This window comes from Ostrinia nubilalis, chromosome 13 (assembly GCF_963855985.1).
Source record: "Ostrinia nubilalis chromosome 13, ilOstNubi1.1, whole genome shotgun sequence".
NCBI classification, from domain to species: domain Eukaryota; kingdom Metazoa; phylum Arthropoda; class Insecta; order Lepidoptera; family Crambidae; genus Ostrinia; species Ostrinia nubilalis.
The window spans coordinates 8,513,177-8,574,124 of record NC_087100.1 but is presented as its reverse complement, the minus strand read 5'-3'; the positions used below and the strand labels follow the sequence as shown (position 1 = coordinate 8,574,124).

The following is a 60,948-nucleotide window of genomic DNA, read 5'->3' as shown; positions in this document are numbered from 1 at the left end:
GTTGACAGAAATTATTTCTAAAATAGAGCAAGTTTTAGTTCTCCATGAGAACCTCCTGTTCTCAGTTAATTATACAGGGTGTTTGGCGGAAGGTTAGACAAACTTCGTGGGTGTATAGGTAAGGTCATTTTAAGAATACAAGTTCGCCCATTTGACCCTAAGTGAGCTACTTTTTTTTAATTGATATTTTTGTTTTTTGTTATTTTTTTTTTAATATTATTCCATTTTCATTCATAAACTTTGAATTTTTGACGAATTTCAATATCTAATTACTACATGTGATATATCGTTGGAAAGAAGAGAAGCTAGATATATTTTTAAGATCATTGGCAATCCATTATCACCATTCTTTTTTTTTAAAATCTAATCCTAAGTTGAATTTTTTATCGTGGTTTGTACTTTTGTTTAACTTTGGCGGCTCGTAACTAGGTATCCAATCATTATTTGGATTTGAAATTTATTTTATTTGATTAAAGACATATTCGATATTAATATCAAATAAAAAAATCGGTTAAAATCACGCGAGAAAAAAAATTTAAGTAGTTTTAAGGTCAAATTTCGGAAAAAAATAACAAAAAAATCAATTAAAAAAAAGTAGCTCACTTAGGGTCAATAGGGCGAACTTGTATTCTTAAAATGACCTTACCTATACCTACACCCACGAAGTTTGTCTAACCTTCCGCCAAACACCCTGTATAAGTCGGTATTTTTGTAACTTTGCGGATGAAGTGATGATGGTTTAAAAAGGCTCATCATTGATTAATGAAAACAGTTATAAGTTTCAACTCTTTATTCCCATTAAATTCTACTGTAAAATATGTTACAATCTGCACAAATAATAAGTAACTAAATATAGCTTTGATTTATCCGAAAACTACGTAAATCTATTAGATGTAATATTAATATATTAAATCGCCAAGACGATATTTAAGTTCATAATGTTACAATAATATAGGTACTTCAATATCATTTGTAATCAAAACGATAAAAAATAAAGTATCGTGCTACAAGTAGGTAATCTTTTTAGTACCTAATGTTTTGTGATGCAATTATTTAGTAGCTGGCAAAGTTTTGTCTATAAAGGCCCTCATATCTTTAAGTTCTGCTTCTGAAGAACTGTGAGTAAGTCCTTGGTATGTCGTGAATTCTATATTCTTCATAAAAGTCTTGAGGAATGAAGCCGTCATTTGTCCCCATTTGAATGGGACAACTGGATCACAATCGCCATGTGCTTGAAATATCTGGAAATAATAAAACTTTTTATTTTTAGAAAGGCAGAATAGACTAAAATATTTATATAACAAATATCCTTAGACATTTTACACTGCGCTTCTAGTCCCAAACTAAGCAAAGCTTGTACTATGGGTACTAGCAACGGATATAAACATACTTAAATACTTTTTTTTTGTAAATACATAGTTATTATACATAGAAAACACCCAGTCCAATACAAACAAATATGTTCATGCATACAAATGTTTGTACTGTGCGGGAATCGAACCCGCTACCTCCGGAACAGTAGTCCGTTTCGAACCACTACACCAAACGGCCGACAAAATATGTCTTAATAAACTAAGCGAAAATGGATTTATCAAATTACCAGCTTTAGCCATATTATTATAGTTTTTTCAAAGTTCGTTTTGAACCGACATAAGTTTAGACCAAACTTGCCAAAATAATTGTCTAGTCTATCTACCCTTATTACATAATTGCTAGACCGGGCCAATGTAGACAAAACATCTTATTTGGACCTAATCGTTTTGAGCCAGAAAACAATCTCTAATACGGTTTCAAACCAACAACAAGTACTTCGAAGCCACGATAGCCGAACGGTGAAGGGGTCGGACTGGCCGACTTGTGATCCGGGGAACGCGGGTTCCGTCCCGCACGACTATTGTGGTAAGCTAATGAGCTTGCGTACGAATGCGTGGTACAAGCATATTTAGCTTAGTACGAGGGGCTAACGGTTTATTAGTAACTAGCCTTCCGCCCGCGGCTTCGCCCGCGTGGAATTATCACAGTCACAGAAAACCTTTATCGCGCGCGTCCCTGTTTCAAAAACCGGGATAAAAACTATCCTATGTCCTTTCCCGCGACTCTAACTATCTCTAAATTTCATCAACATCATAGCGTAGCAGACGTAGAATGGACATCGTCCATATTTCCCGTATTTAGGGTTACTGCACATGTAAGTTCTACACGGCCTTTCTACATAGCCTTTTTCATTGCAGTCAAGCGTATTTTGCCTCATTAGCCTTTGAACACCTTTTATTTGTCGCCATTTATTGGTGACTAATCAAGTGATGCTCTTATTAGTTATCATAAAAATAGTATCGAGCGCTTCTTTAGCAAACGTGAAGTAGTTTATGGGTCGTTCTACTTTTAAGGTCTTAACCATGAAAAAAAATAAAGGAAGCTATTTAGTACATTTCATACGACTGAAATGTAGGAAAGTTACCATAGATTCGGTATCTGTATACCAGCAGCTCAGTTTTTTATCAAAACTTATATTTTTTTGCGTTTTACTAGACTAAGATGGAAAAAAATGTATCCTTCGTCACGAAATTCAGTTGTTTAAAACTCGATAAATTAAAAGAAATTTCAATAGATATCTGCATTTATTCTTACAAAATCTCAGCTTAAATCAGTCTTGGACAATTGGTAGTTAATCGTTATTTAATCAGGTAACAATTCCATAAAAATCAACAGTTTGTCCCTTTCGTCACATTTACACTAGAGATGAAACGGATAGTTGTTTGGCCGGATACCGGATACCGGATATCCGGCCAGCTGCTAGGCCGGATAGCCGGATATCCGGCGGCCGGATAGTTGGCCCATTGTCTCGTTGCATGTCGTGACGAGTTTAGCGCCGCACAGGTGCTTCGAACGCGATCAGTGGGTCTATTAGTAGACTAGACTAAACACACTTTTCGAAAATCGAATCCGTCCGAATAGAATGTCAGATTTTGCCACTTTTCTAGGGGGCAGATCAATTCGGGTGATTTCGGTTGCTATAGTGAGTTTGTGATTGAATAGCGAAAATTAAATAGTTTAACTACATGCATCATTTCACCAGACCATCAGTGAAAAAAACCGGCCAAGTGCGAGTCGACTCGCGCACTGAGGGTTCCGTACCATTGATTTATGAAATTAAAATTATTATTTTTTATTTAAGTTATTAGTATGAAAGATTACGCGGTAATAAGCGGTTTACGATTTACGAGGTATTAAAAAAAACTACTTACTAGATCTTGTTCAAAACAATTTTCGTTGGTAGTTTTTATAGTAATGTACATCATGTTTTTTTTTTAGATTTTTCATTTTCTTATTTTAGAAGTTAGAGGGGGGGGGGGGCAACTTTTTTCCACTTTGGAAGCGTCTGTCACGCAAACTATTCGGTTTAGAAAAAAAATGTTTTAGAAACCTCGATATCATTTTTGAAGACCTATTCATAGATACCCCACACGTATGTTTGATGAAAAAAATTTTTTTGAGTTTCAGTTCTAAGTATGGGGAGCCCCCAATATTTATTATTATTATTTTATTTTTGCATCAAAATCTTAATGCGGTTTACAGAATACATCTACTTACCAAGTTTCAACAGTATAGCTCTTATAGTTTCGGAAAAAAATGGCTGTGACATACGGACGGACAGACGGACGGACGGACAGACCGACCGCGACAGACAGACATGACGAATCTATAAGGGTTCCGTTTTTTGCCATTTGGCTATGGAACCCTAAAAAAGATCGCCTTTTTTATTTGGCAATATTGCGACATTAACAGATGTTTACTATTTATGTATTCGTCATTAGAGTGATTAGCCCAGAAAAAGAAATTAGTTTTTTGAAAGGCCTTAATATGGCTTTTTGTAACTTTTTGTACTTTAAATAAAAGTCGTCATTATTATAAGCCATTTTATTGATATTTACCTCAAAGATTAATGTATTTCATTTTATTAATAGGAAAATGTCGTAGTTTTTTAATATCCGGTATCCGGCCGGATAGTGAGTTACTATCCGGTATCCGGCCGGATAGTAAATTTAGGCCGGATATCCGGCCTACCGGATAGTTACCGGATATCCGTTTCATCTCTAATTTACACCTTTAAAACTTAACAAAAATCAATTATTTTTCTCTTTTATAAAGTTATATTGAAAAAGTAGTATTGTATAAGTTTGAGTGTCAAGTGAAAAGCAAGTCCACCAAGAACAATGGGTAAGTAAAACGTAGTTTATATTTGGGATAACAGATGGCGCTGTGCTCCTTTAGCTCGCGCTAACATTTGTTTTTTTCCTGGCTTTATATACCCCCTGGAAATGTATGCCCACCCAGGTTCAGCAGGTTCAGCTAGGTTTAACTAGTAGTAGCTTAGCTTGAATCTCAATAAACGATGCTATTGCCTGTAAAATAGCTTTCATTTTCCCATGCACACCTCGCTATCGTAGGGTTGTACATGGTCCTTACGAGTCGGATGTACTATAACAGTACTTTCTCCGGTTTCAGCGTTCCTGGTTGGAGCGCATCACCGTAGTGGACGACGACGGCGGGTCGTCCGTCCATCTGGTGTCTACGGCGACTGCACGTGGCGCAGTCGGTTCATCGGGTCCAGCCCACATCGGAGCAGCGTCTACGAGGAGACGCTGCGTCATCAGCGGCGCAGTCGGAGCGACGGCGCGCTGCAGCAGCAGCACGTGTTACGGCGTGCGGCTTCGGGAAGGTGTGGTGCCGGCGGGAGTCGGTAGTGAGGTGAAAAGTGCGGGAAAACTGTGAGTACGGTCAAATATCTATGTAACGGGAAATAGTGTTGTGTTTGAAGATTTGGAATCAAGTGTCACGGGACTTAGTAAATTCAATTAACTTTGGGGACTTAGAAAAATTTGAAGAAAATTGGGACTTAGAAAAAATTTTAGAATTTAGTTTAGGACTTAGAATAATTTTAAGAAAAACGACGGGACGGGGAATCCATGCCGGATTTCACTCAGGATTGTAATAAGTTCAAACACTTAGAATAATTTTTGGAAAAAATTTTAAGACAGGAAAATTTTGTAAATTCTATTGGAACATTTTAGAATTTTAGCTTTTTGCAATAATGGAGGAATTAATAAGATTGCAATCAGATATTCGAAGTCAAATTTCAAGGGGACTAGTTAATTTCAAGAAATCTCCTAAGGAGAGGTTAAGTGAAGCTTACTGTCAGACTCGGTTGGAAAATCTCGAACAACAATGGAAAAGTTTCATCGATAATCACGCGGCAATAGTAAGGCAAGCCGACTCTGACAATAAATTTTACAAACTCTATGCTGATGAGGATATCTTTGAAAACACTGAGGACACTTACATAGAATTTAAGAGTGTGTTGAGGTTTGCATTGAGTAAGTTGTGTCCACCAGTGTCATCAGAATCGGGGAAACCAGTAAATGTAATGACTAGTAATGGTAATAGTAATGCAGTGAAATTGCCAAAAATCTGTATTCCTCAATTTTCAGGAAAATATTCCGAATGGCAAACTTTCAAAGATATGTTCACGTCTTTGATTCATTGTAATGATAGTTTGGGTAATGTGGAAAAGCTTCATTATTTGAAAGGTTATGTAACGGGGGAAGCTGAGCAACTCATTCGACAGATTCCAGTGTCGGCTGATAATTATGTGCGCGCCTGGACTCTGCTAAATGAGCGGTTCCACAATAAAAAGTATATGTCAAATTGTATAATCAAACGGTTGCTGAGTCAAAGAAACCTCAGTAACGAAGTATCTTCAGGTTTGAAAGATTTGATTGACACAACAACCGATTGTCTGGATGGGTTAAGGAATTTAAATATTGATGTCAGTAACTGGGATATATTGGTAATACACATTTTGTCATTGAAGTTAGATCCGGAAACTAAAAAACAATGGGAGTTATATGTCAGTAGTAATGTGGGTAGTGATTGTTTGCCAACATATGAACAGTTTAAATGTTTTATTACGCAAAGATACAGGGCTTTAGAATTCATAGAACCAAATAAATATCACAGAAATGTACAGGTTGAAAATAATCAGGGGAAATTAAACACTTTTCATGTTTCAAAACAAAGTTGTATTTATTGCGGACAGGAACATAAAATAAATTATTGCTCACAATTCATGAAAATAAGGGTTGATGATCGTCGTGATTTTGTGCGGCAAAAACGGTTATGCTTCAATTGTTTGGGGTTGGGTCATTTGGCTAGGGATTGTAAAAATAACACACGTTGCAAAATCTGTAGGAGACTCCATCACACTTTGCTGCATCTGGCGGGTTCTTCATCAGCTTCATCTGAAACAAACAACAAAATTACGGGAAGATCGGGAAGGTCAGGTGAGGATAGGGAACAAGGGTCGTCAGCAGCAGTAGTCGGTGGCACACTTACTGAACAGGCAGTAAGTGGGGAGGGAAACATCACTTCTTGTTTTTCGGCGGAAACGGGTAAACAGGTATTGTTAGCTACAGCTGTGGTGAAGGTTGAGGCTAACAACGGGACACGGCAATCGGTACGCGCTTTGTTAGATCAAGGATCGCAGGCGTCATTTGTTACCGAATCAACGGTACGATTATTGGGATTAAAAAAGTCAAGGGCAAAGAACGTTGTATCAGGTTTGGGTGGGAACAAAAAGGTTATCACAAATTCTACGGTTACTATCAACTTGCAATCACGGGTCGATCCTCAAATCAAACTCTCGGTTAAGGCTTACGTGTTGAGTAAAATCACATCTTTTCTTCCAGTTAAAAAAGCTGTCGATTTGAATAGTTTAGACTTAACTGGGATTATCTTGGCTGATCCTGAATACCATACACCCAACAAAATCGACATGTTGTTAGGCGCGGATGTGTACGGGCAGGTTCTGCAAGACGGGTTTAGGAAGAGTATACCGGGTGGAATAATTGCACAAGCTACCAGTTTAGGATGGATAATTTCGGGTACGGTAACTGATTTAAGGAAGCAGTCGAATAGCATGGTAGTGATGCATTCACTGGTTGATCATAATAAGACTTTGAAGAGAGTTTGGAAATTGAAGAACGAGCAACAGAAAAGGACTGAAAGGTGGATGAATGAGGAAGAAATGAAATGTGAAGAGTTGTATAGGAACAAGGTAAAAAGACAGGAAGATAGGGACACCACACGAGTACGGGTTGTGTGCGACAGTTCGTGTAAAGGAAAGGATGGGATAACAATAAATGATTTGATGATGAAATCGTATGACAGGTTGTGACAAAGTAGAAGAAGCGGTAGAAATTTACAAGGGAATTAATGAAATACTAATGAAAGGAGGATTTGTATCAAGAAAATGTAGAAGTAGAACAAAGATGAAGTTTTAAATGAAATAGCGAAGGGACAGGGACGGACTTACCTGGGATCGGATACAAGATGATTTAGATAATCGGTGAATCTTTAGGAGCTAAGGGAATCTGTAACAAAAAGGGAAATATTATCAGAGGCAAGACTGTTCGATTCTTTAGGTTAACGGATTTAGGTTGGTACAAACACGGTCTTGCTGATATAAATAAATAATGGGTTACTTACCGTAGTGGGCTGGGTACTCGTGCAGTTCTTTTGGAGACACTAAAATTGATCTTGCTGCACAGGTTTTTATCGCGACTTTCCGTAGTTTAGTTTGGCGGAACGGGCTTGGTTTACAACTTTGGTTTTTATATTTTGTAAGTACACTTTCTTCATTTAAGTTATCGTAGGGTAGACACCCCAAAAGATGTTGCAAAGGTTGTGGAGCAATTTGGTTAGGGCGTTGGAGCTGACGGAATCACGAGGGTTGTCATTCTTAACGCAAAGAATGTATTGTTGAAAAGATCGGTTTTCAAGTTGTGAATTTTGGCAACGGAAAAATAATTGTATTTATGTAGGTATGTTTTTAAAGGAAAGTTGGATTGTAATTGTTTATGGTAACATTTATGTTTTTCACAAGTATGGGAATGATTTGTTTTTTATGGATTTAATTTGATTTTTTGGTAAGGGTACGGATGTAATACTGGGTTAAAAAATGTTCATGGGTTGTATAGTTATTCTAATTTAAGGTGTTACATCTAAGCAAAACATTGTATTGTATTTTTTCACGGTGGGCGGCATTAGTTAAGTTAGGGAAACATTTAGGTAAAGTCAGGCGGGTAATTTGTAAATAAACTTTTAACAAAATCTTAACATTTATGGAAAAACAATGTTGTAAATTGTTTTTGGTGGGCGGTATGTATAAGTTTGAGTGTCAAGTGAAAAGCAAGTCCACCAAGAACAATGGGTAAGTAAAACGTAGTTTATATTTGGGATAACAGATGGCGCTGTGCTCCTTTAGCTCGCGCTAACATTTGTTTTTTTCCTGGCTTTATATACCCCCTGGAAATGTATGCCCACCCAGGTTCAGCAGGTTCAGCTAGGTTTAACTAGTAGTAGCTTAGCTTGAATCTCAATAAACGATGCTATTGCCTGTAAAATAGCTTTCATTTTCCCATGCACACCTCGCTATCGTAGGGTTGTACAGTATTACACACTAAAAACCAAGTATTACACGACATAAAATGAGTTACAAAAAGAGTTAACACTCGCATTTTTGTTGTTTAAGAGATAATATTTATAAGGGGACGAGATCAAACTCTTCGTTACAAAGGAGACGTAAATGTGATGAAGTAGACATCTAACACTTAATAATCAATCTAACTTGAAAACTAATGAGTGTCTCAGCCATTTTTCATTAAGCACAGGCATATATTTGCTTATTACTAAAATAGATAATGAAAAATATGAGGAAAATCAGTAAAAACCTACACAAATAGGAACTGAAACTAAGAGTATTAGAGGAAAAAAAAACATTTCAAGAACTACTTCAACTGGTTTACTAAACGAATACAAAATTCGTATACCTTTTTCTGAGGTGTTTTTAGTGTTCTTAACATATTATTTAACTGCACAAAGGACACATCGTTTAGATGTAGGATCACCTGTTACGAAGGATATGTGTGACGAAGTATACAATTTTCCAAAAAGATCAATAATAATCGTAAATAACGATAATTTGGATCGAAAACTATACTTTATCTTAAAGATTACTTAAAAACAAATCATGTTTACAGTAAAACAATTTAAAATTCGTTAAATAAATACCAAAAACCGCTGTGACTAAGGATACGCCCAATAAACACACGCCGCCCGTTTTCGTGCTTGATGTAAAAGAAGTGACAAGCTGGCTATGTTAAACACTTGATTTGAGTTTCGTTCTATACTCTATGGTCTATGGCCTTTCGTTTTACTAAAAAACGTGATCTACTCACGTATTTTTTACAAGCTTTTTTTTTTATATTGACTTCACTTGTTAGTATGTGTGGGACAAATCTTGCAACTGAATTTAAGACCACTTCTCCTCAACCGATTAAGGCGATTAGAGTCCTCAATGACCTTGAGCGTTTGACCTTCACGCCGCGTGAAACACCCGCGCACCCCGCACGAAAACTCCGATTTGACACCGATCAAAATTACACGGGCATAGGTAGATACAGAATAGAAGCTCTTTTTTCATGACATTACTGCCTATTATTTTAATCTTGAATTAATGAACCTTGATGTCGGTGTCATTTAACTCAGGCGTAAAGGTATTTAATAAAAATAACACAATCCATGAACATTTTGTACGGGATATATTTTTTTTTATTTTTATTTTTTTTTCGTAAATTTTCTAATATTTTTGTCGGTTCAGCCGTTCTCGAAATTTGAACATGTAATATGTAGGTAACTTCGGGTGGAATCTTGCAAGCTGAATTTGTTAGACCAACTTCCTGACGACAACTGTAGGTATTGGAACACATAGTAGTATTGTCTATGGTTTAAAAAAGCAAATGTTTCTTCTTTTGTCTATTGTCATTCTCTTTGTGTCACTTACGAAGAATAAACTGAAAATGTGTTTAATCTCATCTTTTTATTAGAAATCCTTCAACAGCTGATTGAGTTAAAAATTTGGATATACATGTAATTCGGATGACAATGCAATATTGTGATGACATGGAGTCGATCGGATGATAGAGCTGGAATGCCAGTGGCCCCATAGCAATTCCGGGATTAAACGATTCCATCGAGTTTAAGCTCGTTTGATTTGTATTTATTTATTTATATAAATATAAGTAAGTAATATTATGTAAGTAAGCTACGTTAAAAATCACGAGTACCTACCTACTTCAATTCTCAAAGGCAAACAGGGTCTGATGATGGAGCTGGAATGTGGCCGTAGGAATAGGCTAGTTTCTTAAAAAAACACTTTTAGTCCGTCAATTACACTATCAAAAAATATTGGACACGGGATATTTTTATTAGTCAACAAACAAGTAATTACGAAGTTACGATGCGATGAAATTCCGCGTGACGTCACAAATCGCAACAATTTTAAGCACGCCTTAACGTCATGGGCCTTCTGAACTTTGGCGCGCTTTATCTCTTTAAATTTTCATAAGTTTAAAAAAGTGTAAAATACATTTAAAGTATTTTTTTGGTAAGTTGACCGACGGACTAATTCAAACTCTTGATTTACCCAGGAAACATCCGTATTCTTCGAAATTATTACGAACTACATAACGAAAAATCTTTGCTACTACGCCGCAGCAAATTTCGCATCATAAATAAAAAAATAAATTCAAAGAAAAAACCTTTTTTTTTTAAACAAGTTTTTGTATGCTAATAATTTTAGTTTCATGACATGCTCCCAAAATTCATCATCTTATAAGAGGATTTCAGTTTTTATCGACGAAACTTTAATTATTATAGCCTATCTATGGGTACGTTTCATGGTTAGGTAATTTAGGGAAGTTTATTTGCACTTAACATGAAAAATATGGTATCAATGTACTGTGTACCTATGCACCTTCAGTGGCAACAACAAGGTCTATTGAGTACCTATAGTCTACTAAAGGCATGAAATAAATTAATTTTCACCAAAAATTAAAACCAACTCCAAAACGAATCACCAAAAGGTAGGCTGCCAGGCTGCCACCAACTCCGAAAATATCAATCATGATATACGGGCATTTGTAATCAGTATCCACATTTTTTAATAAGCTCTATAGAACAATTTATCAATACCACTTTATCAAATTTTTTTTAACTGTGGTATTTTCGCGAAGAAACATATTGAAAATCTAATTCTAAATGGCCCATTTGCGCCGAGCCTAAGTATGAAAAATATAAATTGTTTTCTTCACGTAAATCGATTAAGTTACTGATTCTGACTCGCTCCTAATTTGGATACTGATTGCAAAGGCCTAGTAAATAAATAACGGAATATATTTTCAACTTTTACTTATCTAGTGCCGTTATTTTTTGGAGTCGATTTTTTTACACTAACAGATTCTATTTAGGTAGATAATCGCGTCCGAGCATGCCTTAATTCAATCGTATCATCTGACTGAACGTGCTCTATGAACAACTCTGACATAAAAACTATTGTCAAACAAAGACTAGGTTGCACCATCTTATTTTAAATTTGACAAAAGTCAAAAATCTGTCAAACTCCATACAAAAAAACACCGGTTATCGCCAAAGCTACGGTCAAAGTTAGGTCACGTCAGGTGGTGCAACTCAGCCAAAGAAAAAATTCATTTTGATCGCTAATGTCAGTTTGCAGCAAGTGACACAACCTCCCCGTCTGAAGGCCAGCGGCCGACTGCCGCCCGCACCCCGCGAAGGCCCCCTCAACAGCAAAACGTTCGGAATTTATCAAAAGTAAAATTTATGAATGAAAGTAATGTTCGATTGAAAAACGCAACGTGTCATTTAAAGATTAAAGAATTCCTAATCTATTCGTGCAAAAATCTTTTAAATTAACATAGCCGTTTTGGAGGAGTAGGGAATTTAAGTAAAAAATCGATGTCCCGTATTTATTTTTTTAATCCAAAACAAAGAGACGTAGCAAAAATTCAAACGTCACAAATGTAGTCCTTGAACTGTTGTATAACATATATTTTTTTCAACTATTTCTGTCCAGCAGTAAAAGAGGAGTAGGCTTTACAAAATGTCCATTTGACGCGGATTGAGGACTCTAATCGCCTTAAGCTGAAATTTGGTATACTTATGTAAGTACGATGACAATGCAATGTTATGGTACCATTGAGCTGGTCTGATGATGCAGTCAGGAGGTGGCCATAGGAACTCCTAAACGAAACGGCAGAAACTCATCGAGTTTGGATTCGTTGGATTTTTCTTTTCGAGCAGTTTAGTGCTAGATGATGTCCAGGGTCCTGATGATGGAGTCGGGAGGTGGCCATAGGAACTCCTAAACGAAACGGCGGAATCGCATCGAGTTTCGGTTCGTTGGATTTGTCTTTTCGAGCAGTTTAGTGCTAGATGATCTCCAGGGTCCTTATGATGGATTAGGGAGGTGGCCATAGGAACTCCTAAACGAAACGGCATAAACTCATCGAGTTTGGGTTCATTGGATTTTTCTTTTCGAGCAGTTTAGTGCTAGATGATGTCCAGGGTCCTGATGATGGAGTCAGGAAATGGCCATAGGAACTCCTAAACGAAACGGCGGAATCGCATCGAGTTTGGGTTCGTTGGATTTGTCTTTTAGAGCAGTTTAGTGCTAGATGATTTCCAGGGTCCTTATGATGGATTAGGGAGGTGGCCATAGGAACTTCTAAACGAAACGGCAGAAACTCATCGAGTTAGGGTTCGTTGGATTTGTCTTTTCGAGCAGTTTAGTGCTAGATGATGTCCAGGGTCTTGATGATGGATTTGGGAGGTGGTCATAGGAAATCCTAAACGAAAAGGCAAAAACTCATCGAGTTTGCGTTCATTGGATTTGTCTTTACAAGCAGTTTAGTGCTAGATGATTTTTTTTTATGGGACGCGCGCTGGTAGCTTGAAGAGCTTTTCCAGCTTCACCGGGCAGAGTGGCGAGTACAGAAGGTACTCTAACCGTTTGGCGATCGTCGGTGCGCGTGCTGATGAGGCCGAGTGTGGGCTTCCCGAAGCGAAGCCCAGGCTCGTCCGCGTCGGTCGCAGACCGACGTTCGCGATCGGGCCGTATCGAGCGCATAAGGCGCCCGATCAGTGGCGAACCCAACTAGAGGGTTGCCCACCGCGGTGTTGGACCAAAGTCCAGCGTACGGCGGGCTCACTCTAGTGAGCCCGATCGAGGGGGACTACGGACGCGGCCTGAGGGCGCCACGGTAGGCTCGGACCTTGGCTCAGGCCGTGTCCGGGGGACGGATTGGGGAGAACCGGCCCGGTACATGTCTGTACCGTCCGAAATGAAATGCAGGGCGTCGTACTCGCCGGCGAATATGGTGTAACGAGCTACTGTGTTGTGGAGTAGTTGGCGTGCTTAAGGCAGTGATGTCTGTGTTCAGAAATTCGGTAATAGGATCGTCCGGGTCGTCTAGGACATGCCTAGGTCGTCGGTATTGGGCAGCGACATCTTTCTGGGGTGTGTACGTGGCGGCGCTAACGATAAGAAGCTTCTTTCATAAAGTGATCAATCGATAGATAGGATCTCGAAATCTCTATGGAGATTCGTGTTACGCACGAACCACGGGGCATCCGCGGCTCGGCGTAAGAATTTGTTTTGGAGGGTCTGGAATTTATTAAGGACTGTGCAGGAAGTGTGAGCAAACACCGGACTGGCGTAAGGCCTCAGCCTCGAACTTAGCGGGCAGCGGGGCGGCGGCGGCGGCGGCGCGGGAGCGGGGCAGGCAACGCACACCCGTTCTCGAAACCAACGGGCAGCTCGCGCGGCGCTTTAGCGGCGAAGTGTTGTGTTCGGGGTTGTGTTGTCGAGATATTTGTTTTTATTCGCGAACGAAATGTCTGAACAACGGCGACAATTTTATTTCGATTCAAATTTATTCCTTACGCTCGATTTATTGTGGGCAAAAGAAGGAGTGCGCTGCTCGCTCGTTGCCCGCTCCCTCGCCGCTGCTCGCTCGTTGCCCGCTCCGGCGCCGCTGCCGCGCCGCTGTGTTCGAGAACCGGTCTATTTGATTTTACGCATAAGATCCTGCCGCTCCCGCCCCGCCGCCGCTCCCGCGCCGCTGCCCGCTAAGTTCGAGCCTGAGGCCTAAGTCAACACTGGACGGATGCAGGTTTTGTAAATTGTCAACTTATTTCTAAGTGACAATTTACTTTTACTTCCAACTAGGTGGTAGAGTCGGTGGTTGTAGTGGTTCGCACGGCTCAAGATGCGTCTGAGGTGCGGAACGAACGATAATCTCTGGTCGAGGGTGACACCTAAGTACTTGGCCTCACTCTTCCAAGGAATAGTTTGGTCAAATAAGGTGAGATGGGTGGGGACATTAGGACGAGTGCGAACCGGAGGGATTTACCTCGATACGCCCCACTTCCTGAACCATTCGCCTAATTGTGTGACTGCGCGTTGGAGCGCCAAGATGACGTACGTCCGCACTTGTAGAGTGCGGTGTCGTCCGCAAAGAGGGCTAAATCCGTATTCGGATATATGGGGACGTCATTGACGTACAATGAAAAAAGAATGGGTGCTAGATGATGTCCAGGGTCCTGATGATGGAGTCAGGAGGTGGCCATAGAAACTCCTAAACGAAACGGCGGAATCTTATCGAGTTTGGGTTCGTTGGATTCGACTTCTCGAGCACTTTGGTGCTAAATAATGACCCAGAGATTGAGATACAACTAAAAAGTGTAAAATAAAATTATAATAAAAAAAACCTTTTTAAAAACAAGCTTTATCTCGAAATGCAGTTGTACTAAAATGAAAAAAATAATTGTATGCTTGGTTCAAAGAATTTCGAAAGCTTGTAGCGCAAACAGAAAAAAAGAGGAATAAATTCCATGCGCGATACAAGCTTTTGAAATTCTTTGAACCAAGCATACAATTATTTTTTTCATTTTAGTACAACTGCATTTCGAGATAAAGCTTGTTTTTAAAAAGGTTTTTTTTATTATAATTTTATTAAGAACTTATTTTAATATTTGACTGTTCGTGACGATGGATACTCCAATTTTCGGGACAATCTTTCGTCACACCAAAAAAATATATTTTTACAGATAAATAAAATTAAACTTTGTAGTTACCATGTTTAACAATGTATATCTCTTTTTATTTAAAAATAATTGTGTGGCTTCAACAAATTATTTCTAAAAAACGTAATAGTTCTAAGCAACACCTAATGGGGACATGCCGTTTTAGCTTTGTTATAAAAGTTTGAAGTCATTTTTTTAACACAGTTAAATTGTAACTGAAACTTAGTGTAACTAGATAATCTAAACAGGTGTATTAACTTTATTTAAATAAAATAAATGATAGTTTCTTCATTTTGTATTATAGTATTAACCTTCGTTAATGTGGGGACAACCTTATTTTTGTGATGGACTCTAAAAGTAGAACCACCCTTATAATTTGCACAATGGCAGTCAGTTTCAGAAATCTATTAATAAATGTGACCCCTGGTAATGTCACTTGAAAAATGCAAATGAAATCGAGGGCACTGTCCTTATCGTCCTGTCATTTTCATACATTTAATCATTACTATGCAGTATTCAAATTAAACAATAGGTGCTTTTTGAATAAGTTTGTAACATACACTCAACAGCTCTCATGGAGATTTCCGTTATATTTTGAAACTTGCTGTAACCGCGAATTTGTACGCGTGAAAATATATTTTGTTTATTGCTCCGCCCCTATTAACTGTAGGGTGGTAAAAGGCCTAAAGCCTTCTTCAACAAATGGGCTATTCAATACAAAATAATTCTTCAAATCGGACCAGCAGTTGCTTAGCATTTAGCGCGTTCAAGCAAACAAACTCTAAGCTTTATAATATTACTAGCTGTGCCCGCGACTTCGTCCGCGGAGAAGTCGAAAACGTTCTCATACGATTTTTAACGTTATTATCTAAATGTTTGAATACTTATAAAATATAAAAATCTTAAAGGTTAAATAAACATGAAAATAAAATTTTCTTATATTTTATGAATATTATAATGCAGCTCGGCCTTTGATCGGTGGTATTATCTTTTTACAACGAAATCGAAAACTACACCTACCGCAGTATTATTGGTAAACTTTTTTTTTTATTTTCCTACGGGTGCTAGAACCACCAAGTTTCTAGCATGCCACTGGCCGTGGGAGAAGGAGCTTTTCCTCAAGACTACTCCCACTACCTCAAGGGCCTCCGCAAAAACTCTCGCGCGAAAATGAGTTTATGTACACAGCGCAAGCAGGTGCCCGCGGCATGAATTGACCGTCATGCATTACTATGCATTGTTAGGCGAGCGCACGCAGCGGGCACCAACTCCGAGGTTAAGTGGAGGCCCCTAGAGTATGATAGTCTTTAACATGACATGATTGTAAAAAAAATGCACTAATGAGTAATTAATATCAACTTTGAAGCAAATCACCACTAAAATAACTTTCTACCCCTTTTTAACATAGTTAGGGGATGCATTTCACTAAAATACGAAACACGTCTTCCATTAATTCTGTTATAGAATGCTTATGCGAAATTTGAAGTAGATTGAACGAAGGAATCTCGTTATCCCATACAAACTTTGCCCTCCCCTTTTTACCTCCTTAGGGGTAGAATTTTGGAAAATCCTTTCTTATCAGATGCTTACGTCTTACAAAGAACACACCGTCCAAGTTTCAGGTCTCTATGATCAGCGGTTTAGGCTGTGCATTGATCCATCAGTGGCGCGCGCAGTACTTGATCATTATTTTGCTGCGATGATATTTTAAAACTGCGATATCTCCTAAGATATTTATTGAAATTGAATGGTGTAAAGGCCAAGTATGTTTAAAATTAAATACTTGTGATGAATAACTTATTTATTTGGATAAGGATTAATATCATGTTTATGAAAAAACCTCCGCAAATAATGCATTAATATAAAACAGATTTCTTTTTGCATAAAAAGGGTTACTATGAGCCAACCTTAAAAGATAGACATATACTATCGCGGACTTTTTTTTAGAACTTTTAAAGGGGAACAATCCTGTGATACATGATTTTTGCGAAACTTTAACCGTTTACGCAGCGTCAGCTCTCAAAAGGAAAAAAATCACTGATTTGAAACATTCTTCATTGGTGCTCCGCTCCTATTGGTCTTAGCGTGATGATATATAGCCTAAAGCCTTCAGGAACTAACGGGCTATCCAACACAAAAAGAATTTTTCAAATCGGTCCAGTAGTTCCTGAGATTAGCGCGTTCAACCAAACAAACAAACAAACAAACAAACAAACAAACAAACAAACTCTTCAGCTTTATAATATTAGTATAGATAATAAAACAAATATAATAAAATAATAAATAATAATAAGTATAGATGTGGATTTAATTTTGTAGAGCACTCCACGGTATTTTTGGTAGACACTATTTGACTGCAGGTATTGCCTAACTCCCATTACTAATAACGGTTATTCGCGCGTTATGAGTGTTACCTTTTATCTTCATTGCATACATCGATAATATTGTTATGCTGGATTTACACTATGCGGAAATTAGCCGAGTCAAGTAAAAAAAACAGAGGAGTGGGGATGAAATTCATTCATATATTTTCATCCCCACTCCTCTGTTTTTTGCAGCATTAAAATAATAATGTTTACATACCGGTAAGTCTAATGGCGCCTTCACACCATCTGGGAAATGAGCATGTCTTGGTAACCAACAGGACAATGACATGACACCAGCCAAACTCTCTGGATATGTCAAGGCGGAATGTAGGGCCAACGCTCCTCCTTGAGAGAACCCCCCAACCAAGATACGATTAGCTGGAATACCACCCTGAAAAAGACAAACATCCTGAACACTAGGACAGATTACCATTATTATTTTTACAACCGGATGTCGTAGTGACGTTTAACGCACCTTGAACCCTGAACTTATTTTTTATTTTTAAAGTAGCTTTTGCCCGCGGCTTCACCCGCGTGAAATTTAGTTTGTCACAGATCGTCATAAATTATAGCCTATTATGTTATTCTGGATTATAAACAATAATACTGTGAAGTTTCATCAAAATCCGTTCAGTAGTTTTTGCGTGAAAGAGTAACAAACATCCAGACATCCATACAATCTTTCGCATTTATAATATTAAGTAGGATTACATAGGTAATGCCTATGTATTTTTTAATCAATAAAGATAGGAAAGTACAGTTGGTAGAATATCATAAATACTTTCTTTTGAAGTTTTACAACTTTAAATAAAAAGAAAATACTTATTTTTTTATGTATGAGTAATACAATTTGTCCCTATACTGGGTGTTTAGCGGAAGGTTAGACAAATTTCGTGGGTGTATATGTAAGGTCATTTTAAGAATATAAGTTCGCCTATTTGACCCTAAGTGAGCTACTCTTTTTTTAATTAATATTTTTGTTTTTATTAATATTTTTCCAAAATTTGACCTAAAACCTGCTTCAATTTTTTTTCTCGCGTGTTTTCAACCGCTTTTTAGGGTTCCGTAGTCCTGACAAGTAGATTCGATATGTCTGTCTGTCCGAGATTTTGCTTGGAAACTATTGGCATTAGGGAGCTGTAATTTTGTGGAGGTATGTATATTTATAACTTCGACAAAACGGTAAAATAAAATTTTGAAAAAAAAAAAATTTTTTTTAGGGTAGCTCCCCTACATGTAAAGTGGGGATGATTTTTTTTATCATCTACCCCATCGTGTGGGGTATCGTTGGAAAGGTCTTTTAAAATGACATAACGGTTATGATACATCAGTTAGTTTAAGAGTAACAATCATTTGACTCATGTATTATAAAATTTATTTCCCATTAAAAATTCCTAAGAAGAAGATATGAAAAGTGTCTTTAGATGAAATAATTGCTTGCTTGTATGCATGTTTTTAATATCATTGGCAATCCATTATTACTTTTAAGATCATTGGCAATCTTTTTTTATAAATCGACTTCTAAGTTGAATCACAGAATAATAATAAGTACTACGTACAGAAGTTTTACTTCGCGAAGGTATTTAAAAAAATGTATGCTCAATGTCATTAACAATATGGTATAATTTAGCCTGTCTCAAGAGTCAAGCACCATTTTGTTGACAAACGTCAGTGATCGGCACTGCGCCGAAGCTATAGGGCTGACTTCGGTAAAATGATGTGACGTGAGGTGCCAAACTGCGGAAAATGGTGGAGGAAATACATGATTTAGCATTTATCATGAACAATATTAACTACTTATTTACCTCTCAGTGTCTTGAGGCAACTTAAAAAAGTACATTCCGTGTTTTTATTATTTAGGCAGTTAAATACTGCACAGTATTTAGTACACCATTTTCTTTATTTTCTTCCATCATACACAAGAATACGCGTGGGTAGAGATGTGCCGCTGAGAAAGTTCTCGTTCCCGGCAATATTCCCAGTGAGAATATTCTCGAGAACCGAGAACGCTCCCGGGAATATTCTCAGTGTTCTCGACAGAATACATTTAGTTTTAATTTAAATTTTGTTGTTTATATGTGATATTATTTGTAATGTTTCGATGTTTTATTAACTGGGCGTTAAGACTAGCCGTTATAAACAAGGCATAAAACGTGTGAGTGAGATAATTGCAGTCTTGCTCACTCTTTTCGTGGCGAACGCGTGCTGCGGCTTTAGGACTCGGCTACGGTATTTGAACATCAGTGTGCCTCTGAGTTTTAAGGCCCTTGCCACCCTGGCGGATTGCAAGCGGATTCAAAGTGGATTTAAAGCGGAGAGGCGACGCGACGGAGAAGCCGCGTGAAAATATCGTGAAGCTTCCCGAAGGCTGCCCAGCCGAGCTGGATTCGATGATTGACCTTTTTTTCGAAGTTGGACCTACCTGTTGGACTGTTTGCCCCAGGTATACATTATATTCAACAACTTCGAGTATAGAGTCTCCAACTTTTAGAGGAGTGGGTGCAACACGGTTTTTAGACATGATTTTTAAATCTTGTCCATGTTCATTTTGAGACCCACTTGTTGAGAGACTCTATTGAGACCATCGAGCATTGTGCCTAGATCTTCCACGATCTCAGCCATGACTACGATATCGTCTGCTGTCTGGGTTATGTACTCGCCGTTGATATGTATGCTGAATCCGCTCCAGCCCAGAAGCTTGAAAACATCGTCCAGGGCGGTGGTGATGACGTCTCCCTGTCTCACCCCTCGCTGCAACTTGATAGGTTTCGGGTCCTGATCTTAAAACGGACTGTCACTGTGGCGTGTTTGTACAAGCCTTTCAACACTTTAATGTATCAATAGTCAATTTGGCACAGTCGAAGAGACTGAACCGCGTGGGTGAGTCAATGTTCGCTCGTATTGCCTTGTCGAATAGTATCCTGTAGGTGGGCCATCGTGCGTGTTTTGTTTTCGATGTAAACTCGCGGAGATGAACAGGCCTGGCTGAATTTTTTATTTTGGTTTGTACTTTTGTTAAACTTTGGCGGCTCGTAACTAGCTATTTAATCATTATATGGATCTGAAATTTATTTTATTTGGCTAAAAAAGACATATTCGATATTAATATCGAATAAAAAAAATGGTTAAAAATATGAGAGAAAAAAAATTGAAGCAGCAATTTGGAAAAAAATTAATAAAAACAAAAGTATAAAAAAAAAGTAGCTCACTTAGGGTTAAATGGGCGAACTTGTATTCTTAAAATGACCTCACCTATACACCCATGATGTTTGTCTATCCTTCCGCCAAATACCCTGTATGCCTCAAAAAAAGTTGGCTTTAGGCCCAGTGTGGATTATTCGCGTTAACTTAGGCTAAGAATTGCACCCGCGGCCGCCGCGGTTGTGGAATTGGGTTTTATTTCAAAACTCACGGGACCGGTTATTTGCGCGGTTACGCAGCCGCCGATCATCGCCCACAAACGTAGCGGGCGATAATCGCAAGACGCAGTTAAGTCCTTGTACAAAATGGTCGCCCGCCAATCGATCGCAGAGCGTGCGGGCGCCAACCGCAGAGGCTGCGGTTACCGCGGCCCGCGCGATTCTTCTACTAATTGCCCATCGGTGCAGCGGGACCCGCATACAACCGCGCACGCTGCGGGCGCATACCGCGTCGTGGGTTGTGCATTAGTTTTTACAAAGTATCTGCATTCTACAGAAGCAACCGCAACCGCCGCGGGTGCGGGTGAAAATCGCGCCATGAGTTCTTAGCCTTACGCACTGAAAAAAGTATATGAAATACATGAATTTAAAAATATATGAAATTTACCATACTAACATAATACAAATAATTATGCATTTGTCATGAGAGAGAATGATCAATTTAAATGGTTCATATTTTATTTATTATTATACTAGCTATTCGCCTGCGTGGAATTTTGTTTGTTACAGAAAAACTTTATCACACGCGTCCCTGTTTCAAAAATTGGGATAAAAACTATCCTATGTCCTTTCCCGGGACTCAAACTATCTCTATGCCAAATTACATCAAAATCGGTTCAGTGGTTTAGGTGTGAAAGCAAGACAGACAGAGTTACTTTTGCATTTATAATATTAGTATAGATATTCACTCATGTTTCCTAAACTTGACTTATGATTTTAATTATACAGAATGAAGGGAAACAGCCTGTTCCTAGAAGGGGGATATCATTATCATACTTGAGGTCATTAGCAACAATTTAAATCCAGTGAACTAAGTGGTTTTGAACCCTGATGGTTGGTTATCAGGGTATGGTTACCAAGTTATGACGCTTCTTACATTTTTAGAAACTTATCAAAAACCATTTTATTAATAAATTACTCCATGTCAAAAATAAAATTTACACTTTTATGAAAGCTGAAAAATTAGTGGTCACTGAAAAAAAAAATATTTTTACTGACTTAATTTATTGCTAATGACCTCTAGTATAACCCCCTTCAAGGAATAGGTTGAGTTTCCCTGTCACCCTGTAGATGTAAGACAATCATCACAAATGAGTAAGTACCTACATTATTTAAAAAAAATTAACAGTAAAGACATACTACCTTTACTTCATCAGCAATCAATGCATGTACAAGTTTTGTTGTTCTTAAAATGCCCTCTTCATCTTCTGGGGCTGTTGCATCAAGAGTTCGGAGATCAAACCACGATGGCATTCTAAAGCCTGCATTTAAAGTGACAGGCATAGTAGATGCTGTAGGGCATATCACTTTTACATGGGGTCCCCTGATAGCAGCAATAGTACTAGCCCAACCATGACTGCAAATGGAAAATGTTTCAGGTCTCATACAATTAGAGTAAGTGACTTATTATAATCTGGAATTAGAGGGTTTCATAAGCTATTTTCGAAGTATTCATATAAAAAGATTAATACTAACCCGGTATCGCCCAAACCATGGAAAAATATAAGCTGAAACAATTTAAAACAAACAATTACCTAGTATCTATTACCACCTATATTGTATGATAACATACTTAAATGAAGACTTACAGAAGCTGTATGTTTCGCAGTAGCAGCGATAATTACAGGATTTGGTTCCATTATTATAACGCACACTAAAAATCAATACAATTAATCTGTAACATGAAACACCAATGATCACCTAACTTATACCTATATTTTTCGAGTAAATACTGATATTATGCACTTGATAAAAATGTATTACAATTAAATAAACCCACAAAAATTGATTAGTTATTTCCTTCCAATGGTCAATGGGTCAATGATGGTTTCAGAGACGTTTCAGTGACGCACGGGGGTGGATGGAATGGATGGAAACACAGATTAGAGAGGATGGAAACGCCGTAGAGTTTGACAGCTGGTTAGTGAGTTTTTTTTTGAGACCCGAGAGAGCACAAATATGGATAGATGCAGCATGTCAAATTTTTTAGTATGAAAACGAGCGTGCCAAGTAAACGTCATTCATTATGTTGGGAACCGATACGTGGACCAACTACAGCTTATGTGTTCACATTGATGCGGCTTGGCCAATTTCCCGCATAGTGTACTTCCAGCACGTTTCCTAGCCGAAAACATGCTAAAGTTTCATTCGATCGCCATTTTGCTAACAATTTCTAACAAGTGCTATTTTCGGCTGAACGCAGCCAATGCAGTGGCAGCACTGGCAGGCAGCTTGAGTAGTCCAAAAATAAACTATACATATGTCACGCTATCAATTGGTAAGCATCGTAATGGTATCGTATCATATTCACACTGCAAGAGATTGATCGACAGTTCGACACAGTGTATTCACACGCATTCCAGTGGGTCTAGACAACATTATAATCGCGAAAAAGTCGAAAAGCGGTTTTTTTTATGGAGTTTTGACGCATTCGATTTTCGATTCGATTAAAAAGTGCATTTGTCGTTTGCAATTTGTTCATCCATACAACTTCGGTTTGAGTGACTCTGGAGCAACACTATTTTTTTTGTATAAAAATATTATATTTGTCTGTGACTTGTCACTTTTGACTTTTTGTCTGTCATCATCAAGCAATGATGAATGATTTGTTGTACGTACGATAATTTTACCTAGAATTACTAAGTTTATTTTGATTAAAAGCTTTAATTCTACACAATTAATCGCAGAGAAAATTACGATATTTTTTTTGGATTGTATAGACCAGGTAAGTTTGAATAAAACATACATTTACATAATATTTCATAAAATTGTTTACTAAGGTCTAATAATTCGTAAAACAAGAGGACGCTAGACGTCACTCAAGACAGAGGCAGTTAAATTAAAGGTTCAACATTTTAGATACAAAGTTATTACCAGTATTGTTCCTTTAATCATCCATCATTGTTGTTGTTGTACCATTAATTTCTTTTACAGTTTACCATAATGGCAAAAGAAGATTTGTTATTACCAGTGGAAATGGGAAAATTAGAAATAGAGCCCATAAAAACAAACAAGCCCATGAAAGAGGACAATCCATTTATTAATAAGTCTCAACAAAAAAATATTTTTTCAAGAAGCTATGCATCACATTCTAAGTGTACATGCCCACAACAAAAAAATTATATGACAATCTGCAAAAAGAAACATAATAAAGTTATAAGAGATCCTGTGTTAAAGATTATAAAAACATGTAGTAAAGACAGTAGTGTCTTAGAGGAAGGTTGTATAGCACAGAGTAAAGGTTACCCTTTATCACGAACAATCAACGCTGATGTTTTAAACTTGTGTGCACTTGTTGATAACTGTAACCAATTAAGAATATCTTCAGATGTGAAAAAACAAAATGTAACGGCCAAAGAAGTAAATAGTAAAAACAATTGGTGGAAGAATGACATATCACTTGCAAGACAAACAAAACAATCTGTTCCCGATAAAAGTCAAACTGGCACCTGTTCTCAGCAAGCACTTAATCCCCCATGTGATGTCACAATTGATGAGTTAGCAAGTTACTTTGAGACACTGGTTCATATACCCAAAAAGATGTCATCAATGGCTGAAATGATGTATATTTAATCTTTCCGAAATGTGGATAACAGTTTAAAGTGGTCCAAATTTTATTTTTACAATTAATTTTGTCCTATGAATGTCAATTCCTTTCAAGTTACTTAGTCTTAGAATAAGAATATGACATGGTGTTCTTTGTTAATTGGTACTAAAATGAAGAAATAATTATATTATTGTGAATGTAATAAACATTAAATTCATAGGTACTTATATTATTTTTTTTACAATTAAGCAACTGGGTATCCTAAAATCCCTTTATCCTCTATCCCAATGTGAAAAAACCGGATGCCATATCTCCGGCAGTATTTATACATGTATCCCAAAATTAGCACCTCACATGTGTTGCAATCAGTACGAAACTACCACAGAATACATCTTTGTTGACAATTATGTCTACCTCAGACAAACAATTCAGCTAGAGGTAGATCCAATTTCGAGAAAGAGGTCAATCGTCGAATCCTTGAAGGGCTTTTTTTTTCGTCAGGAAAATACATTGATTTGTATACCCACCAGCCGCGGGGCCAGCTAGGGGGTTCTCCCTGCCAGAAGGGTAGGGCCTACCCACTAAAAACCTGACGTTGCCCTCGGTAGCCATATGAGTCGGGAACGCGGGCCATCACTATCGGCGTTTTGCTCGGCATTCGGCTCGCTTAGTGCGCAGCCTCAAACCAAGGAAGGCGTCTTTACGCCTTCAACCTCCTGCGAGCGGCACGCAGGACACGTGCTGCGCCGTCGCGGCCTCTTTAGACGCCACCAGACACCCCCGTATCTGATAGCCGAGGCCTATTAGGAAGGGGCAGGTGCAGGTCATAGAGCCTCCTCCTGTGCCCATGACGTCGGCGGCGCGGCGGGCAATGGGTGCGTCGAGCGATGCTTCCCGCTCCCTCTCTGCCGCTTCCTTCTGTGAGATGACTGCTTTACAGGTGAGAACTCCACGCCACGCCTCCTCTCCATTGGTCATATTTATTTTATTATTTATTTACCTATTTTATAGAAACCAACAGCGATACATTGAAAATGTTAGTTAACTATAAGATTTAGACTGATAGTATTAGCATATTTTATGGTGGACTAAGACCGATAGAGAGAGAGGTCATTGCCTATATAGGTACCAAGCTGGGCATTCTTGGAGCGTGTGCTCGGCTGAATCCACTATGTCAAGGCTGCAGTGATGGCAGCCTGGTACCTGTTCTCGGTCTATTCGATGAAGGAAGGCCCCGAAACACCCGTGGCCAGTCAGTAGCTGGGTCATCCGGTAGGTTAAGCGACCATGCCGACGTCGCAGTCACTCCGCTAGGCAGAAGTACCTACCTGCACAGTGCGACGCCCGACTCGACTAACGGCTAAGCGTCCCCTCCAGCACTCTAGGGCCATCTCCTGAAGCTCTTCTTTTTTACCTTCGACCTCACGGGGTGCAGGTCTTTGCCCACCAGATCTTTGGTCTCCCCGCCACTGGTACCTATACCGCGGCGAGGACCTTGGCGTCCATCCTTGAAAAGGGCTGCCTTAACCAGCGTATCCCTGTCAAGCCTCTATTATCGCCTATCCTTAATATTCATCCCAGCCATTTCTTTACTATGGTAGTATTATATTGTCTGTGCTATGGTTGCTCTTGCTGCACCTCTTCCTTGCACTCTCTTGAACGAATCTGTGGGCTGCCCCCTTCCTTGAGGGTACCCGTTGCCTAGTCTTATGCCTGGTCCAAGGTTCGACTCCAAAGTCAACAACAACAGGTTCATCTAAAACGCTGAAGATTTTGTTTGTTTGTTTTCCGATTAAAATCAAATTCTACTGGCCTACCGGAATTTCTATGAGAAGAATGTCAATAAGAATGTAAAAAGATGGATTAGCTACCTACTTAGCTAATATGTCGACGTTATTTTATAAAACAATTTTCAGTATTTTTTCTCAAAAGCGTTTACCTACACCAATGATATTTTGTTTTTATATAATATCATTGACCTACACAGATCTAATAATAAATTAAGATAGGTAGGTATCTACTTAGGTGCCTATACTATACCTAATGATGATACCTAATAATACTTTTTTCATTTTATGATTGAACGATCGACATTTTAACGTTTTCTTGGAAAAACTTCCTGTGATGCAAACTGACATAAATATTTTTTGGTACGAAATGTTTTCAAATGCTTACACATATTCTTCTAATTACTTACTGTTTGTTCTGTCGATATTGATTGCGTCTATTATGTGCCTATGGATTTATGAAAAGCCACGGTTTTATAAGGTATTATTTAATTAATAGTCATGCATACCTAAAAGAAAGCAAACCTTCCAGTAATACCGAGAGATAAAATACCTAGGTACTTTTTCCGGATATTTTAAGCCTAATAAAACACAATAAGTACCTACAATAAGTATCTTAAGTACGCTGGAAGCAGTAGCGTGGGCAGGCCTCCTACTAGGTGAACCCAATGGTGGACCGAGGATCTGGTAAAGGTCGCGGGAATAGCCTGGATGCGGGGCAGCGCAGGACCGTTAATTGTGGAAAACCTTGGAGGAGGCCTTTGTCCAGCAATGGACGTCATTTGGCTGAAACGAAGTACTTACTCCAATTTTTTTTGGCCCCTAAGGATAACTTTCATATGGCATTGTGTTCGTCGTTTGTGCAAATAACTTAAAAAAATATCTAAATTGGACTAGGTAGGTACTCTCATTTCTATGACCCTAAGGTTAACTGGAGAAGAATGTCATAAGGTATTAAGTTAGCCATTTTGGCCCTGTTCAATGTGCAAATACTAAGCTTTAATAAAAAAGCTGAGTAAAAAAGATGTTTTTTCCTCACTATCCAAAACACAGTCATATGGACCCCTCTTACAAAAAAACTCGAAATTAACATATAATATGAACCAGTGTTCATGGCGCATTTAACTTTTTTGTAATAAGGCACTAAGTAGGTACTTACTTAGGTGTTAGTGTGGTTACGTCTCTCCCCTCCCCCAGAACACTCGTTTTAAGTACCACTTTTGCTTGTGATCTTCCAAATCGACGACTGCCGTCTTCGGACCCACGGTCGGGACATTGCATTCTGTAAACGTGGGCAGCCCATCCCCTATTCTTCACGCGTTCCAATAATCCGATACTGGAGCGGATCACGTGTTTGGGATTTTGTCCCGCTTACCTGTGTTAAAGTAGGTGGGTAATTATCCTTTCCTTTATTTCTAAGAAATTAGAGCTGATTTAGAAGTGAATGCAGAAATCAATAAGTCACGAGTCTCGTTGGAGGCAAATCCTTGCCATGCCATGGAGTGCCATGGGCTTCTGCTGGCCTTTTCAAACGCTATCAATTTTTATACAGATTTTCCTGCCTGCTGTTGAAGGAGACAGGCAATTTGCAATTTCTTTAATACGACAAGCGATAGCCAAATTTATTATCATAAGATAACATTACTTCATGTTCGATACACTCGATGTAGGTATCTATCTACCTACCTATCTAGGTAAGTACTGTGCTCAGTTCGGTTTCTTGTTCAACAAATATTAATTAACTTAAATACGTTTTCAGTTAATTTTTAAGAAAAGCAAACAGTCTCACATTTTAAGTGCCGTGCAAAGCGCAGAAGTCCTCGAGGATAATTACTTTGCTGATCGGGAAGCTTCAAACCAGCTTATACAAAAAGTCACGGATATAGAAAAAGAAGATGACTAGTGAGATGAGTGATTTTATCACAACGTTGTTTGTGTGAAAAACATTGTTATTAAATACAATAAAACAATTTTTATATTTCATTTTATTTATGCTGTATAAATTTAAAATTTTAAGTTTATGCAATCGAAAACACTTAATTGCAGTTACTAAATTCAAAATTTGCAAAGATTTAGGACAGGTAGGTACTTCTTTTTACATACTTTAAGAACATTATTTTTGATTTAAAAAGGCATTGAAAAACGATATTTTAAAGCAAAACTACAAATTCCTTAAAAGGAAGTACCTATGCAACGTTTTATAAAAGTAACTGAAACCAAAGCAAATGTTTACTATTGCCACATTTCCATAGTAGAAAAACGTTAGAAATAGTCCTGGAAACTAATACTACAGGCTGCAGCTGAAATTTTTATTTAATTTTCGAGTATTCCCAACAGTTCTATACAACAGTAATATTGAAAGTCACTAATAACGAAATAAACCTATTTTTACAATTTTAACATCAGAATTTATTATGTTCATGCAGTTGAGCTTTCAAACGTCTACATTCGAACATAATATTACAAGACATTTAATAAACTAAATAGAATGAATGAATGAACAAATGTCGGCAGGAATTATGCAAAAAAGTAACCGTGAACAACCTACCCGCTTGCGGAATTTGGGGCACTACCTAGCTAAAACTTTTTAAGATTTCAAAAATATTGTAATACCTAATGTAGATTTTATGTCCCCAAAATCCTCAAGCTACAAGGTTTGATAGGCTGGAAGTGCTAAGCTTTTAGTGCCGACCACAAACTCGTCAGAGAACAATTTTATTTATTTTTATTTGCCAAAATTGTACAGTGGTGCTAATTTAAGATCTCTATTTGGCTATGTAAGTAGGCATTTATGGATACGAGAGCTTAGATTTAGAGGAGCGCAAAGCGAGGTATAAACAGCCATGTTTCGGCGACCATTTGTATCATAAAGTAGGTAGCTACCTAAGAATTGTTTCACACCCAGCTTTGAGCTTCGCACCAAAGCTCGTTAACATGAACGTGGCCTAATGGTTTTTAAAGTAATTGATGATTGCCATCAGTTAATGGCTGTGAAATTCAGAGCAGGTGTTTCTTGAATTGCACGACCAGACACGCTTTCCGGCCGGCAAGGCGTACCAGGCGTAAGTGTTTACATGCAAACGCCAAAAACGAGTAATACCTCGTTATAACGCTTTATTACACTGAAAACTTGAGCACTAAACATAGCTTGGTACGCGATGCTTTTCACGCACCGTTAGCGAGGTCTTATTAGGGCGAATTTACATCTAGAAAAATTCCATTGGCCATACATAAACATGATTAGACAAAAATGCGCAGATAAGTTTGATTTTTGCACCACTGTATTGTAAAGTTAGTTTCGTAACTTTGGTATTAACAATACGCGCATCAAATTAATTACTACCATATTATAATAATCAGGTAAAGAAATTAATCATATGTACTAGGTATAATATGCAAACCACTGCCCTAGAAAAAGACTGAAAGGTGTTTATTCTTTTGGGGCCATTCATATAATTATTACGTAAGACTAGGGGGGGGAGGGACAGCATTTTTTCTTACAAGGGGGTTGGAGGGAGTATCGATAGTTCTTACGTAAGATCACAAAAATGCGCAAAGTTAAAATTGGGTATTTGACACCATTCGCCAATAATTCTAAACCACAACTTTTTTTAAAAGACACTTCTTTCTGGTCTTAAAAACTTAATTAATTTTTATTTACCTGTAAATTACGATTTTTGGTTGCATTGTAATTGAAAAAAGTAGTTTCATTGAGTTGATAAAATTGTGACGTCACATGCTAGTATTGCCTTACAAAATCTATGGGAGTGTGTCGTTTTGACAGTTTTAAAAAGTACGTCAATTGATTGGTGGTGTCAAATACCCTATTATACTTTGAAAAAGCGCGGGCAACCGCACGAGTGCCGAATGTGAAGTCTGCCATTTGAAAATCGATTAAAATAAGGCCCGTCGCACACTACGACTTATAACGGCAACTTGGCCTTGCCGTAATAATCCGTAGTGTAGGTATAAGAGAGCATTTTCAGGTATTTACGTATAGATAGCGTAGCGTCTCTTAAGTAACAACAGCAAATACAGAATCATACATAAACAAAATATGTATGTGTATTGAGTGATCCTTTCGGCAGTTACAGCGCGCAGCATGTTGAGATAGAATAGATTTTAAAATCATGTTACAAATAAAGATTAATATTTTAACATGTTACGTGTTTGACAAATAAAAATGTAAGCTAACTCTCTAGCTTTACCCTTCCAGATACGAAAAAAAAACTGAGATATATCATACTAAATTTTTATTGTAAGTCTTATTCTACTTCTTTATATTTAACATGACTTTGCAACGGCTTCGGATTCAATCCATATGAGGAAAATGTTAATATTCAGGGTACACTCCAATGCATGCATCTTAGTTTCAGATTGCGTAGGTACTTTAATGTGTTCGTTAATTTATACAGTTGCTCTTTCAAATAAATGGCTAATTAGTTCAGTTTGCGTACATTACTTTAGGTAGGTATAAATGGAAGAACGAGAAATATTTTTCATAGCTCAGATGGAGAAGTTTCTAGCCCAAGAGTTTACTGAATAGAACTCTATTTTTGCTAGAGATCAATCGAGATTCGAGGGTCTTTCGAGTAGCAGTGGATTGCAAAGACGATCAATATGTATCTGATAAAAGGACTATAAGTTTGATGCGGTCTGTGATATTTATTTGATGCACAAATTAAACTTTGCATTTGATGGCTGCCTTTGTACACACAATTTACAACGGGTGTATCCCTTTCCTTTACAAGGGGTCGGACATGCGTACCTCGCAAGGTTCTCCACTCGGATTGAGCACAGACACTTTACCGACCCATCGTCAAATAGTCGCAACCAAATCGAATTCGAGACGAGTATTTTTTTTTTTTTTTAGATAAACTTTTACATCAAATGTAGTATTTTTTTAACAATATTGTATTGTCTTTTAAGAGTCGTTATACTTAAACACACTGAATATAAATAATATAGCATTCTAAAAAAATGGCTATACAACTTGATAATGGTTGAATTACGACAACCAACATAATATTATGAGCTAAAGAAAATATTTTTGTCAATTCTGATACATACATAGTTTGATCTAATTTACAGTCACTTGATTGTATAACATGATTCCGATTCATTATATGATTTTTTACAAGTAAAATCACAGGTAAATTTGATTAACGAAAACTTACACATTTCATAGGTTAATTGTGCATATTTTTTCAGAAAACACTGTTTTATACATAAATATTAAATACATACAATATTTCATTAATTACTTACATATAACATGATTGACTACAGCACCCCTAATATTGTCCAGCTAATTGCCGCTGTAGTGGGGTGTTTGTGAAATATTATTTTACATTTTCATACACAATTCCACAGCTCACAATGCGCACCATTATAAAAATAAATTATAGATGCTCCTAAACTAATATTTCCAATTTATCTTGGCATATGTTCACTGCACACCTGCAACAAAGAATAAATAATTTTTAATTGAGACCTGTTTAATACATTTTATGACGTAAAATGCTTTATAAATGAAGTGACTGTCTTTGTTTTTTTCCTGATGTTACCTAAGATTTTATTTATACATGAAATATTTAACTATTAACGTTATATTAATATAACCAGTTTAATCATTTTATGGGTGACATTTGCATACGAATCTGTGCTAAACATGAAGTTATTTGTTTATTATCTATTTGTGTGGACTCTTAAATATGATATTAGGTCGAATGCTCTAAAATAATTTATGGGCATTTCTTTGTTTACTCCCAGTAGTGGTTTGCGTGGCTATCGCCAGTGGTGACGTTTAAAACATTTTTTTCCAGTTGTAACGACTGCTTTGTCACCACTACCGCAGAAAAACTAATTAGTAATAGCACCACGGAAGACGAATAAAAAAACCCCAGCCACCGTTTCTCATCCTAACATCTTCCATGGAATTATGTTTATTTAGTAAGGGCAACAGAGTTTAAGCTAGCTAGCAGAGCATATTTCTGTTAATTCGCACAGCTAGGCTATAATATAGTTCGCAATGGAATCAAAGTGTAAAAAAACTTGTACCGTCAGTCGTCCTGGAGACATGGTTCAGGAGAACATGGACTACCATCAGGTCGTTTAGTTTCCTCTACTGCAGGAGGACTACCCTCTAATTTCCAGAGGCTAATAGAGAATTTGACTGCCCAGATGAGTTGGAGAACACCCAGTTCACATATTTCTACTTTATGTCACCTCTTATGACATTCATGCATGGGTTAAGTGCAACGACTGCCAAGGGGGTGTAAGAATGAATTTGTCAATCTAATAGTAGACAAGCTCGCTTCGCCCGCGTGAAATTTTGTCTGTCAGAGAAAAACCTTATAGCGCGCGTCGCCGTTTCAAAAACGGATAAAAACAATCCTATGCCCTTTCTCGGGACTCAAACTATTTTTACATTAAAACGGTTTAGTGGTTTAGGTATGAAAACGCCGCAGACTTTCGCATTTATAATATTTGTAGGGTAGAGATATACTCACAGCAGTTGAGCAGGAAAGCGATGCGTAATTCGTTTGCGGGTTCGGAGCGGGCGGGAAGGCGTTGACTGGCACGTGCGAGTGCGACGGCGGCGGATGCGTGGCCAGCGGGGACACGGGCGGCGCGCCCCCCGCGCCCGCCGCGCCCCCGCCCGCCGTGCCCGGGCTGCCCGTCGTGGACAGCCGGGAGAAAGCGGCGAGCGCGTCAGGGAAGTTCGGCGGCGTTGCTGGTGTGTTGCATGGCGTCATCAATTGCTGAAATGCAATAGGTCGATGGTAAAAACCAGTGCAGACGTAGCATGGGTTGGCACCCGGGGCGATTCCCCAAGGCGTAAGTCCATAATGTAAGTTGGGTAGACATATAGCCGGGGGGTAAGGCACCCCAGAATGGTCTTGTGCCCCCCAGGATTTTTAATCTGCGCGACTGTTGTCCCCCTGATGCTTGGCACTCGGGGCGGACCGTCCCCCCTTACGCCGCTACTGGTAAAAACTTCTTTGGTACACGCTCCTCTTTCCTTCTGGCACTTATGCGCGTATTTAGCGGGCTAGGGTGGCACGGGGCCCCCCCAAGATGTTGGGCTACAGATTTGAAGTGATAGTTGATAGTACTAAGACTAACTCATGAGCTATGATACTAATCGCACAAATGGGGGGGCCTTGCCCCTGATATGTGACATGGCATATCAGGGGCCAGGCCCCCCCCTGAAAAAGAACCCCACGATCAAGTTGTTATTTCATAAAATAAATGCAACAGGTCGATGATAAAAACTGCTGTTTGTTCCTGTATAGGCTCCTGTTTCCTTCTCTGGGCACGTGCCCAGGGTTCCATGATGATGGAGGTAGCCCCGGCTGTTCTCTCAAAAAACATTTTAGGTGACCTATAAATATTTATTATTAGTATGTAATCACTAAAAATTCCTATAATGTAGAGATTTCTTTTTTTACCTTATGTAAGGATGGCCCTGTTACAAATTAGGATACTAGATGGATATTTTTTTAAATTGTTAGACATGCATCAAAATCTTAAGAATGGGGATTTTGTTACAAGTTGTTCATGCACTTTTATATCAATGAGCAACAAACATAATAATTAAATTTGAAGACAATACCTGACGATAATGTGGAGCTGCAATGCCATTAGCTCCAGAAGGAATGGCAACTTCTTGGAAGAATATTGAAAGTGCTGTCTGGAATCAAAAAAACTGGGTTAACTTTTATGCAAAACATTTTATAAATATTTTATCCTCAACTGGTTTCAGTCATAAACTACAACTATAGTTATAGGAATAGGTACAGAGCAGAGCAGAATAAGTATTTAAAAAAAAAATCCTTTAATTCCCAAATTATTAAAACAAAGAAGAACGGTCACGCCCCATACAAAAAAAACCCAGACCCGACAGAAACGAGACATACCTCAGTTTTTTTGTCATGTCTTAATTAGTTAAATTATATATTTTTTTATTCGAAATCTATGTATAACACCAAAATATTACCCTTTGTTTGTGTTCAGGCGTTATACAAAAACTAATACAAAATGCCTATTATCACCAAAATTGTTAAATGTATGTACCTAAATGTCTATTACAGCTGCTATGGAATGTATCTAGGTGACCTGGACATACAGCCGGATTATACAGGGTGGAAACGATAAGTGATCTCAGTCGATTATTTATAAACTATACAAGATATCGAAAAACTAGTTACTGATTCTGAAAGTGCTTCAAGAGCTCTTTCAAATGATACCAATAATAGGGTACAGATTATGGAAGCTGGTAACATTGAATTTTTGGATTTTGTAACTTATTATTGTTTCCACCCTGTATAATCCGGCTGTATCTCCAGGTCACCTAGATACATTCTATAGCAGCTGTAATAGACATTTAGGTACAGTCGACAGCACATCAAGCTATACATTTTCGTTGCAAAGTCGCCTCTATCGCAACTACGTAAGATACCACAGTGTTTACGTTGACGTGCTGTCGACCGTACATACATTTACAAATTTTGGTGATAAATAGGCATTTTGTATTAGTTTTTGTATAACTTCTGAACAAAAACAAAGGGTAATATTTTGGTGTTATACATAGATTTCGAATAAAAAAAAATATAATTTAACTAATTAAGACATGACAAAAAAACTGAGGTATGTCTCGTTTCTGTCGGGCCTGGGTCACAAATGACCGTTCTTCTTTTTACGGATAACTGAATTTTCAAATTCCAATTCCTAATAGGTGTGGATGTGGTAGATATATGATTCACCTGGATAATAATTACAATAATAATCAAAAAAAATATACAGACTTGCTTGGGTTTTGTAAGATATACAACCGTTGATAAAATAACTGGGATTTCAGAAAAAATCTATTTTCTCTTAAGAACTTGACCATTGCCTATTCTTAACATCAGCTAATAAAATTTTGTGGCTACTATTGTACCTACTATTGTATAGTAAAATGGCAAGTCTGCAAATATATTTCATATGATAAAAATTGGCCCAAGCAGAAATTTAACTCTTCAAACTACACATGTAATCGATTCATAAATATAGTGTCAATGTTATTTCAATGTATTTGTTTGAAAAATTATATAAAATATAAATATCTTTGGACAATCTCACACAGCACCATCTAGCCCCAAAGTAAGCAATTAATATGCTTGTGTTATGGGTGCTAGCTTAACGGATATACTACTTATATACTTTTTTTTTTAAATACATAGGTACATATTATACATAGTAACACCCAGACCCGTCACAGAAATTAAAATTCATCATTTCAATTTCTGCCCGGCCGGGAATCGAACCCGGGACCTCTCGGCATAGTAGTCCGTTCTGAACCACTACACCCAACGGTCGACAAATTGCCAGTGTCTATTGACTATTTTATACAAATTAGTTTGGGTCTTACTTTTTAAATGATGTAAAAGATCAATGGACAATTTGGCAAAACTAAGTTACAAATTTTATGTGGGTCAAAGAATTTGATAAGATTTTATGAGCCTTGTAATAAGTTAGCATAAAATGAGGGAATAATGTCCTTCTTCAAATAGAACAACAATGATTAATAAATAAATTTTCTTATCTACAGGTTTCCCACATTAGCTATCACAAAGTACCAGGAAACACTAGAAACTGGCTGCAGCACGATATAAATAAATGTTACAATGAGATTTTAATTAATATGTAGTAAACAGAGCTGGGTCTTTAACATTTTGTTAGAATACCTAAAAAAAATACTAGACTTTATGCTTTAAAAATCATTTTCAGCAATTTGACAACTACATAAATAGGTATTTTTTGGAACATACAATCTCAATGATAATGTTCAAATGTTATGGCAAAATGTTCACTATTGCGTATTTATCGCGATATCCTGTATTGTATAGTATGTATGGTTAGGTATTTTGTAGGCATTGTTGATAAGTAAATAAATAAAGGTTTAGAATGAAGTTATTTTATGAACAATCAATAGCAATAAATAATGTCGGAAGAACATCACCATAAATACCACCAACTATACAGTAAAGGCTGGAGGCCAAATATTGCAAAACACAAATTAAAGCAGCCATTTCATGATTACTGTTTGTTTACATATATTATGAAATCTACCTCAAATTGCCAATGAGCAGCTTGCAACAACTGTCTAGCTTGTTCTTGAGCACATCCTGCTGCTAACACGAATTGATTTATCATAACTTGCTCACGTAAAGCTGAATCCATTGTACTAAATATTAACTAAAAATAAAAGTCTCCCAACTGAGCAAGTACCTATTCTTGCAAACAAGCAAAAGGTGTGTGGTGTGTGTGTGCGTATTTACAGTCAAGAAAGCCGTACTACCACAAATAACACCACACATATCAATTGTAAAAAAGGCACTAGAAGAGTTTAGAATGATTGTAATCTACCAATGTAAGAAAGAGAGAAAAAATCTAAAATGTCATGAACGTAGGAAAACTTGAATGACGTCTATGAGATGATTAGTGATGTAGGAAAAAAAACAATTAATTTATTTTTTGTTTCTGTCATAATTTTATTAAATTATTTGCAATAGCCTTATTCAAGTTGAAATCGTATGACTATAAATCCTGGCATTAGACAATGTGCACATTATAATCGTAAGCCAGTCGAAAAATGGTCGAAAGGCCTTTTTTTGTATGAACGGATTCGATTTTCGATTCGATCAAAAAGTGCAACGTGTCTTGTGCGAGAATCGTACTCGCAGATCGCACTGCGAGACTGCGAATCTGTGGCGAAGCGAAGAAGGCGAACTTGGTAATCGGTTAGTGCTCAATCGAATATTTATAATGTCTTAGAACTGTCAAATAATGGAAACAGCTGCTATTTTTGACAGTTTCTTTCTGTATCAATCAATTGTATTTTTCTCGAAAATGGAAACATGAAATTGGAAATATCCATCTACAATAGTTTAGTTAGTGCTATTTGTTTGTAAATAATTTATCAACGATTCATCTAAAAGTCGATTTAGAAGAGCAAACAAGCAGTGTCATTTGTAAACCTCGGGTTTATTTCTTTCACAAATATGTATGTTGAAAAACAGTTTTCATGGATTATTTTACTCTTTTTGGTGGGATTCACGTATGGAGATATTGCATCGACGCAATTAACAGACGATACATCTCAGACAAAGCCTAAGGATGTTGCTTGGGATAGCAATGTTTCTGGTGAAAGACTGTCAAGGTCAAAAAGGCTAAGCGATAGTAATTCTAGCGAACCAAATTCAATGACCGAAAGCTCAAATTCTTCCTCTTCCTCTACATCTACATCTACAACTGAAAGCTCCCATATTGTCTATGAAGTCGGACCATCAGATTCTTCAATATTAGCAGTTGTTCAAGTGAATGCATCGTCATCATCAGCAACACCGAATGCGTCAATGCCTAGTCCCTCTGATGCCGCGCCTTTGCCTGAAAAAAGTTCAGCAGAAGATGAGCACAACAGTTCTATGTCTATATTTTTTGTGCTGTGCATACTTGCCCTGGGAATACTACTGATTCATCTCATGTTGCAAACTGGATTCTCATATCTACCAGAAAGTGTTGTTATAGTATTTCTAGGTGCACTTATTGGTATGATTATTAATCTTATGTCCATTAAAAATATAGCAAATTGGAGGAAAGAAGAAGCATTTTCCCCTACAGCATTTTTCTTGGTATTGTTACCACCTATTATTTTTGAATCTGGCTATAATCTTCATAAGGGTAATTTCTTTCAAAATATTGGATCAATATTATTATTTGCTATAGTTGGCACAGCAATATCAGCATTTGTGATTGGAGCTGGAATATATTTACTGGGCCTGGCACAAGTTGTGTACAAATTAAGTTTTGTGGAATCATTTGCTTTTGGGTCTTTAATATCAGCCGTAGACCCTGTCGCTACCGTGGCCATTTTCCATGCTCTGGATGTTGACCCTGTCCTGAACATGTTAGTGTTTGGTGAGAGTATTCTTAATGATGCTGTGGCTATTGTCCTGACCACTGCAGTGTTAGGTTCCAATGATCCCATTATGTCAACAGGAGAAGCTATTTTATCAGCTATTAATAGATTTTGGCTAATGTTTTTTGCATCTGCTGGGATTGGAGTTCTGTTTGCTCTTGTCAGTGCTCTTTTACTGAAACATGTTGACTTACGGAAAAATCCTTCACTGGAATTTGGAATGATGTTAGTTTTTACATATGCCCCGTATGTTCTAGCTGAGGGCATTCACTTATCAGGTGAGTCATTTAGTCTATTATTATTGCACATAAAAAAAGGTGTGCATGCATAGAATATAAATTATACTATAGTTATGGTCAGGAATGATTTCTAGGTTTTTTTTTCAGGCATAATGGCAATATTGTTTTGTGGGATTGTAATGTCTCATTACACTCATTTCAACTTATCAACAGTTACTCAAGTTACTATGCAACAAACAATGAGAACCTTGGCCTTTATTGCTGAAACTTGTGTTTTTGCATATTTGGGACTGGCTATTTTCAGGTTTGTATAATTTTTAAATAATTTAACTAGTTAAACCATATGAAATCTATACATATAGCTAGGCATATGAAATCTGTTACTAGAAAATATGGTCAGATTATGTCAGTCATATACCTAAGTTGTGATAAATAATATCAGTCAACTGAATATATTTTTATTTACTGTTTCAGTTTTAAACATCGTGTAGAACCGGCACTTGTTGTATGGAGCATAGTGATGTGTCTTCTCGGGAGAGCTGCCAATATCTTTCCTCTTGCATTGTTATGCAATAAATTCCGAGAGCATAAAATTACCAAAAAAATGATGTTCATAATGTGGTTTAGTGGTAAGTTCAGTTCCAATTTCATAAAATGATAGTATGTATTCAATTACTTACCATATCCATGAAAAAGATCCAACCCAATTTGAGTGAACTTGTGGATTAGATTCTTACCATGGAAATACATCCATTTTTTTCTACTCAGAATATAAATTATGTTAATAATTTGGTCTAAATTCATATTTTACTGCTTTCAGGTTTAAGGGGAGCTATTTCCTATGCATTGTCTCTGCACCTGGGATTTTCAGATGAAACTAGACATGTGATTATAACAACCACTCTCATTATAGTTCTGTTTACTACCTTATTTTTTGGGGGATCTACCATGCCTTTACTGAATTTCTTACAGGTATGTATTAAATTGCATCTAAATTGAATAATGTTACCTATTCTGAAACATCTATAAACTTAACTTAAATTTTATTTGTAGGCAAACAAAAAATCTAAGAAGTCACGATCACTGCGCAAACAGAAAGAAGTCAGTTTGTCGAAAACTAAGGAATGGGGACAAGCTATTGATTCTGAACATTTGTCAGAGATAACTGAGGAAGAACTAGAGGTATTTATTCTAAAATAATATTCGTTCGTTTCAGCCGAATGACGTCCACTGCTGGGCAAAGGCCTCCCCCAAGGATTTCCACAAAGACCAGTCCTGCGCCGCCCGCATCCAGGCACCTCCCGCGACCTTTACTAGATCGTCGGTCTCCTAGTGGTGGGGGGCTTGACTTATGGTCCTATGTCCCCTAGATGGGGCAGAGGGCGTCCACAACAGTCCTCCATCTCGTTCGTGGGGGGCTTGCCCACACAAAATTATATTATTATATTGATAATGAAACAGGCGCTTTTCTTACGTGATGCAACAGCTATGAACGCTGAATGCCCGGATGACATTATAATAATGCCATAAGGCCTTATTTAACAGCCATTCAGGAACGGAGCGGCCACCAAGACGACTCAGGTTTTCGGAAGTGGTTGGACTAACGTTTCCGTCAAAACGTCTTCACATGATAAATACGTCTATGACATTGTGTCTACGCAGATTCAGACTCTGCGCCCGGAACGGTCGCCGCGTAGTATGGAACGGCCCTTAGGAACATCTGCTTAAGTCTGTGTTTCCACAAAAAATCTGCTACCATAATGAGTGAAGCGAGGATGTATAGCGAAGATGTGAAACGGTGTGGGTGTTTCGACCAGAGATATGTTAGGAAAATAAGCGGTACAAAGATGTGTAGTTAAGCCATGAAACTGCATATGAGCGGTGTAAGGATGTGTAGCGAAGCTGTAAGACGGCGCGCAGATGAGCGGTACGAGGATGTGTATATTATGTGCATTCTCAGATGAATTTGCGTGCAAAAGACGTGTACTGTTTAAAACGTAACCAGGCAATTGATTAATAACATCGCTCGCCTCCTGATGGAGCACACATACACACGTCATCATCCTCGCCCACATCACTGGGACACATTCTTCGCACACAGAAGCCGTTTCCACCAGGGGGCGTGGTGTGAGTTTACGTCAAACGCATTCGATGTCGACTGCGTAAAAAAGTGACATTAAATTATGATGGATTGTACAGCGCCCCTAGTGGAATCTTTCAAGAACTAAAATCATATTTTTTTAACGCGCTCGCTAGTGACGTTTGATGTAGACTCACACTAAGCCCTCAGCTATGCGAACCGAGGAGGTGAGGTAAATGAAGCGATTAGTCATATCCCTCGCTACGCTCCTCGCACATCTCTGGTAGAAACTCACCCTTATTCTGCAGTTTCGTTCAGCTGCGGTGACATGGCAGAGGTTTTATGAAAAATCGTTTATTTTCAGGTAAATTATTCTCATGCAACGAGAATAAAAGGCTTTGTGAAATTGGATATGAAGTATTTAACTCCTTTCTTCACCAGACGATTTACGCATCAGGTTAGTGTCATTTGTTTTTATTACATTAAAAATAATAAATATTCAGAAATTAAAGATTTGAAAGATAAAATGTTTGCTCTACTGATTACTGCACCCCACACTAAAAGCGCGCGCTCAGGGGTGACTTTATTGTTGCCGTGGCAAAAGAGCTTGGACGAATAAAAGAGGCATACTGTCATGATGACAAAAGTCACCCGTGCGCGCGCACCGTAACTATGTTTATTAGAGAACTTATTATTTAAATAAACAATACATGAAAAAAAAGGTACAGTTTATATGAAAAGATTGATAAATAAATTAAAACAATTACAGGAATTAAAGGACTGTAAGAGCCAAATGACCGACCTTACAAACCAATGGTATCAAGCTATAAGGATAACAAACGATCGCGAGACAGATGAGGAAGAAAGCCTGCAACCAAGTTCACTATCAAATTCGCGTAGTAGCTTACAAAGAGGTGTATAGCTTATGTAAGTAGGTCATAGCTAACGTAAAGTGAAACGTTAAACGTAACTATTACAATATATTCATTGTTTATGTATTTAAATTGAATGAGCAGGGTGGAGTCAGCAACAAGGAAATAAATGTAAATACCTTTATAAACGTTCGGGCGAGGAAATTAAAAAAAAAGTGATCTTTGGACGAAAAGTTAATGGGTTAAAGATCCTGTTGGTGAGTAGTTCGTAGTTCATTGATCAATCGATTGTTGGTGAACGGTTTCACAATCGAATAATATTCAATCTATAAAATTAAGATGACACGCTTTTATGACACATGCCTTATACAAAAAGGTCTTATATTCATTGATTAGTATCTGAAAGATATTTCCAGAACCACATTTTGGAATAAAATATTAAAAATTGTAGCCTAAGCTTCGTATTGGTGGTATTGTATTGTACGATGAATTAGCTTGGATGTGACATTACAATATAATATACAGGCGACAGTCCATATAAGATAAACAATGCGGCGTCTTACGTAATTGCAAGAGCTACTTTTCTACAAAATGTATAGAATAATGTGCTGTCGACTGTACCTATGTATTACGAACCTTAACTTCGAAGTCCTCCTATGTTCTTTTGTTCCAATGTCAGCTTAACTTTCCCCCGGGACAAACTTGACCTTCACTGGTTGTAGATCCTGGCTACACAGGAGTTCCAATGGTGGGATCGAACGAGAGGTGGGAATAGTCCTGCGTACCTACCTACCTAATATGTATAGGTACATAATTACATTTATTGTCTCGTGGCTATCTCCACCCTGTTTGACTTGCGAATTCTTGTCATTCCTGGACTAAAAACTTTATTATCCTTGTAAAATTGTGTTTTATTTACTTTAAATGTATAATAAATTATACAAAATATTCTTGATTTTAGTCAAAGGAAATGTGATAATAAGTAATTTCATTGTTATTAAGTATATTATTACCGACATTTTGGTTGTTTAATGCCAAAGTACCTGCTGTTCTAAAAGATGCTATACTTACATAATACAGGATGTCTGTCTAGTAATAATGAGGCCGCTAACTAACAGTCAGACAAACTGTTTTTTTTTTAATTGATAACAAAGAATTAAGCTATTCTACTGAATTCAAAATGAACAATAAAATATAATCTAGAAGATTAACAAAATGCAATAGAAATGGTATTATTTTATATAGTTTTTAGACACCTGTATGGTTTAGGTTGTGTGATGTAGCTAAAATAAACACATTTATATGCAATCGATATTTGTACTTAAGTTTGATAACTTTATTATTATAGTCACTTAATCAAACTTGTAACTACTTAAATGTTTTATGTACGTATGTAATAGTTCTTAATAATAAGTTCCTATTTTAATTTTATTGTCAAATATTTTTATTTTATTAAAATACAATTTTTAAATTTCTTACTAAGTATTAGTTTTATGTAACGAGTGCAGTATCCAGTTTTATTGTTAATCGTAAAATTATTAAATAAAAATTTATCTTATTTATTTTAATTTTTTTATGGTTAGTTTTAGCGTGTAGCAATCCTATTATGCTCTTAAATTACGTGTTTAACATGTTACATAAATATGAAACTACTTTTTAATAGCATTAATTGTAATTTATTATATAATTGATTATTCCACTTTTACCTATTCTATTCATTGCCCATTCATTAGATTTAATGGAACAAATTGAATAAGTGGGTAAAAGTACTAAAACAAGCGTGTGATTAATTTGCCTATTGCTGGTACCTATTTTATTTTTAATCTAATGCGCGAGCCAATGGAATTTTTCGAGGCGCAAAAGTGGAATAAATTCCAATTCTTCCATTTTTATTGTTTGATTATTTTACGTAAATTAATTAGTTTGAGTTTTCTCCAGAAGCCAAGTCTTGGTCTGGACAATTTGACATTTTATTTTATTGACACAACTACAACATATTGTGGTGTTAGCAAAATTTTTAAAGTCAGAAACTTTCTTATTATAAATAATCCAACAACTGGTTGGTTAATAAATAAGTACGTTTGAAATATAAATATTTTGGGAGTATTACAAAACATAAACGCGCAGCTAAAAGGTTAAGTAGGTAGGTAATTAAAGTGTAGGTATAAAAATCTTTTTTTCGATTTCTGTTTAAATTTGTTTAAAATGCACCTGCATTTGCTTTCCATAGGGATAAACCACAACAAACAGGTTTGTGTGGTATATGTTAATATGTGTTAATGATATTCTTCATGCATTTTTCAGCTGGACAATTTGGAGATTGATAAGTTTATATCCAGATAGAGATAAAAATTATTTTTGTGAATCATTTTCTAGTTAGCTTCCTGTGGTATGCATGCCATATTAGATTAAATTATTTTACACAATATGTGCTAAAACAAACAAATTATAAGGTTGGCCTACATGTAAAAAATAATATAATATTCTGAACAAACTTTGAATATTTACAGAATAAAAATACTGAAATTATTCAGAGAAGAGTGATTTATTTATTAACGTAGGTATATTGACATCATATTTATTTATCACCAGACACTGAAATATTTGAAAAATATTGACTGTAATTAGGTATCTTGTTAAGTGTGCAATAAAGAGTTAAACATATATTTTCCTTATATAAATAACTTAGTTATTTATTTGAAAAGTTAGTGTTATAGAAAGCTTTTGGCTTTGTAATAATGTAAGCATGCCATAATATTTATCAAGCTATTAAAATGTACTATCTAGCACTTGTTAACTAAATAGTTTTCAATCTTAGAACATAATTAGATTAAATTAAATATTTTTGAAACTGCATTCTGTTTGTTTTAATCTTCTTCATTTTCTAAATTAATATGACTTCCAAATTTTCCATAAAGATGAGCTTTTAATTCTCCCATTTGAGACTTTAGTTCTTCACACTTTGATTCCAATTCACCTATTTCATTTTCCTTTTTAGTTTTGGCATCCTCTAAAGATTTCTGGAAATAAAATAATATTTTTATTTACAAATTATTTTAGTATAGCTTAACTATAGAATAATTCAATATAAGGTACTGTGTGGCAATCAGATAAGGGCAAGATACTTGATAAACAGACTCAACCATCTGAAGAAAGAACTAAGAAAGGATATGGAAGTTCATGGAGCTTCACCCTTATACTCAGCCGTTTTATCTGCCCACATTAACCGATAAATTATTGTTATAAGCCAATTTCTAAAACAACATTAAAATGAGTCATGCACAAACTTTTCCATTTAAATAACTTACTAAAGTGTCTTCCAAGTTTTGGCATATAAAGACTTCACCAATAAGATATGGGATTTTCTCTGAATCGTCTGCAAGGCCTAACTCTTCGACTGCTTCTTCTAAATTTTTCATATCATTCTGTCTTACTTTAAGTTCATCTTTATAATCATCTAATTTGGCATTGAGACGAGCAAATTTATTGATTTTTTGTTGATCCTCATAAGATATGTGTACGTCTGAATCCTGAAAAGTAAGTATTTTTATGAAATTGTACATTTTAGTATCAGGTTGCTAAAAAAAATCTTCCGTTTCGTTGAATTATGTCAGCACGTTACGAGTTTTATTTGTTGAACTTACTGGTTGAAATGTTCCTTTCCCAGAATTAGCCATATTGTACGAGTAATTTATTGAACTATTAGTTACAATAAAATATTTTTAGTAAAATTAGTTTACTCCTCAGTGAGAATTCTAACCAAAAACTTTTTTCGTAGCGTTTGATCAGACAGATGTCAAAATTGACATTTCGAATTTGACGTTTAGCTTTTTTAAACATACACTTTGGGTCAAAGACTATTAAAGAATACTGCTTTGGGTTTGTGACTAACCTGTCATGTGCACACACTCATTGTTGTGCCCTAATGGGTTGCCCGAGTTGAAGAGATCTGCCACTTTCTATCTACACCGGTAAATCCCATGAATTTGGACTATCCGCGACCCGGGGTAATTGTCCTCTTCTTCGGTTGTATGGAGGAAATCGCTTTTTATCGATAAGACCGCCTAATTTTTACCGTTTTGATTTTGTATTCCTTTTTTAAGTCTGTTTTGTAAGCAGTCGTGGTCGAAGAGAATATTCATTCTTTATATCTAGGTAGGACATACACCAGTGGCGTAGCTTGGGGGGGGCAGGGGGGGCCATGGCCCCGGGCGGCATATGTAAGGGGGCGGCGGATAAGAAAAAAAAAACATTGCAAACATTGCATGAACAAGAAAAAAAAAGTTAAGAAAAAAGAATACACGTTGGTGCGCTAGAGGTGATGCTGTAAATGCCCTTAAATATTTTATTTATTTTATTTTTATTTTACAAGGAAAACAATACAGTGTTGAAACTATGTAGACTAACATTTTAGAAAACTTATAACCATTAACATGTTTTCACATTTAGAGCCTGAGTAATGCTTGTTTATCAATAAACAAAAATAGAAAAGAAGTTACCAAGCCAAAAGTTACCTACTACTAATTAAACTAAAGCTTAATACAAAAAAAAAAGCACCTTTCAAGAATGCACATCAAACCAGTCTTTGAAGAGATTTCGTTTAACACTATTTATGCTGGAATTGAAGAAATCAATATAAATAAATAAATAAATCTTTGGACAATTTCACACAGCGCCAGCTAGCCCCAAAGTAAGCAACTTAATGCTTGTGTTATGGGTGCTAGCTTAACGGATATACTACTTATATACTTTTTTTTTAAATACATAAATATTATACATAGTCACACCCAGACCCGTCACAGAAATTAAAATTCATCATTTCAATTTCTGCCCGGCCGGGAATCGAACCCGGGACCTCTCGGCATAGTAGTCCGTTCTGAACCACTACACCAAACGGCCGACACCGAAATATCACTACAAAGAAACATTGACCGCACTAGAAAAACTAACAGAAACTAATGAAAGTTTGAACACACGCACAGATGCAGGGAGTTTATTAGTCGCTATGCAATCATTTTCATTTTTATGTTACTTAGGCTTCTGGGAACCGATACTACGGGAAGTTAATGATACTCAAAAGTATTTGCAAACAGAGATCAGTGCGCCCAGAAAATGAGTGCTTTACAGACCCTATTAGAAGAAAATCGGCCTGAATTTGTAGACAGAGCTCTACAATAAGTATGCTAAAAGTTTATGTGAAGAGATTGGAATTTCAGTAGAACCCCCAAGACAAATCAAGAGAAAGCATCTTTTTGGCGATGGATCTTTAGACGTTGGGTTATCGTACGAGAATGAACTCAGGCGAACAATGTTCAATTCAATAGACAGAGTAACTGCTGAAATTCGTGATCGATTCCAACAGCTGCATAATCTAGCGCAAAAGTATTCCTTTTTAATGCCGGCAGTAATGCTGGGCTCAGAAAAACTTAATCTAGATCAAGCTCCTCGAGACATAAATACAGATGAGTTCCAACATGAGCGCGCACGTCTACGAGCGTTCGTAGCTGCAACAAATCCAGACTGTAAAAAAGAGCTTATGAAGTCCGGCTCTCTGGGATTATTAAAATATATTATTGACTCCAAACTTGAAGATGGCTTGCCAAACATTGTAATTATGTTGAGAATTTTTTTAACGACTGCTGTCAGCAATGCCAGTTGTGAGAGAAGCTTTTCTAAACTAAAGCTGATAAAAAATTACCTTAGGTCGACTATGTCTACGTTGAGACTAACAAATCTAGCTATACTGGCAATTGAAAATGAGATACAATTTGATATCAACGATTGTGTAAAAGATTTTGCTTTGAAAAAAGCACGAAGAGTACATTTTTTAATCTATTTTTTTAAGTAATAGCAACAAAAATATTTAAGGAGCTTACTTACCCCTCTAAAACTTGCGCCACAGATAATTTTTCGTGATTTCTCTTGTTACAAACCGAAATAAAAAAGTGGTTTGTAAATAGTTAAAGCCATATCTAAGCTACTTTTAAAACCGTGTATTTATTATATTCTGCAAGTTCGAAATTCAAAATTAGCTAAAATGGTAACTTTTAGCAGTAATTAAATCTGTAACTTGCTGCAAATATCTAATGAATTCAAACAAATTACTTATTTTAAAAAATAGCTTCGATACATATTATACATTTTTCAAACCACTTTTTTAATTTCGGTCTATAACAAAAGTAATCAAGAAATAAAATTTTATAAAAAAAATAAAACCGACTCCAAAAAACCTACACTAAAATGTAGAAAAATAATTACTAATTACCTACTTATTTATTAGGACGAATTATTAATATTTATGTAGGTATACCATGATTGATACTTCTGGAGTCGGTGCCAAGATTATGAAACATGTAAAGTTTGCCTGCACCGACTCCAAAAGTATCAATCATGGTATACCTACAAGACCTACATAAATATTAATAATTCGTCCTAATAAATAAGTAGGTAATTAGTAATTATTTTTCTACTTTTTAGTGTAGGTTTTTTGGAGTCAGTTTTATTTTTTTTATTAAATTTTACTTATTTCTTGCTTTTTAGTTAACTAATTATTACCTTGATGTTACCACTGAAGGTAGGCAGTACATTGAGACCATATTCTTAATGTATATTATAAAAAAGTTCATCCCCAATTTTCCACCCTTGGGGGTGAAATATTTTCTTCAAATTCGCATGAAACCACCCTTTTGATAATACCTATTCAACAAAAAAATAATCGTTCAAATTGGTTCATAATCGGCGGAGATATTGCGATTAAAAATGTTCATCCCCAATTTTCCACCCTTGGGGGTGAAATATTTTCTTCAAATTCGCATGAAACCACCCTTTTGATAATACCTATTCAACAAAAAAGTAATCGTTCTAATTGGTTTATAATCGGCGGAGATATTGCGTATAAAAAAGTTCATCCCCAATTTTCCACCCTTGGGGGTTGTTTTTTTTATTATTAAATTTAAATGGGACCACCCTTGAGGTATTATTACCTATACGCTGAAAAAAGATTTGTTCAAATCGGTTCATAATTGGCGGAGTTATCGCGTAACAAACATAGAAAAAAAAAACATACGGGTCGAATTGAGAACCTCCTCCTTTTTTTGAAGTCGGTTGAAAATATGGTGGCGCTGGTTAGCTAGGGTACAACCCTTAATAATATTAAGCACATATGTATGTTATTCCTTCTAAGTTCAATGAGCACTATACAGTGTGAGTCACGTTAAAGTGTACATATGAAAATAGATGAAACTAGACCTATTTTTATCGACAAAAAAGAGGTCAAAAAATTTTTGAGATTTTTTTAAATTTTTTTATAGATTTTTTTTTCTTCCCATTACTTATTGTAAAGAAAACGTAATAACTTTTAAACTAAGCGGTATATCCTGATAAAATAAAAACAGTAATAATGCTAAATAATAGGCAATACTAAAAAAATACATAAAATACACAAAAAAGGCCAACAAATAATAAAAAATGATACTTTTAGAAAAAAATCTGCTTAAAAATTCGTGTTTTTTTGGTTATTTGATAAATTTCTCCAAAAAATGCCCCTATAACCGGTGGTTTTTATTACTTTGTATTATTCTCTATCGTATTACCTTCGTAAAACCAAAAATCGCATGTCTCTATCCCTATCACAACGTTTGCAATGATCGTTTGAACTAAGCCTCTCCGGGCGCGCCATTCAACGCTTCGTTAACAACAAAACTGAAAATGGCTCTAGATTTGTAATTTTGATAAAGACAAGTTAGATTTCAAATAAAAACAAAAGATTTCGAAGTAAAATAAGCATTTTAGTTAAAATTAAAATTGTCTCTACCTGTAGCGGAGAATAATGTTGTGGCAGGCCTTTCTTCAAACGATCATAGCAAATGTTGTGATAGGGATAGAGACATGCGATTTTTGGTTTTACAAAGATAATACGATAGAGAATAATACAAACTAATAAAAACCACCGGTTATAGGGGCATTTTTTGGAGAAATTTATCAAATAACCAAAAAAACACGAATTTTTAAGCAGATTTTTTTCTAAAAGTATCATTTTTTATTATTTGTTGGCCTTTTTTGTGTATTTTATGTATTTTTTTAGTATTGCCTATTATTTAGCATTATTACTGTTTTTATTTTATCAGGATATACCGCTTAGTTTAAAAGTTATTACGTTTTCTTTACAATAAGTAATGGGAAGAAAAAAAAATCTATAAAAAATTAAAAAAAAATCTCAAAAATTTTTTGACCTCTTTTTTGTCGATAAGAATAGGTCTAGTTTCATCTATTTTCATATGTACACTTTAACGTGACTCACACTGTATATAATTTAAGATAATATTTACTCTCAATTGACAAATAAATACTTTAATACTTGTTATTATTGTTTATTGTTATACACCTAGTGTTACATAATAAAGCTAAGCTATTTAAGAAAAGAATTCCTGTGGGTTTCAAGCAATTGCTTCTCTTTAATGTATTTTCCTTCTGAAGCAGTGCGTGGTAGTTTATTTTGACTTTCAACAAATAAGGTGAATAGTGTACCTGAAGTCCATTCAATATAATATTTAAACTTTAAAATATTTATAATTAAAATAAAGGGCGGCGGATTTCCGGACGGCCCCGGGCGGCGAAAAGCCACGCTACGCCACTGACATACACGCAAAATTCAAAAAATCGAATTTTTAAAATTTTTTGTTTTATAACTAGGCATATTTACTCGTGTGAAGCCGTGGCGGGCCGCTAGTCTCAAAGTTTTTTCAAAGCTTTTAAAAATGCGAATTTTAGTATTTAGGTACAATATTGGTTTAATTCTCTAAGGGTATTTTTTTTTAAATAAAGATATTAGTAATTAGTCATTGCACAAATTACTAATAATCTCGTTAGCTCTTCGTACTAAGCTAAATGCTTGTGTCACGAGTGAGCTCACCACAGTAGTCGATCGGCGGCGGGGACCGAACCCGCGTTCCCTGGATCACGAGTCGGCCACCAATCCGACCCCTTCACCGTTCGGCTATCGTGGCTTTAAGCTACAATGGTAGGTAAATGCAAAGTAACGACACTGCAATTATTCGTGCTTTGACTTTTAAAGCTACCTACTTTCTGACTAAAATTTAAAATCAAAAGGACCGAAAATAAGCCTAAAAGCTAGAACTCTAAATACCTACAATAAATTAACGGGTTTCAATTTAAATTAATTCATTTGGAAGGCATCATCGAAAATTGGAACCGCAGAATGGACTATGTTAACCGGAGTTACGATCAACATTAGAAAGAAATAATCTTTAAAAATCATATTATGTCAAGAAACGTTCTTTTGTATAGTAGGTACCTAATAAAACTTACCCAACAAATTGGATTTTATTACATTTTTTTAGACTTGAAAAAAGTAGGTACCTTCAAATGAATCATCCTATAAAACTCTAGACCTTAGGTTAAAAAAACCTACACTAAAAAGTAGAAAAATAATTACTAATTACCTACTTATTTATTAGGACGAATTAATATTTATGTAGGTATACCATCATTGATACTTTTGGAGTCGGTGCCAAGATTATGAAACATGTAAAGTTTGCCTGCACCGACTCCAAAAGTATCAATGATGGTATACCTACATAAATATTAATTCGTCCTAATAAATAAGTAGGTAATTAGTAATTATTTTTCTACTTTTTAGTGTAGGTTTTTTGGAGTCGGTTTTATTTTTTTTTATAAAATTTAACTTATTTCTTGCTTTTTAGTTAACTAATTATTACCTTGATGTTACCACTGAAGGTAGGCAGTACATTGAGACCATTTTCGTCATGTCTAGTGTAAAATAATATTCCCTACAAAATACAGGTTACCATATAGGAAACTTAAAAAGACCTTAAACCGTCAGCCCACCTTAAAAACATGAAAGAATACAACTGTTGGTCTATTTGTACTTATAATATTTAAAGAATTATCCTCCAACTCCTAAGCATTAAGGAGTTGTACCTACCATGACCAGTTCATCATGATGAGATGATGAATATCTGATGTAAACACTTGAATAACTTTAGAAACTATACTTATCTATAAAATTAAAAGAATCATCCTCCAACTCCTAAGCATTAAGGAGTTTTACCTTCTATCATCAGCTCATCAATATGAGATGATGATTTCCAGAAGCAAATACTTGAATAACTTAAGAAAAAGTTTGAAAAACGATATACGTGCCTATAAAATTTGAGGGTTGTCCTCGATTTCCCTAGGATCCCATCATCAGATCCTGACTTGGTGACAATGGGACCACCTCAGAAGTGTACCCTATCGAACAAAAAAAGAATTTTGAAAATCGGTCCACAATTGACGGAGTAATCGCTCCTCCTTTTTTGAAGTCGGTTAAAAATGCATCATCTTAAAATTCTTAATATTATATCGCCACCAATCTTTTCTTCGCTTTCATGGTAGTCCAGATTGAGATAACCACTTATACCATTGTAAAAATAGGAAGGCCTACTTAAGTAGTAAGTATTACTGGTATTACTACTGTTGGTTGGGTATCGTAGGGTTACGAAGCGTATTTGTAACTAACATTAGAGGCTTTAGGCTTAGATTATTTAATCCAAGGATCCAGGTAGTATGTTTCAAAACTTGTTACAATCTATTTATGTAATTACATTTTAAGGTAAGAAAGCATGAGGAAGGAGCACCTGAAGGGAAGGTGATGCTTCTGTGCATGTGCATCTATTACTGATTCGTGTATTATGCAGAGTTCCTTGAATTTGTCACCTCCAGCGAGTCTCCAAACAAGTGAACGCAATAGCCGGCCGCGGCGCGGGCCCGGGCGGCCCCACCACGGCTGCGCCTACGCTGCTTAGCAGCCACCATTCACTCGCCGCACTTCTACTTCGACCGTCAAAGATCGCGCGCGCTACGCAAAAAAAGCTCCAGTCCCTTGTGAAGATAATTTGGTCGTGATGGAGAAGGAGCACCAGCCAGATTCCATGGCTACTATCACAATGAAACCCGAGTACCCGCCGTCCGAGGTGTACAGCGCATCGGAACCGCCACCGGTATGACATACCTATCCGTTATTCGGCTTAGTTTATGTTAAGCACGTAATGTCTTCGTGAAACCACAGAATAGGACTTGAGCTTTCATTTACACATTTGAAATATTTTCAAGAGTTATTTGGACTTATGTTTAAAAAGAAAAGTAGTTATCTATGTAAAATAAAAAGAGTTCTTAAATATGAGTTAACTTTTAACAACAGCAATTTTATACCTATGCAAATGGTTAAAGGGAGCTTTAATTTTTACTATTTTTATAATAAATTCTAATACCTACGGGTACCTATTAGGGACTTTCTTTATCGATGTGAGTTAAGTTATTGAAACGAGTCGTGTATCGCTCTACAACTTGCAAAGAAGTAGCGCGAGAGTAGAGAAATTTATAGACAGATATCTTGTACATGGGGTATTAGTGTAATCATAAAAATGAATCGAAATAATTGTGTTGACGGCTAAGTGCAATGTAAGTGCGGGAAAGTGCCTTTCTCTCGGCTGCAGCGGCTGAGGCCGCGGCCGCTGGCGCGTATCAGCGTGTTTGTAAACAGCAACAGCGGGCCTCGCCAACACTCCATAAGGTTCAAACACACCGATCATTTCCAAGGCGATTTGTTAGGCAAGCACTCGGCATTACGTGAACTATAAGGTAGAATTTTACCGCGATTTCCTCACTGTCGCCGGCTAAAACCAGACTACGGCTGTCAACATCATGTTACGTAAAAGATTTGAAACTGACCAGCTCTTTTTTGTTCATTAACGGTAAAAGTATGATCTAATTTATGTCACGCTAGGATTTAATATTAGATGTGTTTTTATTTATTACATTTAATTAGCGTCTATTGTTTATTATAATTAAGAAATCAAGTTAATTAGTAGTTCCCAGCAGTAAAAACCATTATAGTTTATGTTCTTTTATAATTAAATTATAAAGTACACGTTTAGTTATGTTACATTACATTTTAAGAGGAAAAATTAAAAAAACCTAATTAAAAGAAACGCATTAATTGAACGCGCAAGCGCAAGATGAACAGCCGCACAACATAATTACGGAAATAATATGACCAAGTGCTTAGATAAACTTCAGGTATATACCTTTTCTGAGAACTACGACATGTATGAATGTGGGAAACTCATTGTTCCATTGTCCCTGGTCATTTATTATCATAGCTGCTACGAGCTGTCACGCAACACCGTTTAGTGCTATAGCCTATAAGATTCCCTCCTAAGTATGTTTATTGTAAAAGGTGCTATTGTAAAACCTAATTAAATCTGACGAATGTCCGAAATGGATGTCTAATTTCGATTTTGAAGACAGTAGGTATAAACAAATTTTGACCTAGAATTTTTACATGTCGAATTAAGGCTGCCTGTAATCTGATCCTCAGATACTGAATTACGCGCAAACGAAGTGTCCGGTTCTCTACATAATGGTTGACATAAAACTATTTTCCTCTGCTTCCATTGTCTTTAGGAAGAGCATAACAATGAATTTGTACAAATAGATAAACAATAAACGACACAGTTCGAGTGAAATCGTTATTGGCCCGTTGACTAAACGGACACAATGGCAGTTGCGTCATGCCGAATGCGCCATGTCAATCGACGTCCGTCCGACTGCTGCTAGCAAACAAATGCGAAATATTGAATAGATATTATCTAACTTAAGATGATCTATCTCACCAATATGGATTCTTATTAGAAGATTCAGTTTGGACAAAACCATTAATGAAACATTCTATTAATGTTAACAAACGCGGCAAATAACACAAGTTGTTTCAACAGAAATGTAGCGCTCGACTACAGAATCAGGTAGAAGAAAGAAAATAAGTAGAGATCTTTGGGAAGTGAGGACAGAGTACATAACGATTGATTGATGAGTCCTGTGGGTCTAGACAAAGTGCAAAATATAATCGCAAACCGGTCGAAAAGTGGTCGAAAAGCCCTTTTTTTGTATGGAGTTTTGACGGATTCGATTTTCAATTCGATCAAAAAGTTCATTTTGACTAGACCCACTGGAACGATTAAATGATGACCGGGATAATCAGAACAAAAGTAGTCCTATATCATGTCTGAGAAGTATTCGCTATGGATTCCATTTTGTGATTCGCCTGCATAACATTGCGATTTTCTAATGTTACCTAATCTAGGAGCACAGAGGTCAACTACATTTGTTTTATAAATGTTTATTTTCCACTGCCATTAATGCCGGTGTCAAACTCTTATCCTCATATTTTTGATCACGGGGCGTTCAAAACAGTGCACGACAGCAGCACGAGTCAGTGTGGTTGTAGGTAGATAAGGTACTACCTGCAGCGTCCGGAGCAGACTCGATCAAATCACGATGGCTCTAATTGCCTGTCGCGTGGACAGTACCGGCGTGGCGTGTGACTGGAACCGGCGCGATGATTAGCATATTCGCATCGTAAACATCGCTGTGTTAACTTTTGTTGGTCATCATAATATTTATGGGTTTTTTGTCATGTCAACATTTTGGTTTTTGCCGTGTGTGCAAAAATAAATTAATTGCAATACTTTTTTATCATAGCAATTTGGGGGTTAATCTGCATTGTGTTAATTCTTAATAAATTACCTATTATTAACACAGGAAGTGCCTTAGCTAATGCGGTAATAAAATACGATGTAGAGTCCTATGATGAGTACCTATACCTACCTGAATATTACCTATTCATTTATGCGAAACTGCACGCAATATGCAGTAGGTACCTACCTATTACCACTACCACAGACAACAATCTATGTAGGTACGAGTAGGTACGATAAACATTTCCTTAGACATTAAATATACAGTACACGTCACTACTACTGATAGCATACCAAATTGATTTTTATTTATAATAGCAATACGACAAACATATAAATAGGATCATTCTGAGTCATTCCACCAACACAGCCATGTTCAATATCCACATAATAATAATGCCTTTTTATAATTCTTAACTAGTTAGAGAGCTCATTAGGTAGAGATATAAAATATCTATTGTCAACTAGCATTCTTCACTGAATAGGCGAGTTATTTCACTTTAATGTTTAGACTTGTAATACACGATCTCGTCGAGAGCTACCAAGAAAAACATTTAAGCACTTAGCCTTTTTTCAGGTCTGGGTATCTAAAAGACAATCCTGAGCGATTTGTGAATAAACCGATGATTTTGAAATTGTGATTAAAAGGGAGCATAATTATAACGTTTTCAAATAAACCGAATCACCATCACCAAGCACCATCAATCACCCACCAATAACATTAAATTATTATTTAAAAGAAGAAAACTGTTCGATAGTAGGTATTATAGTATTTAACGTTGTTAATAATAATAAGTTTTTTAAATAAAACTTTGCTTACTTACACGCATTTAAGTCGATTTGAGACGGTGCGCATGAAAAACTTAAATTTTGACGAAGAATCAAGAATAATGATTATTATGATATTGGTCCACGGTCAGGTTAACTCTCGGTGGAGGTACGAGTAACTTGAAAAAGCAGTCAATTATAACGAATAAGATTAACGACTTTCCAAAAAGGAAATTGTTCTTTAACAGCCATGGTTACATTAGGTAATCATGAATTTAATTTACTGATACAAAAGTAAATGAAAAACATAAATGTTACTTTCTAGCATTGCATTAGAACAGATTAAAAAGATATTGACTGGTCGGGCAAAGCAATTTGATATTGTGGTTTTCATTTATTTCTACAATACATAAAAATCTTGCAAAGTTGTGTAAGACATTATTTTACTTTACAGATTATTTTCATTATCCAAGTGTACGATACTTTGACATAACTTAATTAGAGAGAGATAATTAATACTACGTATTATGTCTGTAGTAGGTAAGGGACTGAAAATTTTCCGATAATGTCTTTCTGCTTAACATTCTGATTTTACAGTAAAAGTATCAAATGTTTGTATATCAATAAGGTTACATCATATTGGTATTAGATAAAATTACTGTTCGACCCTTTTTCATCACTTTCGAATCTTTTCAACAATTTCAACATCGGTTAGTTAAAATTGAAAGTGAATCAAAAATTGGACTCTACCGACTGAATTGAGCTTGAAACGGATTAATAACGTACGCATTTTAGGAAAACAAATCGTAAAAATCTAATTCGCCGGCGGTTTGCGGCATGCAAAGATTTCTCGAGTGCAATCGCTGAGGCACTTTCACTCCTGCGCTTTGCCCCCACTGAATCTTGCAGTTTTATGTAATCATAGGTACTTTGAGGTTACCTAAATGAATCTTCGTTTTGATCTATTGAGTTGGTAAATGGATGGTATTTTAGTACTGAATCCAGTACGAGCAGATAATAAGTTAACTTTGAATGGTGAATAAATAATTATTACTCACAATAGTACCTATCTTCTTTTGTCAGATCTCATAGCTAATTATGATCAATTACCCTATTCTTAGTTCTATACAGTTTATTAACTTAGGTTGGTTGATACGTATCAGATTGCTAGGATTGACTAGACTAGAAAATGACTAGCTCTCTGATTCTGAGATCCAGGTTCGATTCCTCGGTCGGTGGAATACCGATGGAATCGAATGGTGGATGTGTAAGGAGGGAATATTATTAAGAAATGATGATGAATATAGTACAAATTACATAGTTACAAGTCGACCTAATAAAAGCGTGTTAAAAATAGTACCTCTTTCGTTTTCACTGCAGAGCATGACTAGTCTCAAAATAAGAGGCAGAAGTACTTACTATCTACTATCACAGAATAATATAAGTATCCACAAGGGTCAAACAGGTTGGGGAGGCCTGATGTTCGCATTTATTGTCCTTCTCTCCCAGAATCATAGCGTACCCAAAAAATAAGTATTTCAGTGAAATGATCTATAATGTTTTCCTCCAGGCCTACCGCCAGCGCGTGTCATCCTCAGTCCAGATCGCCCGGATCGCGGCGCTGACGGTGGTGGCTGCCTCCTTCATCCTGGGCGCGTTCATCCTGGCCTCCAGCTGGGTGGCCGCGCGCGCCTCCTGCCACCAGCTGGAACAGCTGGACGCTATGCTGGACAAGGAACTGGCGTTGGAAGGACGGGCCTACGGGAACGACGGGTTGATGGCGGTAAGTGATATTCAGAATACTTCACTGAATTTGTTAATTCCAATACGGTAGGATGTTTATTGTAAAATGTAGAGTTTCGTCCGTAAATAGAATGAGGCAGACAAAAGAAAGTTATATGACGATGACTCATGGTTAAATCCAGAAAGGCATTTAAGAGTTGTTTTACGTCACATGTAAGTTATAAAGAATCGTGAAAGCTTTTTTATTTGCATCACATTTCGTTGGCTCCTTCCTATTTACTAACTAAATTATTTCAGTTTCATTTTATTTCAATACCTGAAACAGACTTTTGTTTCGTTTGTTGAATATAGCAGGAACGCACCTACAAGACTATAAAATTTTAATGTGGTTTAATGTTTCGCCGTGACTACCTACTGGAAAATCCGTCTAGCTAATATTTGTTTTCTTTGCACGAAGGTACCTAAATATGGTTAACCTTGGCTGTACCTAAACATCCTCAAATTGAGGTTCCAATGTTATATTTTTCACATCCTTAGCCATTTGCGGTTAGGTAAATGCAGATAAGAGTAGTTTGTAACAAAAGGTCTTTGCGCTACGAGCGAAGTTTAAGTCAGACATAATTTGATTGTTTGGCAAGTTTGCCCTTTAGGTCCCGAAAGTCTGTGCAATCACTTGTAATCTATTGTGACTGTCTTCCAATTGAAGTTTGTTCCCAAGGCTTGTCCATCATGCCTTGTGCGACTGAAGTAGCAGAGAGAGTCAGAACATTTGTGGAACTTTCTAAACTTTTGTTTGGCGCACAAGCTGAAGTGAGTTCTAATTCAGAAAAAGTATTACATTATTTTCTTAGGCATGATTACTTAAATGTGCTACGACTACATGAATATTAAATCATATCTTTGTTATGTATCTTTGCATGTGTAATTATGTAAATCACGGTTTTCTGTTTTTCCGCAAGTTAAATCACTCTGGCTGCTAGCTTTGCTAGCACAGAGAATTTCGATTATAATACTTAAAGCCGTCATCCGTGTATTTGCAGAGAGGATAGGTACTTAGAGATGTTGTTTTTATTTGTCATAGAAGAATCGTGATGTTGCAATTGGACAATCGCTTAATTTGGTCTCGAATGTTCGCGCGGTTGTCACACGCTTGCAGCAAACGAATGGGACCAAGTCGTGGATCATCCGCGCGGCGCAGCGGACCGGCTCACCTTGAATCCGCCGATGACGCAAAGCGCGCAGACTCTAATAACGTTACTTATCGCGATTCGAGCTGCGGACTCGGGATGCGACCTAAGGTTGTTTCAATTGGCATATTAAGTTACCACATTTCTATGCTGCCCTTTGAAGCTTTAAACTAGTGCAAGGTCAATTAACTGAATAAGAACTTAGTTAAACGGTAGCGTTTGATGTTGCAACTCCTAATTGGTGTCCGCAATCGAATACCTAGTTACAGTATTGATTGAGATAATAGGTAGGTACTTGCTTGTATGGATCAATCACTGTATACAAAGTCCTAAAGCTCCAATACTTCTAAAGTAAAAACCTTTTACGGCTTTTGCTAAATGTTCATCCCACCAAAAACATTCTGTAAAAAACTAGCCAAGTCTCGATGGAGCTGCTTGTTTATCTCTAAAAAGTAATGAAATCTACACAAAGTCGTGCCAAGTCTATGGTTCCTTACTGCGATTTCTTTATTATTATAGTTAATGTTGTGTGACTTGGCCGTTGAACAATCTTTATTAAGATAATCATACAATAAGTATTATTGAAATACGCAGCTTTATTAAGCCTACAATTGACTGGTTATTGAATCAACGTTTTCCAAGTGGCAATTTTCCATCGCCAATGGGTAGCGGTTCTGGCGACAGATTGGTGCAATGGTGTCATGGATTACCTGGTTTTGTACCCTTCAACGGCCAAGTCACACAACATTAACTATAATAATAAAGAAATCGCAGTAAGGAACCATAGACTTGGCACGACTTTGTGTAGATTTCATTACTTTTTAGAGATAAACAAGCAGCTCCATCGAGACTTGGCTAGTTTTTTACAGAATGTTTTTGGTGGGATTTCACTTCTTTTTGTAGAAAGTGGCAAAATTATTTAACGTCGTCGTTTTATCGACATTTTTTACGATATTAAACACAAATAAACTCAACGACCTTTAAAATGGACAACGAATCAGAATTGTTTTAATAACATAACCTTAGCGAACCTTACAATATAATATACGAAATCAACGAAATGCAAATTACACAACATTCAACTTAATCGACGGGGGGAAAAAAATCTGGACACCGCTTGCTAGTGCTAGCGCCATCTAGCGGTGAGCGATACAGGCGAATACCACGGTGCCGGAGTAGTATTTATTATGAATGTGTATCTTCGATTTTCCTAGTTTTTATAGTTTTCCCTTTATGTGGCCATTAAACCCTAACTCTGTACCAAATTTCAGCTCTCTGAGTTTATGGGAAGTACTAGTTCTATTTTGATGATTATCAGTGAGTGAGTGTCGTAAATGCGAAACTTTGCTTTCGCTTAACTTCGGAACTAAATGACCAACAGACTTGAAATTTTGGATTTTAAGTACGTGATTATAGCTTACTAGATGACGAAAATTTCTGCGTTCTAGTCTTATCCAGAGGTTCTCAAATAGGGGCCTGAAAATGCGGCGAAATGGTTCCAGTAAAGGATGGTACGGCAGTGTTTGCTTCGCGCTCGACTTGGCGGGGGCACTGCCGTGCCCCCAGATTCACAAAGAACAAAGTGAAGCTTTCGAGTGAATAGACGGATTGTAGCATCGGATATTTTGCGAGTTCCAAAGCAACAAAAACGCAAATGAAATGGCCGCAGCGCGATTCATTGCGTCTGCCGATGGAGCAACCTGTGGAATTGCAATATTCGAGAGAACACTCGGAGTGAAGAGGAGGGATAAGTCAGAGGTCGGCGGCGATCGGCGCCAATCATCCGAAGGCTTTATGAGTAACTGTATACCTACGTAGCTGATGATTATGTATCTGTAGCGAAAGTAGCGGCGGGCGTGGTCATTGAACCGCGTCTGAACTGCATCTCTTGGTAATACATGCAAATCAAGTTTCGAATATGACACATTACGTGTAAGATGACATTTGACTATAGGTAAGTACATCCAATACAAATTCGTTTCTCTGCTGCAATTGCTTACAAGCAATAGGTAGACACACACCTGCGCAATTATGTCTATACAGTTTCAACAGATTCTGGTTAAGTGTTAACAAGGTATGACGACAAATATTTATGTAGGTAGATATGTATCTTAGTAGGAATGACGAGCTTTCTAATTAGATTTAAAACTCTATTTCGTGGAAAGGTTCAAATAACAGACTTAAGCGACACCTAAAGTAAACTCTACCTTAAGATAATGCACTAAGGGGCAATGACAGGGTTAAAGCTTTGTTAACACGAGCTTTATAGATTTTTCAAATCAATAGAATACACATGTTTTTAAATACAGAACATGTTATAATAAGGCACCTACATACAAAGTAAGTCGAAGGATGCTGATACGTTTTAAAAGACATATAAAGCCAGGAATTTGCTTTTTAGAAAAATGTTAGCAGG

General features: G+C 36.7%; 6 protein-coding genes and 1 long non-coding RNA gene across 10 annotated transcripts in view; 4 read left to right on the top strand and 3 right to left on the bottom strand.

Moving 5' to 3' along the window:
• Positions 1–772: 772 nt before the first annotated feature.
• Positions 773–22,660, bottom strand: LOC135077556 (acyl-protein thioesterase 1). 4 transcript variants are annotated; one of them, XM_063972100.1, is made up of 6 exons: positions 22,553–22,660; positions 22,378–22,463; positions 22,265–22,296; positions 21,932–22,145; positions 17,587–17,760; positions 773–1,241 (listed from the first exon to the last, which is right to left on the bottom strand). In XM_063972100.1, the coding sequence occupies exons 2-6, from the start codon at positions 22,426–22,428 to the stop codon at positions 1,050–1,052; spliced, it is 663 nt and encodes a 220-aa protein (XP_063828170.1). In that variant the 5' UTR covers positions 22,429–22,463; positions 22,553–22,660; the 3' UTR covers positions 773–1,049. The 4 variants fall into 4 exon arrangements, with proteins under 4 accessions (XP_063828170.1, XP_063828172.1, XP_063828169.1 ...); XM_063972102.1 differs by having other exon boundaries at positions 22,378–22,442; XM_063972099.1 differs by having other exon boundaries at positions 22,569–22,660.
• A 684-nt stretch (positions 22,661–23,344) lies between these two features.
• Positions 23,345–24,558, top strand: LOC135077169 (uncharacterized). Its single transcript, XM_063971720.1, has 2 exons — positions 23,345–23,513; positions 23,723–24,558. The coding sequence occupies exon 2, from the start codon at positions 23,732–23,734 to the stop codon at positions 24,359–24,361; it is 630 nt and encodes a 209-aa protein (XP_063827790.1). The 5' UTR covers positions 23,345–23,513; positions 23,723–23,731; the 3' UTR covers positions 24,362–24,558.
• A 1,867-nt stretch (positions 24,559–26,425) lies between these two features.
• On the top strand, positions 26,426–28,093 carry LOC135077555 (uncharacterized). The gene is made up of 2 exons (XR_010258476.1): positions 26,426–26,603; positions 27,882–28,093. It is a non-coding gene; the product is annotated as an uncharacterized LOC135077555 (long non-coding RNA).
• Positions 28,094–28,417: 324 nt separating this feature from the next.
• Positions 28,418–36,447, bottom strand: LOC135077554 (UBA-like domain-containing protein 2). The gene is made up of 4 exons (XM_063972098.1): positions 36,239–36,447; positions 33,741–33,818; positions 32,635–32,886; positions 28,418–31,582 (listed from the first exon to the last, which is right to left on the bottom strand). The coding sequence occupies exons 1-4, from the start codon at positions 36,347–36,349 to the stop codon at positions 31,556–31,558; spliced, it is 468 nt and encodes a 155-aa protein (XP_063828168.1). The 5' UTR covers positions 36,350–36,447; the 3' UTR covers positions 28,418–31,555.
• Positions 36,448–36,928: 481 nt separating this feature from the next.
• Positions 36,929–44,134, top strand: LOC135077551 (sodium/hydrogen exchanger 8). Its single transcript, XM_063972096.1, has 7 exons — positions 36,929–38,365; positions 38,474–38,630; positions 38,801–38,955; positions 39,147–39,298; positions 39,380–39,508; positions 40,771–40,863; positions 41,176–44,134. The coding sequence occupies exons 1-7, from the start codon at positions 37,171–37,173 to the stop codon at positions 41,326–41,328; spliced, it is 2,034 nt and encodes a 677-aa protein (XP_063828166.1). The 5' UTR covers positions 36,929–37,170; the 3' UTR covers positions 41,329–44,134.
• On the bottom strand, positions 43,323–45,081 carry LOC135077552 (probable prefoldin subunit 4). Its single transcript, XM_063972097.1, has 3 exons — positions 44,923–45,081; positions 44,587–44,808; positions 43,323–44,298 (listed from the first exon to the last, which is right to left on the bottom strand). The coding sequence occupies exons 1-3, from the start codon at positions 44,953–44,955 to the stop codon at positions 44,146–44,148; spliced, it is 408 nt and encodes a 135-aa protein (XP_063828167.1). The 5' UTR covers positions 44,956–45,081; the 3' UTR covers positions 43,323–44,145.
• Positions 45,082–52,103: 7,022 nt separating this feature from the next.
• Positions 52,104–60,948, top strand: part of LOC135077550 (WW domain-binding protein 11) — a 57,097-nt gene continuing 48,252 nt past the window's right edge. The window contains exons 1-2 of the mRNA XM_063972095.1: positions 52,104–52,299; positions 57,173–57,385. Coding sequence (XP_063828165.1) covers positions 52,204–52,299; positions 57,173–57,385 — 309 coding nt within the window. The 5' untranslated portion in view covers positions 52,104–52,203. The remainder of the gene's footprint in view (positions 52,300–57,172; positions 57,386–60,948) is intronic.

Coding starts and splice junctions, on each gene's coding strand:
- LOC135077556 (XM_063972100.1), bottom strand. CDS start 22,428: ATGGAACCAAATCCTGTAATTATCGCTGCTACTGCGAAACATACAGCT. Junction 17,761..21,931: donor TGATTGCTGATGAAGTAAAG/GTAGTATGTCTT, acceptor TGTCTTTTTCAG/GGTGGTATTCCAGCTAATCG. Junction 1,242..17,586: donor AGGCGCCATTAGACTTACCG/GTATGTAAACAT, acceptor TATTATTTCCAG/ATATTTCAAGCACATGGCGA.
- LOC135077169 (XM_063971720.1), top strand. CDS start 23,732: ATGGCAAAAGAAGATTTGTTATTACCAGTGGAAATGGGAAAATTAGAA.
- LOC135077554 (XM_063972098.1), bottom strand. CDS start 36,349: ATGGATTCAGCTTTACGTGAGCAAGTTATGATAAATCAATTCGTGTTA. Junction 33,819..36,238: donor CTGCTCATTGGCAATTTGAG/GTAGATTTCATA, acceptor TTTTGATTCCAG/ACAGCACTTTCAATATTCTT. Junction 31,583..32,634: donor CGCTTTCCTGCTCAACTGCT/GTGAGTATATCT, acceptor TCTTTGTTGCAG/GTGTGCAGTGAACATATGCC.
- LOC135077551 (XM_063972096.1), top strand. CDS start 37,171: ATGTATGTTGAAAAACAGTTTTCATGGATTATTTTACTCTTTTTGGTG. Junction 38,366..38,473: donor TGAGGGCATTCACTTATCAG/GTGAGTCATTTA, acceptor TTTTTTTTTCAG/GCATAATGGCAATATTGTTT. Junction 38,631..38,800: donor TTGGGACTGGCTATTTTCAG/GTTTGTATAATT, acceptor TTACTGTTTCAG/TTTTAAACATCGTGTAGAAC.
- LOC135077552 (XM_063972097.1), bottom strand. CDS start 44,955: ATGGCTAATTCTGGGAAAGGAACATTTCAACCA. Junction 44,809..44,922: donor GGAAAGGAACATTTCAACCA/GTAAGTTCAACA, acceptor CTTACTTTTCAG/GATTCAGACGTACACATATC. Junction 44,299..44,586: donor AAAACTTGGAAGACACTTTA/GTAAGTTATTTA, acceptor TTTTATTTCCAG/AAATCTTTAGAGGATGCCAA.